This window comes from Pyrus communis, chromosome 9 (genome assembly GCF_041283825.1).
Source record: "Pyrus communis isolate YQ-2024b chromosome 9, ASM4128382v1, whole genome shotgun sequence".
Classification (NCBI taxonomy): domain Eukaryota; kingdom Viridiplantae; phylum Streptophyta; class Magnoliopsida; order Rosales; family Rosaceae; genus Pyrus; species Pyrus communis.
Genome location: NC_142573.1, coordinates 13,867,754 through 13,938,634, shown reverse-complemented (window position 1 = coordinate 13,938,634; position 70,881 = coordinate 13,867,754). Strand labels below are relative to the sequence as shown.

Here is a 70,881-nt window from a genome sequence, read left to right as displayed (position 1 = left end):
AAGAGGCTACCAAATAAAAATTACAGCATATGGATCATGAAGATGGCTCCCAAACAGACGAGATAGGATGGAAACCCGAAGATGACGCCGAAGACATCATTCTTGATCCCCAGCAGCCAAAAAAAACGGCTAGAATTGGCTCACGTCTAAGACCGGATGAGAAAGAATAACTCACGACTTTCTTTAGAGAAAACTAAGACATTTTCACATGGTCACCATCCTACATGCCAGACATTGACCTCGAGGTGGCCTACCACAAACTGCACGTCGATCCCACTGCCAAACTGGTGATCCAAAAGAGAAAACATTTTGCACCGGAGCGAGTAGCGATCATCGAGGCAGAAATTGACAAGCTATTGGAGGTCGGATTCATAAAAGAGGTAGCACACTCAACATGGCTTGCCAATGTCGTACTAGTCATGAAGAAAAAGAAGGGAAAATGAAGGGTTTACGTAGACTACACCGACCTCAACAAAGCATGCCCAAAAAACCCTTATCATGTCCCTAAGATCGATCTATTAGTAGATTCAACCTCTGGGAACCAGCTGCTCAGTTTTTTGGATGCATACTCCGGTTACAACCAAATAGCCATATATGAGCCTAACAAGGAGAAAAGCGCGTTCGTGATAGAGCGGGGCACCTACTGCTACAAGGTCACGCCCTTTGACCTCAAGAACGTGGGAACCACTTACCAAAGGCTAGTAAATATGATGTTCAAAAAGAAAATTGGGGTAACCATGAAGGTCTATGTCGATGATATCATGGTAAAAAGCAAGCAGCGGTCAAACCACATTCGCAATTTAGCAGAAATTTTCAGTATCCTTAGAAAGTACAAAATGAGGCTCAAACCTACCAAATGCACGTTTGGAGTATCTTCAGGCCGATTCCTAGGGTACTTAGTAACTTAACGAAGAATTGAAGCACATCTTAAGAAAATCCGAGCAATCTTAGAAATGAAGTCTCCAACTACCTTAAAGGAGATCCAAAGCTTGACCGGGCAAGCAGCTGCCCTCAATCGCTTCCTCTCACAATCCACCGATAGATGCAAGCCTTTTTTCAAAGCTATCAAGAGGGCACAACAAGACAAATGGGATGAAGAGTGCGAAAAAGCTTTCCGAGACTTGAAGAAGTATCTTATGTCACCTCATTTACTATCCAAACCGGAAGTAACGGAGGATTTATACATTTATCTAGCAGTCTCCGAAATAGCAGTAAGTTTTGCCCTCATACGAGAAGAGCTAGGGGCCCAACTGCCGGTATTCTACACTTCTAAAACTCTTCTTGATGCGGAAACAAGATATCCGAAGATCGAAAAATTGATTTTGGCATTAGTTGTTGTAGCTCGGAAGCTCAGACCATACTTTCAAGCTCATACAATCATTGTCATGACTCAGTATCCTCTACGATCAATTTTACATGGTCCAAACGCTTCCCAATGAGTAATGAAATGGGCATTGGAACTTGGCCAGTATGGTTTAGTTTTCCAACCTCGCATAGCAATAAAGGCCCAAGCCTTAGCGGACTTCATAGCAGAATTTGCACCTAGCCTAGACGATGTAACAAGGCAGCCTAGCAATACCCCAGAAGCAGCCGAACAAACCTTAGCCATGCTTACACCCCCAAGCAAAGATTTTTGGCATTTGCATGTTGACGATGCATCCAACTACAAAGGCTCAAGGGCAAGTGTAGTCCTTGTTACTCCAGATGGCTCAATACTTAAGCAGGCGATCACTCTAGGCTTCAAAGCATCCAACAACGAAGCAGAATACGAGGCCCTACTGGCAGGCCTCTGAATGGCGAAAGACTTAGCGGTGAAAAAGCTCACAATTCATTTTGACTCCCAATTAAACACCACCAGGCTACTGGGGAATACACGACAAAACATCCAAGGATGGTGCAATACCTAGAGAAAGTACGCCAACAGCTTGAGGCATTTTAGACTTACACTCTCAACTAAATTTCGCGGGTAGACAACGCCCATGTAGATGCGCTAGCCGGTTTAGGCTCCGCTCTCGACCACCAATTTAAACGCTCAATTCCGGTGAAATATCTTGACAAGCCAAGCATAGAAATGGAGCCGACAACCGAGGTGTCACAGGTTAGTGTAACTCCCAATTGGCAAAGTTCTATGATAGACTAGTTAGTCAACGTTACACTACCCATCGAAAGATTGGAGTCAAGAAAACTCCAAATCAAGGCAGCACGCTACCATATGTGAAATGACATTCTCGTTCGGAGATCCTATACTGGACCACATCTCCGCTGCCTAGCACCTCCCGATAACTTGAAGGTCCTAAGCTTAATCCACGAAGACGTTTGCGGGAATCACTCCGGAGGCTGATCCTTAGCACAAAAGGTTCTTAATGCAGGCTACTACTGGCCTACCATGCACCAAGATGCTAAGGAGTTAGTACAAAAGTGTGACTGTTGCCAACACTACAAACATGTACTAGCATTGCCTACCAACGAGCTACACCCATAGACGAGTCCTTAGCCATTCATACGGTGGGTAATTAACCTGGTAGGGCCTATGCCGCTGCCACCAAAGGCAGATGCATGATGATCGCGGCAACCGACTACTTCACCAAATGGGTAGAAGTAGAGCCCATGACGACCACGACACAAACAGACATAGAACGTTTCATATGGAGGAACCTCATTTGCCGATTTGGCATCCCTCAGTCCATCGTCACCGGCAACGGCTTGCAATTTATGAGAAAAGATTTGGCGAAGTTCTTCCAAAAGTATGGCATCAAGCAACACATGTCCACACCAAGGTATCCTCAAGGCAATGGGCAGGTCGAAGCATCCACCAAAACGATCCTCGACTGCCTTAAGAAATCCCTCACCGAAAAAAAGGGAAAATGGCCGGATGCACTATCCGGATGTTTATGGGCATATCGCACCACCAAAAGACGAGCAACCGATGAGACTCCTTTCTCTTTGGCATTTGGTTCGGAAGCAATCATTTCTCCCAACATTATCGTGCCAAGCATCAACACTCTATCGCCAAGCATTGAGCAGGACAGCAAAGAAATGGCCACAAACTTAGATCTGGCAAAGGAGAGGCGCAAACAAACCATCACCCGCATTGCAGCCTACCAACAACAACTCATTTCCAGCTATAATAAAATGGCCAAGGTTCGGCAGTTCCAACCTAGAGATCTAATCCTAAGAAAGGCCTTCATCACTGCTCGCAGAGAAGGTTTGAAAAAGATGGATCCTATCTGGGAAGGTTCATACAAGATCAGCAGAGTAGGCGACAAGGGAACTACACGCTCGCCACTACGAATGACAAAGAGATCGAGAAGCAATGGAATGCCTACAATTTGAGGAAATACTATGTGTGATTTCCCACTATATCAAGACCCGAAGACTCAAGCAGCTCAATGGGCATCACCTCGTAAATCGAGGATTATCCGGTTGTCATGCAGTCTTTTACAACTAAGTTATTCGTCCACTTCATTCACTTTTTAATAAAGAATTCAGAAGTAATTTGCAACTTGACTCAACTACATGACTACAACAACTTATCTCTCCTGCATTTCAAAAGAAAATCGTACCCTTTTTTTGGGAGTCACCACAGGAATTGCATCCCCCGAGGGACCAACCATGCTCTCCAAAGTGGGAGGATAAACTTAACACTCCGAATATCCAGATGTGGATAAGCCTGGATGCCCTAGTATAATTAGATGCACGATGGCTTACGCCGGAATTCCTAGAAGTAGCCACAATGGTCTTTTTCAAGGCTTAGCTAACTGAAGGATTTTAGGTCTCTTGGCCTAATCCGCGGGGAACTGGGCCCTAGAAACGGAGGGGCACATTACGCAGTACACTCTACGGGTGGTTGCCCTAGAAACCTAAAGCTGCTACCAACTGCACTAAGGTAGCCCAAGGTTTTCCGAAAGACTGCCTAGGGCGTGCCCTTCAAGCAGTGAAGCCACGTTAGACTTACTACAAACTGCGCATCCTTAGGAAAGGTTAAACAAGCTAGCGTGCATATACGAAGTTTTATCCACTACCAACATGCTACGTAGTCAATAAACTTCATCTCAGCCAAGCATAGAACAATTTACACCAAGTCCTAAAGTGTTGTGATACTCATTACGCAACCTACGGAGTTGAAGGAAGCCAAGGTTAACAGCTTAGTGGTTATGCGGACTTGTCTACTTCTGTAAGTAAGATATTCGGCTGCCAACCCTATGGCTAATAACTTTGCAAAAAGTTCTATTCCAACACTTACGGCTGCATAGGCTACGTGGGCCTGTCTGCTTATAAAAAAAGTAGCGCGCTTGCCACTGGTCTATAAAGTCTAGAGGTTAGGGCGTGAACCAAAAAATTGAAGATGGAGAGAGCGAAGGAAATAAGTTTATTAAATCTTCTAGCAAAACTGATAAACAACTAGTAAAGACCAAAGAAGTTCAAGCAAAAGCAACAAAGGAAAACAAAGAAAATCCTAAAGGCTACCTAGAAGATAACTCTTCAATAGCTTGGACATCTCACGGCTACTCAGTCGCCACATCTTCAGCAGCCTTCATGTTCTCAACAGCAACATTATCTGACGCTTTACCCTTAGTTGTCCCAGCCTGGGCACCAACTACTTCACCGATAGAAGACCCAAAAGTAAAGGCGAGCAAGTCCTCTAGAGAAATAGAGAATGTCTCAAAGTCTTTACCTGAAAATTCAAAGTCAGACGGTCGCCTATAGAGATGATCTACATAACCCAGCTTGTAGAAGTCGACTTGGCTCTGAGTAAGCGAAGCCTCGAACCCAGCTTTTTCACCCTTCAACTGTTCATTTTCCTCAAGCAGGCAAACACGAACCCACTGCAACTCCTCAACTTCCTTCTTTAGATTTCATTGATCTTCAAAGCATTTTGAAGTTCCAACACTTGGGGCTCAAGCCTACCAACAACCTTTTTGAAGTGGATCACTTGATTGTAAGAAGCGATTAGTTCTTCATCCTTTGCGTAAGCAGCGAAGCGGAATTCAAAGATGGAATGCTCAAGACCTTGAACCTGAGGTATGTAACACTCAATTTCCTTTTCTGCACTTTCATACTTTACTTGGATCGTATCAAGCCTAGTCTTCAAATCCGTGATCTCTTGGCGAACGGTCTCAAGCTGTAAAAAAGTGGGGGCACAAGTGTTAGATCCCTTCAAAACAGCAAGCTCATATTCCAATTTCTTGACTTTTTTGATCGAGGAGTAAGCTTCGGCAGCCATGGTTCTTGCCATCTCTTTAGCAGCTTTAGTATCTTCTTGGTCAAGGAACATAGACTCGGCTGCCAGAATCGTTGTTTTCTGCATCATGGCTAGCAGAGCAGTTTTCCTATATTCGGATGTGTGCTTTGCGAAAAGACTCGGACCAACAATTTCCTTAACACCATTAACAAACTTGGCATATATGTCCATGTCTTCAAGTAGATCTGGCTTCAAAAGCGTGCAAATCTTAGCAACTTCCCCAGAAACAGTCTTGGTGGATTCTTCAAGCTTGCCTAGGCGAGCAGCTTCTTTCTTCCCAGCAGACGAGTTGGTCGGAGTAGTGGAAGAAGCAGGTTTTGGCGCCACTTTAGCAGGCAAGGGCGCTTTGTCACTCTTCATAGTAGCAAGCCTCTCTAAAGGTAAGCCAGACTTAGCTCTAGACGAACACTTTGGCACAAACTTAGGCACCGGAGGCACAGAGGAACTTCTGCTTTGGGCAATCTTTTGAGCAATCGAGTTAGCAGCCTTCGGAGTAATAGGTATCACCGTCATAAATTTAGCAGTTCTTTCTTTCTCGCCCTTAGAAGAAGTCAAGTTAATCACAAACTTGGGAGCAACTAGTGAACCTTCACGAGCAGTGGAAGAAATCTTTATTTTCTTCTCAACAGGCGTCTCCTGCACAAGCGGGGAAGGTCTCTTTTTCCCACCTTCGTTTATAGCAGGCTTCACCACGCTGATAAGACGAGCTAACACCTAAGCTTTGATTCGCTCTATCTTCTCCCTTGGGGGCAACCCATCTTTTTCCCTATAGAGATGACTGAGCAGCCAACGCCATTCACAATACTCGGAAGGGATACCTAGAGCAACATGCACATTTCTCATGTTTGGAAAAGCCTTAGGAGTAGAGCCGAATTCTGAATCTACAAAAACAACAGAAGACAATCAGAAAAATTGAACAATAGTTTGGCATTAAAGCAAAGCAGTTGAAAAGATTAAACAGCCTGCTTACCAGATATGAAGACCGTTGGTACACGCAGCTCGGGGGAAGAATCAGACTCTCATTCTCCGCTTATCTCTAAAGTTTCTTTGGCACAATCATGATCACCTTTGCTCGAGTTATCAAAAAGCCTATGGCGAGATCGCAGCTGCCCGACTCCATCAATGTGACATATGTCAAAGAAGTACCAAAATTCGTTGACAGTTAGATCTAAGTCAAAGAATTGGCTTAGATTGTGGAATCCCACCATCAAACGGACCGCGTTCGGAGAACATTGGGCATGGACACATCTCATGGAGCAAAGCACTTCTTGGAAGAAACGCGGCATAGGAAAAGTAAACCCTAACACGAAATAGTAGGGGTGGAACTTGATGGCTCTCCGAGTCCCACTGCATGGTTCTCGGCTGCTACCATCCCTAACTCGCTTCACGTGCATCCCCGATAGAATGGCATGCCAGTATGCCTCAAGAAAGTCTCTAAACAAATCATCTAAGCTAATCTTGAAGTGAGCGGCTCTAAAGTAGCCAACCTTGCTCAAGGACCTGCCTTGACGGTACAATGGCAGTACACCATCATCATTCTTGTGGCTCGAGGAAGACATACTTGAAGAAATTCTACAAAAAGAATAAGGAAGATTCATTAGAGGATTGTTAAAAAAAAAAACAAAAAAAAAAAAAAAAAAAAAAAAATTTGGGAAACCAAGCCGTAGAAACCCAGCAAAATTGCTAGGCCCCACGGCCTGGCTTATTTCTCCTCACGCCAGCGCCCCAACGCCCCAAAAAACATATGAATGCACACGGCACAACCTTGCCGTGGCCTTCCAAAACTGTTCTCTCACAAATCCTCAACTTTCGCCAAGTCAAATTTCAAGCCCGAGGCTCCCAAAAATAATTGTGAAGACAAGGAAATTAAATTTTTCTTACCTAGAAACAACAAGAAGACGAAGCAAGCAACGAAAGACGATCCTTTGCACGGGCAAGATGTAGAAGATTGCTACAGGAGGGGGAATAAATATCCTCAAAGCTCTCTCTCGCTTGTAGGGTGAAATAAGTTTCTCTCAAAAAGTCAATTTAATAATCCACTTAAGGTGGACTTAAATGAGCTTTGAGAGGAATTTTATTTCCTTTTCCTAGAAGGATCTAATTTCCTATTAAAAGAGAGAATCATCGTCAAAATAGGAAACAATTCAAAGTTTCCCAAGACAAGAAAATCTCTACACCTATTGCCCTTTTCTGCGTGCAGGCCAACAGGTGTGGGGGCATTTGTGGAGCCAAAAATAACCACAAGGTGACACATGGATTTTTTGATAAAGAAGACAAATACATCCTTGAGGTGTATCAGGATTCCTACGCGCGAGCAGGCAATCATCCTCAACCAAGTCAGAAATGCCCCAAAATAGGTAATAATTCAAGATCTATCTCATTCCATATATATTTCTTACCTCTTTTTCCCTCTTTTAGCTAAACAATTAGCCATCATTACATAACCTTCAAAATATTACTTCCAAAAATATGTTAATTGGTTAATTAATGGATTAATCACCTAATTAATCCATTAAATGATAATTAAATCACCCAATTAACCCCAAAATCCCAAAGGGCCGGCCACCCTTGTTGACTCCATCATATTTACCTATTTTGTCATATTAATTAGCTAGTTAATTTGGCAATAATTCTATTTACTAAATTAATTAGTCAATTATTCCCATAACTCCTAAATTCAACCTAAATCAAGAACCTAGCCCACAAAAGGAGCTAGGTGGCCGATCCCCTCTCACCCAAAGAGGCTGGCCATTCACCTATAAAAAGCCCTCCATTCTCTCCAAAAAACTTCCTTCCAACACACCTAAAAAAATCCCAAATCCCCCCCCCCAAACAATTCATCATGGGCGCGTGAGGCTCTTGGCCTTGACCCTAAGGTGTTAATTGTTTTGTAGGTGCAATTTTGTCCAAGATCAAGGAGGAAGAAATTTGCATACACAACCTGCTTATTGATAAAGATGTTATTGATAACTATAAGTGTCTCGATATTGGTAGAAATTGTTGTGTGAATGATTTTGTGCTAAACCAAAGATGTAGTCATGTCAAATGTGAGAAATGATGGTGTTGAAACTAAGGGGAATTCTAGAAATCTGGTTGCTGCCTTGCTTGCTGCAGAAACTTGTATATTCTGCTACTACAAGGCCTAAAATAAGAATGGTGAGTCCAAGGAAGAGAGTTCGTGAGAAGAATTCTGCAGAGGCTGGTCCTAGTGGTTACCTGAAAGAACTGGATTAATGAAGTGCATCATGTGGAATTGTAGGGGATAGGTATGTCGAATTTTAGAAGTAATTTTAATTATCTGTGTAGTTCCAATAAATTGTACCTTTTTTGCTTAGTAGAAACTAAGATCTCTTTGGAGAAGAACCCAAGAAGGTTTTTTAGAAGGTTTTTATTAGTGCTTTGGTTGTGACCTTGACGGCAGGACGGGTGGATTATGTCTTTGTTGGAACTCTTTTCAGTTAATGTTAATGTCAATGTTTGCATTTCTCGTTATATTCATTGTGGGATAAAGGATATTAGTATGTATTAAGAATATGCTGCCATTTTTGTTTATGTGTGGCCTAACAAATCTTTACAAGTGGATTTGTGGAAGGAAATCCTACTACTTAATCATAATGACAAACCTCGGTGCTTAATGTGGGATTTTAATAACATAACTTTGCTTAGTGAAAAATTTGTACGAACTAGTGTACGAATGGCTATATAAATAACTTCGTAAATTTTTTGAATGATGGAAATTTGGTTTCCTTAACTTCCCTTGGCTTCCTTTCACTGGGAATAACAAAGTTTATAGTAATGGAGCCCTGAAAGCCTGGACCCTGATGGGTTACATGCTAGCTTGCACCATGGATGCTAGGATACAGTTAATAACTCAGTTTTCGATGTGGTCAAGGATTTCTTTGAAAACAATGCGACTCTCAGACTAATAAATCCGATAAATCTAGCCCTCATTCCCAAGGAAAACCCACAAATTGTTAGTAACTATAGGCCTATTAGCCTTTGTAATGTGACGTAGAAAAGTGATTTTCCTTAGTGATCAAATGTACACCAGTACAATAGTTATACATGAATTGTCCTCATAACCACCATATACTAATTACAACATAAATGACAAATGAATTACAAAACGGACAACAGTTACAAAGAACTTAGAACAAATTAAAGTACAAATAAATTGCACAATGGGAAGTGGTTACAAAGAACTCATTCAATGGACAATTAAGAGGGTAACTGCCTAACACTCCCCCGCAAACTTGACACCAGTGAGGAGCCAAGTTTGGAAATGACCTGATGAAATTGACGCACAAAAACCTCTTCAGACAAATTACCGTGTAGAAACACGTTCTTGACATCAAGTTGTCGAATTGATCACCCACATGAGACAGCAATGCTGAGAACAGTGCAGATAATGGTTGGCTTGACCACGGGGCTGAACGTGTCAAAATAATCAAGACCACTCTATTGATAAAATCACTTGGCCACGAGACAGGCTTTGTAACATTCGATTGAGCCACGGGACTTACGTCATTGTGTTATGTTGAGGAGAAGGGGGAACGAAAGACCAAGTGCCCTGTTTAAGAATGGCATTAAAGTCATCGAGCATCACATGACGCCAGTGAGGAAATTAAGAAGCCTTCGTGTAACAAATTGGTTCTAAATCAGAGTCAACAATGGCCAAGAGAGCTTGAGGAACCAGGTAGCGTGTGGACAAGTGTGACTGATACTTAGGATTTGGTTTGAATATACCAGACCAAGAACTAGTATGAACAGGACTGATAAGACCTGTCTGTGATGAAACCGTGGATACCTGGGATGGAAGAAGCACCCGTTCTGTAGAAGGAGGCGGAACTGTGTGGATGGCTGCGTGGCGAATGGCAGAGCAGCAAATGAAGGGCGTAGACCCGCGACAGATAGAGAGGACGACGAAGGTGCAGCATAGATTTCTGGAGCGTGCAGAGATGTGCCATGTTGATGGCTGAGCTGACAATGGGGTCTTGGGTTGGGCTGACAGGCCTGGAACCAGCGCATGTGCTGGGCTGGGCTGCGACATGATTGAAGCAGGCCCTTCGGGGCTAGGCAGCGACAAGAGTAGGACAGGCCCACAGTCGGAACACGCTGGAGATAAAGAAACAACATGGACAAAGACCAGGTCTAAGGCAGGAGCTAAAGAAAAAAGAGGATCCCCAGACAGGAAGGAATCATCATGGAAGATCACATGTTAAGATGTATAAAGCCTGCAGAAGGAAAGGTGAAGACATCGGTATCCGTGGTAGTGATCACTGTAACCTACAAAAATACATGCTAAAGATCGAGGTTGTAATTTGTTAGTCACATAGTCGCCAAGAAATGGAAAACACAAACAACCAAAGGTGCGAAGAAAAGAGTAATCAAGATGTTTGCCATATAACTTGAAAAATGGAGAAACCCATTGAAGGACATGAGTGGGAAGACGATTGACCAAATGAACTGCAGTACAAAAGGCTTCAGCCCATAAATTGAGAGGGACATTGGCTGTGAGAAGAAGAGTGCGACCCATGCCAGCGATATGATGATGTTTTCGTTCGGTAAGACTGTTTTGTTGAGGTGTATATGAGTATCGATGTAAAATTACTTTAATGGCACAAAACTATTTAAACATCAGATTATCAAATTCTTTACCACCATCACTTTGAAATTGTTTAAGAAAGGAAAAAAATTGTGTTTGTATATAAGATGCAAATTTAGTGAAATGAGAAAGAATTTCAGATTTTTGTCGTATAGGAAAGATCCACATGTAACGGGTAAAATCATTGGTAAAGAGTACATAATAGCAAAAACCAAAGACAGATAAACATGAGACATCCAAACATCGGAATGTATTAATTTAAATGGAACAGTGATACTACAATCATGAGACAAAAAGGAAAGATGTGAAGACTTAGCAAGTGCACAATAGTTACATTTATTGAAAGAAAAAGGACTACCCCTTAATAAAGATTGAGAGACTAGTTTTCGAAGAACATGATCAAACGGATGGCCAAGACGATGATGCCAAAAAGTGGATGGGACGACAACAGATGATAGAGCTTGGGTGGAACGGGAAGAGGGAAACGAGGAAGGTAGAACAGGATAGAGATCATCTTTACATTGGCCTTGAAAAAAAAGTTTACCAGAATATAAGTCACAAATGTTATAACCACAAGGATAAAACATGACACTAACAAGAAGATCACGAGTGAGTTGAGCAATAAACATTAGATTTTTATGAAGAAAAGGAGTATAAAGAACATCAGAATGACGAAACACAAAAGAACCGGAAGAAAAAGGCAACATTACTAGAGTGAGTGATGAGAAGAGAGGCACCATTACCAATAAAAACTTGTTCAGGAGATGAGGTCGATGCAAAAGACGAAATGAAAAGTGGTACATGAGTCATATGATATGTGGCTCGAGAGTCCAAGTACCATAAGAAATCAATAGGACTAGTAACATGCATGCCCTTAAAGGCACGAGATAAATCAGAGTTTGTGGACATTGGGCGGGAAGGTGGCCCAACTATGGCAGTTCCAACACTGACGAAGCCCATAAAATTGTGGCGCATGCCTTAAAAGCCTTGGTGCAGACCGTTGAGCAGGAGGATGATTTGGTCCAACAGAAAAAAGGCCCATGCTGATGGGACACTTGAGGAAAGCTGTGGTGTCCAGAAGCACTGCCACGAGTAGAGGGACGAGAAGCAACAAAAGCGGACGGCTATGGGGTAAACGAAAGCAAACGAGTACGGAGATCCAAGAAGGACGAAGGAGGTGGAAACTACAAAGTAGCAGTACAAACATGCTATAAATCTGGTCCAAACCTCGGAGAACACAAGTAACCAAATCAGCAGGAGATACAGGTTTTTTAATGGCAGCAAGTTGATCAGAAATTTCCTTGGCCAGGTGAAGATACTCAAACACAGTTTTGGAGCCCTTGGTGATGGACATGAATCACATCTTTAGCTGAGCAGAGTTGGCAGCAGAATGTTGAGAAAAGTTTAACATTCTAAATAGCCTGGGATGTGGCAAGACCAACAACCTGAGAAAGAACCGGTTCCGTAAGAGTCGTACGAAGTTGGCTGACCAACGATTGATCAGCTTGGTGCCAAGGAAGGTAAGTTGGGTTGGGAATGGTAGCAGGTTTGTCATTAGTAGACTGAGATACAGGATCAAGAAAAGTGACGGAGGGACATGGATAGAAACCATCAATGAAACGCCAAATATTGTGTCCAACAAGAAAGGGTTTGACTTGACCCTCTCAGATAAGGTAGTTGGTATCTGTTGGTTTGATAAAAACTAGGGTGGCAATGTTTGGAGTAGGAGCAAGAGAATAAGAGGAATGGGCAGCCATGAGGGAAAGGAGCAAGGATTCCAAGATCAATAACTAAGCAAGAAAAGATGATACCATATAGAAAAGTGATTTTTCCTTATTCATCAAATTACAAATTGCATAACGGAAAGTGGTTACAAAGAACTCATTCAATGGACGATTAAAAGGGTAACTCCCTAACATGTAAGTTATAAAATAATTAGTAAGGTCATTATCAAAAGATTAAATCCTATTTTGGATTGTTGTATTCTCAAAATCAAGGTAGGATAATATTTTGGTTGCACATGAATTGTTTTTTAACTTTAATAGAAAACAGGAAGAACGAGGGACATAGCCATTAAGTTGGACTTGGAGAAAGCCTATGATATGCTTATTTGGTACTTTATCAGGTATGTCATTCTTAAGTTTGGTTTTAGTGTGAGATTGGTGAATTGGATCATGGAATCCATTACCTCTACCTCCTTCTCAATCATCATTAATGGTGATACACATGGTTATTTTTATCTAAGGAGATGAATTAGATAAGGGGATCCTTCATCTCCGTATATCTTTATTTTATGTATAGAGCCTTTAATTAGACATTTAAATGAGTTATCCTTCACTCAAAATCTCATGTTGGCCTTCTAATGTTTCCGTTTGGTTTTAAGATATCTAATTTAGTTTTGTTGATGATTGTTTATTGTTTGGTAAAGCTACTGCCAAAGGTGCTAGAAATGTATTGGTTAATTTCAAACGGTTTTGCAACGCCTCTGGCCAGTAGATAAATTTCTTTAAATCTTCACTCTACTACTCTCAAATAATATGACCATCCACTTAAGAAATGAAATCGTAAATATCATGCATATTCAACATAAAAATACAATTGGAAAATATATAGGAATTCATAACATTGTGTTTTAGAAAGGCGTTGTAAATGGTGATGAACTAATTAGAAGAGTTGAACAAAAGTTTGCCAGTTGGAACACTAATACTCTTTCCACAACCGGAAGGTTAACTCTTGTCTAGTCTAATCTTACAAGACTGCCAAAGCATGTCATGTCATGTTTTAAATGTCCAAATAAGCTAACTGTCAACTTAACAAAGAGTTTAGAAATTTCTTCTGGGGAAAGGGTAGTAATTTCAACCCAGTGAGTTGGAAGAATGTTTGCTCTCCTAAAAGTTCTAGGGGATTAGGATGAGAAGATTATATGATTTTAATAACGCTTGTTTAGCCAAATTAGGTTGGAAAGTTTTGTTAGAAGATAATAATTGGTGGGTTCAAATTATCAGGAAAAAGTACTTAAAACATGAATATTTGTTAGAAAGTAAAATTAGACAAAATCATTCATTGGCTGGAAATGTATACTTAGTTGCAGAAATGTCATCCTCAAAGGAACAAGGTGGATGGTGGTGGTGGTGACGTTAAGAACATTTCATTCTGGACCCATCAATGGGTTTTTCCTTGCTCACTTTTTTACTTAGTTCCTAAAACCAGAGACATCTAATTGATTGCAATCTATAAGTAGGGGATTTTATAATTAATATGGCTTTGGAATTGTGCTTAATCAGGTGGTGGAGGACCATATTGTAAGAAAAAATTTCAAATAATGCTAGTCCTTCGGATGGTATTTTGGATTTGTAAGAGTCTCTTCCTAACCGAGAAAAAATGGACTTGTGTTATTTGAGCAAGGACGTCTTAGTTTGTTGGTAAATCTGGAATGATAGAAATGGTATTGTATTTAAGAGTCAACAACCAAATCCTAATGGGTTGTTTAATTACCATTGGCACTAGTCGACAAAGTGAAAAGATAAATAACAGGATTAAGTGGTCTTGCTCAAGTGCCCCATTCGTAAAAATAAACTTCAATGGATTTGTGGTCAACAATGTAACTGCTGCTGGGTTCACTGTAAGGAATGAACATGGAAGTCCTATGATTGCTAGAGCCTTGAACCTGGGGAGAACACTATTGTGAGGCTATGTGATGGGCTAAGAGAGCACATTTGACCCACATTATTGTGGAAATGGATTATAAGCTTATCATTGATGCAGTTCGACACTTCTTGAAACATTAAATCCATTTTGAAGGATATTAAATGGTGTGCTGCTTCTCTTCAGGAAGCCAGATGATTTTATATTTATAGGGAAGCGAACTTTGTGGCCGTTATCTTAGCTACTATTGGTCAAAGTGTGGAAATTTTGCATATTTGGGATTCTTCTATCTCGGATAAGGCTTACAATGCTTTGTTATTTGACCATAGAGGAACTGGTTGTACTAGAGGTTTTTCAATTTGAATGAAATCTTTATTTGGAGCAAAAAAAAAAAAAAAAAAAAAAAAAAAATGAAAATCTAAATCTCTAAATTTAGAATCACTCTGTCCATACGGATCCAGAAGATTTTGGCTATGAAAATATAATAACAAAAATATGTTATCCTACACTCTTACTTATACATATTTTGCATTGTAATTGTAGAAAAATAATTTTCCTTGTATATACTCTATTCCCAATTACATAATATATAGAATACATCAGTATAATATTGAATTACACCGTTCTAAAAATTTTCGCCATGCTAGGCTACTAGCCACTGCTCCGATTAATCTCCAGGTGTTTGAGAAAGGGCGCGTAGGTCGTGACTCTCACTTAGACAAAAAATAGATAACTTTTATTTTGCATTTTTATTTTTTCTATAAATTATATGTGACTTGTTTAATTCTTAGAAGAACACTCATTATATACTTGTTCTCCTATGTTTTTAATATGTTATAATACTTTATATTCTATATGTCATTATATTTTGCAATTTATGTATCTCAATACAAGTATGTATTTTTTTATGTATAAGTAGACATTTATTTATATCTTATATAATAAGTTTAATTTAAACTGAAAAAAGGCCAAGTAAGACATGCCCTATATAAATTTCTACTCTTGACGCAATTTTGAAGATTACAGAGAAATTTGTGGAGACGAGATAATCTCGCTAACATGCAACTTGTGGAGGGATTTGGTGAGGATTGTACAATTATTCATTTTTGGTGTCCCTCTCCAGTTTATCTGCTTTTTTCGGCAGTGTTGTTCGTGGGTTTCCACGGACTTCATCCCGATAGTTGGCTTCCGTTTTGTTGTTGTTGGTTATCCGTTCGTTGTGGTTGTGCTCGTGTAGCATATTGGGGTAAGATGCAGCGTCTGAAGATGAGATACTCGGTAGGGGATGAGGTCTTGGACGGATCGAGGTTGCTGCGGCGGCGACAGTTGCGGTGGATGCTTTTGGCGCCTGTAACTCTGTGTTGTGTGTTTGGGCTGCAACAGTGGTTGGCCCTATTGTATTGTGTTTTGTTTTGGCCCACTTTTTGCTTGTCCATGTGTTTGTTTTGGGCCCCTTGTTGTATGTTTAGTTTTGATTTGTAATAAAAGTTGCACATTGAAAAATAAAATAAAAATAAAAAGGGCTTTCCTTGTACCCAAAGCAGAATAAACAGAGTGACGTGGTGAAAGAATCCGAGAGCTCGCTGAGTACTCTGTGCGCATCGTCGTATCTGATATAAATACCGAGGGTAACAGCGCACTTCCCTCCGATCTCTCCCTCTCTCTCCGGTCTAGGGTTTTCTGATTCAGTTATACAAACTCTCTCATTGAATTCAAATTCTCCATCTTCCATTGTTCTGGTGTTCGATTGTGTTCTGATTACTCACCAAATTCGATATTTAAGTGTGTATATGTAGCTTATAATTGGGAATTTTGATTTGGATTTTGGGAATAAATTTGCTTCGTTAGGGTTTTGATCAGAGGGAATTTGGAAGGGACGTAGTGGAATTTGGGTTTTCTGTGGTTGTGGTAGATTGTTTGGTGCTCGAGAATTTGCTCAGCTATGGCTTCATACAGGCCATTCCCGCCCCAATCGTCATTTGCGCCAGCACCGAATCAAAACCCTCTACCGCCAGCACCACCGCCACCGCAACAGCGAGGCAGTCAGTATAACCAGAATTGGGGGTATAATGCTAGTAGTGGTGGTTCTAGTGGCGGCGATGGGGCTGTGCCGGCGGCTCCTTCTTCGTATCCGCCAAATTACAATTACCAACATAGTAGTTATGGGCCTCCAAGAACTCAACACCCTCATCCACCACCACAATACAACTACCAACCACCGCCTCCGCCACCACCCGAGCCTTCATACCCACAGCCACCGCCCCCTCAAGCTCCTCCAGCAGCACAAAATAAAATGCCCTTACAGCCTCCACAAGCCCCTATATATTACCAGAATTCTCAGTATTCACAGTATAGTCACCAGCCAATCCAGCATTCGCAGCAGCCACCGCCTCCTCCCCCACCACCTTTGTCCCCCAATTCCTCGGTGCCACCACCACCTCCTCCCCCCGGTTCGCCTCCACCACCGCCTCCTCAAAGTAAGGACAGCGGGGTAGATAGGAGATCCCATGACAAAGGGGCTTCTAGGGAGGCATCAGTGTCCAGAAGGCGTGAACATGGGCATTTGAATCATGGGGTTCCTCCAAAACAGCAGAAGCCCCCAGTTCCTTCAGTGCCAGTGAAGAAAGCAAATGGGCCGCCAGGGAGAGTGGAAACAGAGGAAGAGAGGAGATTAAGGAAGAAGAGGGAGTTTGAAAAGCAAAGGCAAGAAGAGAAGCATAGGCAGCAGCTGAAGGATTCCCAAAACTCAGTTTTGCAGAAGACGCAAATGTTGTCTTCTGGCAAGGGACATGGATCCATTGTGGGGTCGCGAATGGGTGAAAGGAGAGCCACTCCATTCTTGAGTGGTGAGAGGACTGAAAATAGGCTAAAGAAGCCAACAACATTCGTGTGCAAGTTGAAGTGAGTATGTTAACAATGACTTACCTTTGTTTGAAGATCACAAATTTGCTTTATTCTAATTGAACTCAATCTTTCCCTATTTTTTGGGGAACTGAATTCAAACCTTGATATATCAATATGATTTGATGATGTGTTGTTAACTCATTTCCTAACAGTTTAAGTTTAGTACTTGTTGATTCATTATGAAAGTGGAACACAATGATCTTTTAGCAATATAACATGTTTTAAACTCGTCTTAAACTACTGACGGTATGCTGCAATGAATCTCATATATCCTAGATGTGGCTGAACAATGTTCCTTTAAAAAAAAAGAACAAATTATTTTTAGTTAACTGTCCGTTCACCTCTCTGTATACTCCTATGATGAGTCTTATTAAATTTTATTTTGTTTGAAGATTCCGGAATGAACTTCCAGATCCTAGTGCACAGCCAAAGCTTATGTCTTTGAAGAAAGAGAAAGATCAGTAAGCCATCTCTTCTGTTTAAAATTATTTGCATTTAGGCTTGCCTGTGTTACAATGTGTGTTCGTTGGTGCATGAACTTTTTGTAAAATCCAGAAATGATTGGTATGGTGGTGGACATTAATTTTCCTGGTTCATGGCTTAGTTTAATCTTTTGGGGAAAATAATAGTCTAGGGTTGGTTCATTTTTGTCATGTTTTAGCACCCATACTAGTGGGATTCTGGGACTCGGTATATATATGTTATTTAGTTATTGTTGAAGCTTGCACTATGGGAACCTATTCTGATGGTTTAAATAATGACTTTATGACATATGATCAGCCGTTTAATAGTTATCCCTATTCCCTAGTTATCATGCTATTGAATTTCATTATCAAATTCAATAATTATCTTGTGGTAACTTTTGCAATCTTCCCTCCCGCCCCAGATATACAAAATACACAATAACGTCATTGGAGAAAACATACAAGCCCAAGCTTTTTGTTGAACCAGATCTTGGGATTCCTCTTGACCTACTCGACCTCAGTGTATATAAGTATTATACTCAGCCCTAAACTTTTTAAGACATCAATAGTTTCATATTGCATGACAATTCTGTAACATATGTTTTTTTATTGGTTCTGGTTCAATCAGTCCTCCTCCTCCAAGTGTTAGACTACCACTCGCTGTGGAAGATGAGGAATTATTGCGGGATGATGTTGCAGTGACCCCTGTGAAAAAGGATGGCATCAGGAGAAAAGAGCGGCCTACTGATAAAGGAGTTGCATGGCTGGTTAAAACCCAGTATATATCTCCTCTTAGCATGGAGTCTGCAAGACAGGTAGTTGATCAGTGATCCATTTTAGATGAGAAATCTTTCTTGAAATTATTGGTAAGCTATGTTATAACTATGTGCATTGCCATCTACAGTCTTTAACTGAAAAACAAGCAAAAGAACTGCGGGAAATGAAGGGCCGCAACATTTTGGAAAACCTCAATGACAGGTTGCTCTGTGCCTACCTACCCTTGTGATTGTGAAACTAATGTTCATTATTTATTAACTAATTATGATGAATCATTTTTAGGGAAAGACAAATCAAGGAAATTGAGGCATCATTTGAGGCCTGCAAGTCACGCCCTGTTCATGCAACCAACAAGAATTTGTACGCTGAAGAGGTTCTACCTCTGTTGCCTGATTTTGACCGGTATGGAATATTTAATTTTCTGTTCAAATTACATGATCATATTTTACTTTGGCTATCATATGAAGCCTATTAGATGCTGTTCTTTATAAGGAAAGTTATTAGACGTAATGGCAATGGATTAGGGTTAAGTCAAGCTGTGCGGTTTATTGACAGCTTGTTATGTCAGACTCCAGACATTTGAAATCAAAAGCATATATATTCATAAATGGGAATGCATACATGCAGATTCTTGATATTATTTCAATGATGACGAATCTGAGAATGAACAATTGGGCTGGTGGCTGATTAATTGAAAATCTAAAGCATTTACTTAAATAAAATCTTATTGCATGCTAGAGTATTCATATTAACTTGGGGCTGTTTATTGATGATTCTTTTGTAACAGGTACGACGACCAATTTGTCCTTGCAGCATTTGATGGTGCTCCTACTGCTGATTCAGAAATTTACAGCAAGTTGGACCAGTCTGGTCATGACGCTTATGAATCAAGAGTGAGTTCGGGTTATGATGCATGCAACAAGTTTTTTGTCGTATATTTAAATGCTCAAACCTTCCATTTTCAGAGTCTTGGACATTGCAGTCTGTTACACATTGTTTACAAGTAGATGCCCCAAAATTAGTGAAATAGAATAGAATCCAAAAAACTCGAAGAAAACCAACATAATTGTATGAATTGGTTTGGTTAAACCTTTGACAGACAAACAAGAACAACTAATACAACCTGTACCCACTTCAGCCTGTTGTACTTTTATGCGCAAATGGAAGCGAATTCTAACAAAGTACCAATATCAACGTCAAGGAATTTCACTAAACAAACGGAGTTTACAAAAGAGTGTTTAAACTCTCACAACCCAAATCCCACAAATTGACTCTCACCAAATTGCCACACAAAATACACTAACCCTAAGGTCCTATTTATAGTGCATAGGACTTAGGTTACAATAAGAATCCTAATAGGAAGAAAATATAAATCCTAATCAAATAGGTAATTAACAAAATCTCTCCACCAAGGAAACCAACTAAGAAGTCAAAATCCAAACCCAAATAGGACACCAAAACCAAATAGGTAACACAAACCTAATTCTTTGCATTATCCTAATTTTGAGCCGTAAAACCCAACGCAGCCCCACTAATAAAGTACCCAGGTTGGCTTTCCTTGCCATATTTGAAACTGTATTCCTTCACTTCCTGTTAGTGTGTCTTAGGTGGTTGCTTATTCGTTTTGGCTGGGAAATAATTAATAATTGAGTGTAAATAATTCTGCCATTCCACAACATAATGTCCCAGCTTTAGATGAATTGACCTGCAGTGTGTTTTGGATGGTTGCAATATACGAATCAAGTATTCATTTGGGTTGGGTATATAATTTTAAGAATTGCCTTTGTAGGAGGTAATCCTGTCAGCCCACAACACGATGTCCCTTAGTTTACATGAATTTGAACCTTTATTTGCCGGTCATGTCACTCTCCAATTGGATGTATCTGTAGATTGAGCGGCTCTATTACTCTTCACTTCTAGTTCAGCTGAATCCACCTCCCATATGGATTGGCAAAAAAGAAATGCCTATCATGCTGCTTCTTTCCTTCCACTATCTGTGTATCCTCGTTACTTTTTTCATTCGCCATCAGAAACCCTGTTTTTTGGAAGATAAGTGTTGTGTAATAGTAAATAAATATTATACGGAAGTTCAAATTTTCCATGGATTTTGGTTATTTTGAATGTTTTTATATTTCTTCATTGTTGTACTTTGCATATTTTCATATTTCTTGAGTACCCTATAATTGGCTAGTGATGTGATCTAATCCATTACAGGCCATTATGAAAAGTTACAAAGTAACAGGCGTAGATCCAGCGAATCCTGAGAAATTTTTGGCTTACATGGTCCCTTCACCTAATGAGGTAGGCATGCTTGTTTTGAGAACATTAGCATTAACAGTTCGTAGTCTGCTCTCATGGCTCATGTATTATGTACTATTTCAATGGTGGCAGCTATCAAAAGATCCCTACGATGAATCTGAAGATGTTTCGTATTCTTGGGTTCGCGAGTATCATTATGATGTATGTATGCTCACAGTTTTAAGAAGTCAGTAAGTTACCTTTTTTATTCCTTTAGAATATCAAACCATTCATGTTTCAACAGGTAAGAGGTGATGATGTGCATGATCCCACTACGTACCTCGTTTCATTTGATGATGACGAAGCACGCTATGCGGTATCCCCTTGAATCGAGAATTTAATCTTTAATTATGCGTGCATGTATTTTCTTGATCTTTGTTTTTGGAGAAGGAACTCGTCAAGGGTTATCATTGTTATAAAGTTTCCATTACAATGCAGCCCCTTCCCACAAAGCTTGTTTTAAGAAAAAAGAGGTCCAAAGAGGGAAAAACCAGTGATGAGGTTGAGCATTTTCCCGCACCTGCGAGAGTGACTGTTAGGCGGAGATCAACTGTTGCTTCAATCGAACTAAAGGATGCAGGGGTATGAGAACGTATTTGTTGAAATATAAATTTCTTTGGGGTGTATGGGGTTTTAGTTATCGAATGATTGTGATTCCATGACTTGCTGCTGTTTTCAGGATTATTCAACGGGATCTGTATCAAAATTGAAAGCAAGAGGCTATGATGTTGAAGATACCCTTGAAAGACCACAAAAGATTGCACGGCACCAAGATATGGACGAATATAGTGGTGGCGACGATGATTTATCCGATTAATTTCTCCGTTGATGTAAATGTCGCTGGCTGTCGTGAAGGCTAGCAACTTATTTGGGATCTGCCCATATTGTGATCAGATGTCGATGCAAAGGCGAGCTCAAACTCATTTGACCGCTTGTTTTTGGGACGTCCATTCAAGCTTCAAGTCGACATGTATCATTAGCCAGAACACATTTTTCCTTAGATTCCATGAAATGGTAAGACGAAAAAGAAACCTTGTAAAGAAGTTAAATGTGTTTTAGAACGTTTCGATTCGAGTATAGTGCTCTCGAGTTTATCCAGAAACGAATAGGTTCTCCCAGCAGTTCTAACTCATGACTATATTACTTGATTAGGCAGTGTGGTATTACAGTTAATATAGTTCAGATTTTCCTGCGAAATTCAGCAATAAATTGTGTGCCTGCTTGTTCTAGTGAATATTGATTTTGTTATGAATATATTCCATTCTTTACTTCAAGTCAGTTACCCAAATTATAGAATATATTGCATTTTAAGCGGCTTAGATTCACTCGTTAAATTATTTTGAATTTTGGTACGCGCATCTTGCAATAACAGTCCAACTAAGGGTTTGTTTGAAAGTGCTTTTAAAATGACAGAAAGTGATTTTCGTGAAATTGATTGTAAGTTTTAAAAGCACTTCTAAGTGCTTTTTGAAAGCAGCACAACATATGCGCTTTTTGCATAAAGCACTTACAGTAATTTTCCAAGGGACTAAGGAATGGTGTCAAAAACATTTTCATTCAGAACGCTTTTAGTCATTTTAAAAGCACATCCAAACAAGTCATAAATCAAGGTGGTTACAAAGATTTTTTTTGGGGAATTTTTGGTGTCCGGAGGCCTGCAGAAGGTCTCAATTCATGGTGTCCGCATACTATGTTTTGGGACTGGAGTGCGATGCATCCATGCAAAACTGTCGAGGAGGGCAAAATCGGAACTCTAGAAAGACATCAAGAGCTCGTCGAAGCTAAAACACTAATGGAAGTGAACTGAGGGATTTGTCTGTGGCTCCCAAATTAAGGTACATATTGAACAATGTAAAACATTCTACAGAAAACTAAGTTGCCTCTTTGCGAAATTGCCTAGCTACCAACAGAACTACGTTGTGTATTCGAATATTTACAACTACTCAAACACTCAACAAGTATAAGCTGTTCTACGTACAACGATGAGCGATCCCCACATGGTAAAATGTTCGAATCATTGCACGATTCAATTTGTGGAGGTAGCCTTGGAAAAGTCGATGACCCCGTACCGATCTTAATATTCATGAAGACTTGTTTTATGCAATTGACGCCCTGTTCATCGTGAATGGAGTCCAAGGGAAGTGAGCGAATAAAACTAAAGGAGTAACTGTTCTGTTTAAGCTACAAAAGTAATCAATTCAAGACTCACCATGCTCGTCGACACCTGACAGCTTCTTGACGAACAGCCCTCTTTGGATCATTAAGAGCTTTGGATATTGCTTGTAGTACCTGAATAAATAGTACGTATAAGAAAAATGCACACACGCGGCCAAACTATGAACAAAATGGTAATTTTCATCATGTCAGACAGATCTGATAAGTTGGCAGAAATTTGGCATCCACCGGAGAATGATCTGGTCGCCAATAGATTCTAATGATTAAAAACCAACCAACCTGTGTTCTCATGGGAAAGATTCTTGCATAGGGCAGCTCAGACGTTGCAACAAGACATTGAATTGCAGTCTCTCGGACAAGCTTAACAATTAAAAGAAATATACATCAGCCAAAGCATATAAACATCGCTTCTAGCCTGAAATAAAATTTTAAGCAGAAAGTGGGGTAGCAAACGGAATCTTAAACCCATGGCAGTTAATAATTAGATGCCTGAAATAAATACTGAAACAGAAAAGGTGCGGCCGGACATTAGATCATAAGCGAGCAACAAAAGATATGTTACCATCATATGCGGGTAGCCAATGAGTCTGGTGAGACAATTAATTAAAATATGTGCATTCTCTACAACAGCTACTTTTCCTGCATGAAGGAAATGAACAACAGAATCAGGTGAAGAGTTAGGTAAACAGAGGCAAGCGGTAAGCAGTCATATCAGGAAAGAAATATGTAAGTAACATATTTAACATGGAACTACAGGAGACATAGATAAACAAATGGCAAATGTACACACACACACACAAACGCCTGCATTAACGTTGGCATTACCATTTTTATCTGTCAATATTCCAGAAAGAACTAGCAAAAGACTGTATAGCTTGTCTTTATCCAGAATATCCTCACTTAACACGGACAACCCATCCAACATTATCGGCATGAGCTGCAAAATTTGTGAGGTAATGTCACAATTCCAGGATATAAAATTCCTTTTTAAGTATAATTAGTTTATAATTTCTACTTGAGTTACCTTCTCTGCCTCACTCAAGATAGCAATTAAAGGGGCATTAGATATAAGGTGTGCAGACGCCCGAACCAGCATAGATCTGAAAAAAAGGGAGTAATTTGGGCATAATTAATAAACGAATGCCATTAATCAGGCCTTCAAGCTCTAGCTTTAGGCTATGTGCAATAAGTAATATAGGATAACACTGTTTGTATATGTACCTGGATAATGATGAATCAGACTTTATTATCATAGACTGCAAAATAGGTATCACTGAAGAGAAAAACCGCTGTTTGTAGAGTGGCCGTGTTATGGCATGAAATTTTCGGTTCAAACAAACTTCAGAATCACTCATAAGAATGTGAAATGCATCTGCAGCGGTTCTCATCACAGAATGCTGCTCATAACTGTTTTCTAGACCTTGCTGTAACTCCATGGCATGTTTTCTGCCTTCTGACAGTAAGCACTCCAAAAAAATTTTGGTTACATCTTTTACTTTTTCATGACCAAGTAGAAGCAAACCTTTTCCTATCCATGCTAATCCTACTAAGGCACGGACTTGAAGCTGCTTATTGCTCGAAAAACCAAGGCATAGATCAGTAAGACTCACTTTTATGCCATTACTTGTTCCAGATGTCTTTAAAACTCCATTTTCATTGAAACTCCATATATTTGTTCCAAAAATCATATCAATCGCTTCTTCCAGGGTACAGTCCTTTGAATTTTCCGTTTCCTTGGACTTTGTACCCAATTTATTGATCACAGAACCCAACGCCTGAGCTGCTGGAACACAACCTTTAAGAAGGGTTGTCATAAACAAATGCAATAGCCCTTTCAGATTTGCAATCTGTGTTTTTGGATGCACCGCTATGATTATTGATGCAAATAGTGAAACAATCCATTCATCTCTATGAGAGAATGTGTCTCTCTGTTCAGAAACGTGCAATTCTTGAAGTTGGATTGAAGAGGTTGCATCCATGGATTCCTTAAATGGAATGGATATGTTTGATGAAAGAACACTGTAAGCCTTGTCGACCATAATCTTCTGGCTTTCATCTGAACAGCTCCCAACAGCAAGCTTCATTGCCATCATGACTGCATCAAGAAGCTCCTGAAATGAAATTAAAAAAAAATTATTGGATTTCTTAGTATAGCATTATAATCTATCTTTTTCAGCAATTACTGACTTCCAGATTAGCAGTGTCAGAAGGAGCTGAAAGAAACTTCTAGCATATTATTAAACATGGTAATAAGAAAGATATTTTATAAAAGGAACTCTACTCACTTCTTCCCGGACTTGAATGCTAAAATCTTTACAACTTTCAGTGGCATTCCAAATGTTAATGACAAACCGCAACAGAACTTCCTCAAGACCTCCAGTTTCCTTGATCCTACGCCATTTCAACATAAAGCTTTGTATCAACAACAGAAAAAGCACAGAAAGGTAAAAAAATAACAATAAAGAACGAGAAACACATTACACTGAGAGCCCAAACACTTTAGGAATTATATCTCACGAATGCAACACAAGGTCCTCCTCCTATGTGCGAAATTTGAACTTATTTATCACTTTTAAGTGTTATAAAAGAGAAACACAGGTATGAGACGGAAAAGTGAGGTGCAGTTTTGCTTGTGGTGAAAAGAGGGTCAATACAGTTTTATAGATTGCCAATTATGACTCTAAGCATGTTACAAACGAAAAACGAAATTTATCCATGCAGGTCTAAGTATTCACCACAAATAACTAATAGCAAATGTATGATGGGTCAATATTGTCAGAAGCAATTAAAAGATACTCTTTAGGAAAGTACTTTCCATATGCCTGGAACATGATCCTACTATAGAATTTGCCAGACACATATTGCCTGAAGCAAACACAAAAGAGGCACAACACAATTCACTTACTGATATCAGTAAGGATTGTCAGTACTCCAATGACAGAGGAAACCAAGATTTTCCAGGGGAAATCTAACAAAACCTTGACATAAACAACAGTTAGCAACGTTATTGACAAGCTACATGATATTTGACTATGGAACATGATTTTAATAGGATAGAGGGGGCTTCTCTTTTTTACTAGTTTCATCATTCATTATTGTCTCCACAATTCTTAAGCAGTCACAAATGTTCCCAAAAAATGTTCAGTAACGCTCCTTTGTATACAAAAAGAAAATGAGCAAATCACTCCTCATATATCTAGAATGAAATCCATGAATTAGCATGGCACCAAAAAACAAGGTTATCAAATTTGTGAAATTGCTAGGTTTTGAACTAATGGTTGTTGAACTAATAGCGCAACGGGGAAAACTGTTGAAAAACCAAAGAAAAAATTGTCTTAATTTACAGATTGATCATTCGGGTAGAAGCAAAACATACCATGGAAGAATCTTATTACAGTAGCATTCCAAAAGTTGAATTGTCCTTTCAGCCAAGTTCAATTTTCCATGGACCTAGGCAACAAAATGCAAAGAAAGGAGTCTGAGAATTTTTTTTTTAACATATAGCTTGAAGCAAGGATTGCTCGCCCAAGAACAAATGGAACAAGTAAAATAAACAAAATGAAATGCCCATATTGCTTATATTGTATCCACAATTATAGTATGTTAATCATGGATGAAGCAAACTGGCTACCCCATTAACTTCTATGAACTTTATAAAGGAATAGTTTAAATATGAGAAATACAGAAATATAGGTGGAACATACATAATCAGATAACTTGCCGACTATGGCCTCTTCAAGCCCTTGTACAATTTTTAGCATATGATTTAGCCCACTTGCACCAATCTCAGAGACTGTCTCCAGTTTTAGTGGAAAAGGCACATTGAAATCATCATGAGACACCAATGAAAGTGTCTTTTCAACAACAAGGTCTATATAGCTTAGTGCCTTCTCGGACTCGTGATATGCATCCACAAATGAGCCAATGTGCACTAAAGCCTTCAATGCTAGCTTCCATAGCAATGCCTTGTTGAAATCCACTAAGATGATTGACATCAGTTCCGTCAGAATATTCTCAAATATAATTTTTGATATTGGCAAGAAATCTCCAGGGAATGTAGCCAGCATCTGTAAACCCTTGACTGCATATCAACAAAAAGCACAATCAATAAAGTTGGAACTGGCACTAAATCTCATATTTATTCATATAAATCCGTGGTCACTCAATTGGGAGGCAAATCAAATATAAATGAAGAGAAGATATTTTTTCCTTAATTTCTTCTATCCCAATTTTTCCATACCTATAGCTTGTTTGCACAAGATGTAGTGCAGGTTTAGCAGGAAGCAGTTTAATTAATTGAACACTGTGTTGAAGAACATCCTATAATATGTCTTAGTAACCTTGTTAGACCTAGCACAGGCCAAAATAGAAAAGACACAGCATGGAACTGACTTCAAAAGAGCTTTCAAACACTTCAGTAGATATTCAAGAAACTAGTCATTCTAACGCAAGACTCTTGACACCAGATGATTTGAAAAATGTCAGACGTATGAAGTAACTGAAAAGTTCTTGCCAACAGCCTACAGATCTAACCAAGTTGGTGTAAACAAAAGAAATGTAGGGTTCTCGAAATGGCCCTGGGTTCCCCTAGTCATAACACTACGGTCAATACCTAAGATGTGCCTAGGTTTACATAACTCAAACAGCAATTATTAACTCATTACAGTCTATCCATCTTGGTTATCAACACATTAACCAGATGCAAGTAGATAACAAATACATGTCCACACAAAAAAGCTTTCTGCAGCACAAGAAACCTAAAGCATTCACCTGTGAAATAAATCTCTGCACCATGAACTTCATTAAGATATGTGGCCAGGGAAGAACAAAAGGCAATGATTAGTGAATCCGCAAAGCTCTGAAGCATGTAGCAACATGTCGCATGTGTAGTATCAGGCTTCGGAGCAAGGTCTTTGAATCTCATAATTAAATCTCTGCATGCCTCAATGAGTTCCACGGAGAGATAAAGAGCTCCAAAATTAAATCTTTTTGAGGAAAAAGAATTCTCATTAAGAGAGTAATCCCCAAATGAATTTCTCACAGAAATCTCGAGAGTGTTCATTAGGCAAGGGAAGAAACTTTCAAACACACTTTTACAGGAAGCGGCAGAAGTCTTTGTTATCTTATAAAGGATACGACCGACTGCATGTAACCTTTGCTTGCCTTGCAAAGGAATATTATAATTTTCATACCTAGTGATGGAGTTGAAAACTGCGTTTATATCTTCATCACGAACAATTAAATTTACAAATAACGCCTCATTTTGCATGGTAACCTTTTCTAGAAGCATTAGAGCTTCTGTTGCAACTTCATTCTCTTGAAAGCCAAGACCATAAAGTGGTTCTTCAGTAAAGGATATAGCAGGCTTTTCCAAAGAATTACTTATGGCATGTTTCACTGAAATCCAAATAGTTTCAGCATGTTTTGCCATTCTGTCAGCTCCATATTTAGCTGTGCAGTGGTTAAGATATTTCAAAGAATCAACCTGCGGGCATACAAGCAAATAGAAAATGTATAGTTTTCAATGAGGCATTTTGCACCAATCACAGTGAAAAAAGTTGCATCTGATACATAGATGGAGACGCATTCAAATTGCACCAAACCTTTGCTAATGGCAGAGATGAAGAAAGTTTCTCAAGAAGCAATGGAATGACAAATGGCTCGAATAAAGGTGTGGATGACAACGCTGACTGCAGAAAGAAAACATTTGGCTTAGTTAGTGTGCAAAAGAAGATATCATATAGGTAGTTGAATACATAAGTAATAAACAGCTTCAAATGTCACGTGGTTTTGTTGCCACCTTACTTAATTGTTGCTTTGGAAACACAAACATAGAGCTATAAAAGATAAGTTTCTCGTACGCCATGTACAGTTTTGCTTCTCAATTTTTAAGGTAAGCCTTTAGATAGTTTGAAAAGCTATTGGTTAAAAATAATATAAAGCATCGGGGTGTACACTTTCAACACAGATGGTGAAAATGTTAGACAACTATGCTAACTGAGATGAAGAGCTTAAGACAACAAAACTGTGAATAATTAACTTCATATATGGAAAAATAAAATGCACTGTGCAATTTCCCAACCCAGTAAAACCTGGTCAATCATATAAACCAAGTTGCAGGCTTTATGTTTACTTGAGCTCATTTACAATATGAAATACAGGCAAAGGCTGGGTCCTAACTCATTTTTGCCAGCTCACTCATTTTTTCTCACTCTTTTAATTAATGTGTTTTCAAACTCAAAAATTTCAATTGGTGAGTGCATTGCAGCTACTTTTTTTGCACAACATTTGACACATGTTTTTGTGGGGCCCACTTTCTAATGTATTTCAATGATCTGAACCATCTATCTTTTAGATCTTCCCTCAAAGATCATGTCAAATAAAAATCACCCAAATCTAAAACCATATAACCGTTGGATTAAGGGTTTAGGGTTTCTCTGTAGAACCATATTCGTCCATCTTCTTCACTACAAATGGTCTTAATGGTTTTGGATTTGTCTAATTTTTTGCAAGGATGATTTGAAAATGATGCTCTAAATGATAAACAGTTCGGATAGTTAAAATACATCACAGAGTGGGCCCCACAAAGGCGTGCCCCAAAGGTTGTGTAAAAAAGTGGTGTCACGGATCCACCCTAAAAAATTTAAAAAAAAAAAGAAGAGGCGGTATTCATAACTGCTTTACAATTCTATTCTGTTCCAGTTACAAGGAACGATCTCAGCCTTAAAGAACATTGTATATTACTATGGACATATAGCCATCAGCCAATATCAATTCAATCAGAAATTTCATGTATCAGCAAGCAATGTCAGGAACAAAAATCAGAAGAAATCATCATAGAAGCTGTAACCCCCTCGTAAAATGAACATAACAAAGTTCAGAATCCCAGAGAATTAGTAGTGAGAAATTTAGGCAAAAGCGGGGCTGAACCAGTAACAGTGAAAGCATACCAAAAGGAAGAAATAAAAATAAATAAATCATACCATTAGTGCCTTCGAGAGGTCATCTCTTTTCACATCAGAGTCCTCATCTTTCAGCTGGACAATGCATAGAGGGGGAAAAAAACCACACATCACGTATCAATGTAATCAAAGAGTATAAGACTGTAAAGAACTGAATGGTAACATATGGCTTATTACGTAAAGAAAGAGACTTGTCATAACAATCCTATGCCAAAGGGGGAAAAAGTAACCAAACAGAAAACCTCATTAGTGAGTATACCATTTGATGAGACTGGATCAAGCTACAAATCTAAATGTGGATCATTAAAAATCAACATATAAGAAGGATTATTTTCATTTTAGTTTTGATAAGTTGATTGGTGCACAGAAATGTTAAGGAGTCAATATGGCATGGATGATGGTGGTGTATCATTGCAAGAAACTGACACTGAATATGTCTTGAAACTTTAAAAAAAAAATCAAGCAAAAAGATATCAATATAACCCAAATAAATAGTAAAATGAGTCACTTATTAAGGCAACCCACAAAGTATTAACTCTCAGGGACAACATGAAATCTGAATAAGAATCTGACAACCCAATTGTCTCGGCACTTAAGGAGACATCCTAGTTGCAGAAACATCTCGCTGGTAGAAAAGACTTTAGAATTTTCATGCATAATGTTAAGATTGCAACCAACAGGTAAAACATAAGCTTACATGAGTAAAATGAATGGGAAAGTAACATCCCAATAATGTAAAGAGATCTTCACAAAAACTTTCAAGTGAGCCAGATGGGTCTGGATATATTTGCACCAAAGCCTCAACAATAGGAAATGTTAACATTAAGCAATGAGGATCTTTTTCTCCATCCATTGCTTGACAGATCCCGTAGAAAAAGGTTTCTCCCTGTACAATAGAGAACAAACTGAGCAACATGTAACCAGAATCAGTGCAAAATGACGCATATTACTATTCAGAAAAGACAAAAAAAATCAGTTGAAAGCTTCATGCATTTCTGTCTATTTGCATGTGTGTGTGAGATGTTGATAGACAAAACACAAAATGGAAATATATATACATATACAGAGAGAGAAAGAGAGAGAGAGCACAAAATGACCGAAAGTAACAATGGAATCCCAAACGATAGGCTTTCTTACATTAAAAGGAAACGCCTAATTCTTTATATATTATAAATTTATAATCAACCCGGCTTCAGGTGAAAGTATCAGGTATCTTTCTGGTTCCCATACTGATCATCATAGATTACTGAAAAGTGACAAAAACAGAAAGACAGAACACAAACAAGTTGAAGAAAGCTAGACAGAAAAAATACCAGTGAAGCAACTTCATTGGGATGGCGCACTAAAAGGCATTGCAAAAGCTCAAAGCAAAGCTGCAACAGAATTTGGAGATGGAAGTCAAGCAGTTTTGTTTTCAAAGTCATTGGCTATACATTTAAAGGCAAGGTAATTTTTCTTCATCCAATTTCTTAGGCAGTAGGCATTAAGGATGGCATCCACAAATCCTACCTTTCTGTCATGCTGCCCTAAAGCTTGCACCTGTAGGGACTCTACATAAGTTTGAGCAACAACTTTTGCATCACTGGCAGAGACCATTCCAGCACTAGCTTTCCTCCTCAGCAGTGCCAAGCAACCGACAAGTGCACCACGTAAAGCTCTCCAATCTGCCTGATGTAAGAATGATATCACTAATTTACTTTGGACAAAGAAAAAAAATACAACGTCACGAAACAAAGTATCCAGAATAAAAGAGTCAACGCACCAGTCTGTCTGTGAAGAATCCTATCAAGCTATGAATAGTTGCAGTATCTAGTGGTTTTGATGCCAGACCCGTTAGAACTTCTGCCAAAAGAAGGATACCTGAAGATGGATACCATGTCCCAAGAAGCTTTCAGATTTGGTCTTGGGATTTATCATTTTCAGTAACAAGAAGAGAAAATAGTCCACGGAAAAAAAAATCTTGCAATCTAGGATTGTCGAGGAACAGTATTTGAGCAACTACAAACTTGTCAGAGAAAGAACAGGTAACATAACTCAAGTATATGGGCAACATAAAAAGAGAACTTATGGTGGAATTGGCATGGATTGTTTACATAACAACGTTAGAAGCACAAGAATGAGAAGACATTTTAGTGTGCTAATAGACGTCTGGCAGTTGATTACACCATTATTGATTTGTTTTGGGTTTTCTTAAACTTTCTAGAGTAAGGGGTACTTTGCTAAAATCAGCATTGCTTATTATGGGCTGCAGTCATGGATCATGAGTTTTATTTTAATTAATGAGTAAACTTGATATAAGTCCAATTTTGTAAGTCATTACTGGGTTTAGTCCACTTTGTTGAGTTATGTCCATTCATTGATTATCTACATCAGCTTATTTTATTATCTTTTTATTAAATTGTGATAAAGGTTCTCTCTTATTTATAGGATTATCTTTTACTTACTTTTAGGATTAAATATAAGAATTAAATATTGTTCCCCCTGCTCCCAATTTGTATCTCAATTTTTTCTTCTACCTCCATCACAGGTTAAGTAGGTTACTGTTTCAGCAACCCAAGTTTCTTCCTTCTATTTGTATCTCAAATAAAAATTCTCTCTCTTTAAAACCGAGGAACCCCAAGTATTTTGAACATCCTTTATCCTTACCAAAGACTTTTAGAACCACTCCCTAAAACCTGGAATCTGCATCTGCTGCCAGAAAATCTCAGCATCAATATCTTGAAAACCATCCCTTTAGCAGCTTAAACATCCTATTCTAGACCCCCTAGCCCAAAAATAACAATTTTTTAAACCTAATAGCCCTTCATATAGCATATGTTATCAAGAATTCAAATTCTATCCTACACCGATAATTATGAGAGTTAACGAACAAAAAACAATCTAGAGGAACATTACTGGATCCTGAGATCATAAATCCCATAGCCAAAATAATCAACCTAAAAATCACCACTTATATCCAAAATCAGAAACTATCCACAATTGTATTCTTATCATCTAACCGAATCCCAGCGGCAGAGTCACTTGTGCACAAGAAACAAAATTTATAAATGTCAAAGCTATTACCCGGATACTCAGATTTCGATTCTCACAGGAAAATAACATATCATCTCATTTCAAAAGTTTCAAATGACACAGCAGTTACCTCGAGCACGGATGACATTATCCGTAGTGGTCAAATACATCCCCATCTCTTTCACCTATTGAAAAAAAAAAAAAAAAAAAAAAAACACGCAATTTAGCGATAACAAACCAATTAAATCAAACCGATACACAACAAAGCACGAAAATTTAACCGTACCAGCACTTCGACAGTTAAAAGGTCATTCTTCACGAGCGTAACGACGGAATTCATGCTCGCAGCCTGCAACGCAAACACACTTTGAGCTTCAAAACTATCCAGCACTAATCCAAACTAAAGCAAGTAGCAAAATTTGATTAAATTCACAGCACCCAATTGACAAAAAGGACAAAAAGTTTCATAATTTGATTATAATTTCGATTTTTTAACGTTTGATTCCTTAATTTTTACGAAGAGTGAGGAACTCAAACTAGCAGCGAACTTTTGTTAAAAATTTGAGGAGAAATTGAGTGGAGCGTGAACCTGCTGGGAAGGAGAGCAAGACGTGTCGACGTACGATTCAATGTGCCGAATCAGTTCGGTCGGTCCGGCCATTGTTGGCGAATATTGAGGTTTCAGGGTTTTAGGAAGTGTTGAAGAAAGGGGAGGGTTTTCTGCGTAGGAGACACTGGAGTGACCGAAGCACAAATTATTATTATAATTAAATAATCATTATTTTATTTTATTTAGTAAATAAATGGTTCTTTGTTAATAAAACCCAACAAATTAGTGCCACGTAATCCGGTTTAATGGATTCATTTTCAATTATACTAAGAAATCTTAGGTTCGATTCTCGTCAAAAACGATTTTGAACCATGTTATTACTAGTCCATATTTTGTTATTTTAAAAAAAAAAAAAAAAAAAAAAAAAAAAAAAAGGCAACAAATTAGTGAAAAATAAGGGCACATCTCCAATGGGTTTTTAGCTAAGGGGGTGTATTCAATTAAGATTTTGAAGAATTTTAATTCTTTTAATGAATCTAGGGGTATTCAATCAAGATTTTAAGATAATTTATTAAAATCCTTATAAATCTGGGTGTATTCAATTAGAATTTTAAATAAGTTTATAATATTCCAGGTGTATTCAATTAGAATTAGAATTGAGAGAATTTGGAAAAGTTAGAATTGGAGAGATTTTGTAGTATATTTTAAGCATCCACAAATCTTACCTATTCCCATGAGATGTCGAAGGAATTGAATCAAAATTTTACATAGAATCTCTACAAATTAGTTAAACTCCGTATAAATCCATTAAAATCTCTTAAATTCTCAATTGAGTACACCCTCTTTGAAAAACCATCTCCAATCACACTCCTTATTCATCTTTTAAGATAGGAATTTTCGTAGGAGCTTTAGAGAGCATGAAATGAGCTCTTAACATGAACTATTATTATTTTCATATTATTTTAAATAAATAAAACTTTATTTGTCTGTAATCATTATACTACTGGAGAGAATTTTTTTATTCAAGTGTCCTTTCAATTGTATAATGATATACGACGTATATGTCATGTTTTGGCCATACTAAATAATCTCTTCCAAACTAGGAGAGATTTTTCAATATCCTGTAATACGAAGATATACACCATATATCATTATACAAGTTGATGGAATTTTTTTATTCAAGTGTCCCTTCACTTGTATAATGATATGTAATATATGCGCTCGTGGTCATGCAAAAATCTCTCCTAAACTAGGAGATATTTTTCAATATGCCCGGAATACGGGGCATACGTCATATGTCATTATACAAGTGAAGAAATTTTTTTTATTCAAGTGTCACTTCACTTATATACTAACATATGACGTATGTACCCGTATATCGAGCATATTGAAAAATTTCTCCTAAACTAGAGAGTATGATTGGTGTAGAATATTTTTAAAGAGGTGAAAGTAATTTTTTTTTAGTCTTTTTAGCTATAATTTAACCAAAAAAATAGAACGCGTGATTGGAGATGCTCTAAAGGATTTAGGGTTTAGATAAATAAACGTTCGCTAATTTGATTTTGTTTTTTGTTATTAATTGATAGTATTCATACTTAATTCTCTTGTTTCTTATATTGAAAATAGAAATATCACTATGCCAATAACTAGCTTTTACCAATTTATTAAGTTTTAAAAGTGGTATATCCGTGATTTGTTGTTATGTTGTACCAAGTTGATTTAGTACAAAATATTAATCAATTTAACAAGACTTGTGTTAAGTCAAGAGCTTAGGTTTGGCTTTCCTTGATGAAACATTGTACTCTTTAATTGTACTATCACACCAAGCTCAAATTAAGATTAGAACAATGATAGGATGTTGATGAAGATACAAAGATGACAAAGGTTGGAGCTCTCTCACTAAGCATGTTTGGTTCATGCATTTGCATATTAAAATTGCATCTTTACGGTTCTCGACTAGTATTATTTGTCTAGTCAAATTTGGGCACGTGCACGTTTCACCCTTCTTTAAACTTGAATGAGTCATCGTACATTTCTCATTCACGACTTATCAATTTTGGACGTGTGTCCTCTATGTGAGTTAGCTACTGCTAATTGTTTACACAAATATATGTGGGGATGAGATGTTATGGTTTAGGTTTTTAGGAATGTAACTAAAATGAATGTAACCTCATTCATTCCACGGGTGCCACAAGAGAAGAGATAGAGCTAAACCTGCCAACATTTGTGACGTAACTAGAATTATTGGAATTGTTATGGTAGATAGTTATGACTATGGTGATTTATTTTCACTTCATGATCATCGTACACATCGTATAGCTATGACTTACATCATTAATGTGAACTACTACCAGCTCTAGATGGATGTGATAATAATGAGATTTTATCCTTTGATTGTGTCCCCAAGTGGGGAGGTTGATTAGGATTTGCAGGATAGTTGAACTTTAAATTAATAAAGAACATGTCTGTTCAAAATTCTTTCACGTCATTATTTCCTTACTATGACTTACATCATTAAGTTAATGTCGTTTTCGTTATCCCTCGACGAGATACATTGTTAACTTGGTGTCGGTCAGCACATAACAACCCTTTGGCTAGTTGGTTATCTCTCGAATAAATACGCTTCGAACTTATTTTCTGATTGCTGGTTCATCAACAACAACACAGAGAGAGAAGGGGCAAACTCAAGTAGCAACCAAAAAGATACATACCAGCCACCTTGTACAAGCAAATCATAATTTTCGAAAGATCATGAAACCGTGTCATCAAAAGCCAACTGCTAATCTCCGTCGACAACCTCATCCAATCGGTCAAGAAATCCTTTATGAGTTGCAGTGTCGTTAAATCGAACCCCATTCATAGAAGCTGCTTCAAACTTTGTCCATAACTCCCGCTTTAGAGTATGCTCACCAGGAAGTTTGCCCCCTCGAACAACGCTTTCAGCTTCTTTCCAGATGGGAGTGCTTTCGATCATTGCAAAGCTGCCACCTGCAGGCTCTGACAAAATAAAAATACGAACGATTAGAATCAAAACATGTCCAGTCAATCTGTGTGCTCACAAGTAAAACTAGTAAAGGAGTAAATGATGAGTGGCGAAAATACCATGAAGACAAGATGTCTTGATTGGGTGAATGCCTCCTTGACCATCATCTTCTTTTGATACAGAAAAATTAATATGGTTATCTAGATGACGCCCAGTAATGAGCAATTGGGAATCGGTATCAGCATTGTTCGGAGACGTTTCATCATGCGGATCAAGTAAAACACAAGTTTTTGGGGGCGATATGCACCATTCTGGTGATGAGTCAACATGGTTCTTTCTAATTTCTGATTTGAACGGCTGTTGTAGTGCCAACAGCTCTGGATACCTGAAAGCCAGATCATCAGAAGCTTCACTGCCAGAGGAATTGCTGCAATATGTAAATCCAACAGGAAACGGGGTGGATTTATGAACCCCATGATGACTCTTTGGAGAGGACTCCGAAAAGGGTTCGAGCAGAACACATGATTTAGGAGGAGACATTTTTAGGCATGGAGTCATCACAGTCACAACCATGGATCCCCCTTGCTTCGGAAACATTGGCGGAGGAGAAACAAACCCAGGCTTGAGATTGCTTCCTGCTTCAGTAGCAACTGAATCAGAAGGCTTAATTGGAGTTGGCTTTGCTGCCACAAGCTCAAGCGAATCATCATTTGCATCTCCGAAAGTATCATGAAACTTCGGTATCCTATCAACAGTACACGAAGTCATTCTCTCAAAGACTGATGTTCTAGAAGGGACTGGGGGTCTGGATGACAGAGACATTGATATGGGAAGAGGGGTAAGCTTAAACAGATGTCTCCCTCTTTCGATAGTGCAGTCTGCACGCCAAGACACAAGGGGAGAAGGAGAGATTAAGGAGTCTTGTGGACTCGCAATCTGTACACTCTCTCCTTCGTCTGCAGCAGACTCCACCGGATAGGAGAGTGCCTTCTGAAACCTGGGCACCCATGGCTGCAAGCAGTTGCATAAATTTGCGTAAAATGCAGATAAAAACGAAATTCAAAGATGAATCATATAATGGGTAAGAATTTCGCAGACCTTCAAAGGCGAAAGCATCTCAGACAAGAAATTCGTGAAGGATTCGACTTCGTTGGTTGCTTTTCCTTGGCATTTAAATGCTTGCACAACCAATTCATCAATCTGCAGTAATTTCAACACAAATCACACATTCTGACAGATTTACAAAACCCTAAAGAAAATGCAATTTTCCAAATAAAGACGAAAACTTTAACAATTTTGCTGTAATTTCCACTTCTGATTGTTGAGATCGAGAGAGAAATTTGTTACCTGGTGCGTTAGGGCAGAGAGATCGGACTGAACGAGCAGGAGGCGATCGAGAGCGTCGTCGTTTTGGTGGTCCTTTTCTTCTTTAACATGTTCTTGGACCCTGAGCTTGTGTGCTTCCTTTTCTTTCTTCTTCGCGGTGGCGAATGATTTAGAGAACCTCCCTCCTCCTCCTCCTCCTCCTCCTCCTCCTCCGCCGCCGCCACCTCCATGGTTGTTCGATATCTCCCTCAGCGCCTTCCTCACTGACCTCCCTTTCTCTTCGTCTTTCGGCATCCCTCACTCTCCTCCCGCTCTCTGTCTCTATCACTTTCTCCGTTCGAATTTCATCAGTGCCGCTCATTTTTTAGTTTCTTTTTTTGTATATGTATTGGGCTAAAAACATTATTTGATCCCGGGCCCAGCCCATTATACCCAAGCCACCACGGACATGAACTTTGACCGTGTGTCGATATCTAGCTCTGATATATCCGATTTATTTGTAAAATTAATTCAATGTTTTTTGTTGTTGAAGTAATTCAATGTTTTTAGTCCCATATGAATTATTGATTTGAAAAGCATTCGGGTCTATGCATCTTGGTGCTCACTGACTTATATTCTCTTCTATTAATTAATTTCTAACCTACTAAAACTATTGCAACTCAGAAAAAAAAAATACATAATTTGCTCGTAACCCAATGAAGTTGTTTCAAGAAGTGGGCTAAATCCAACTATATAACCCCTGAAAACCCCATAAATAGGAATTGAAAACTGTTAGGTGGAAGGCCGAAGGGGCTATTAGCCTTGCCACAATTGCTGGTTGGGTAGCTCCGGTGGGCAATCGACGCTTCAAAAGGCAAACTCTCGTCCTAGTTTGGCACCTTAAGGCCTTCTCTAACATTGAAGAGCCAAGGGGTGTGGCGAACTATGTTTTAGTCCTCCAAAATATTATTTTTCGTGTACCTCTGTGTTTCTCATCTCCAGCCTTACTTGCTGATCACGATATAGTTCTCTTGTTGAAGATGGAATCTGCACATTTACCAGGATAAAAAGTAGCCCTATAACCCTTCGTTGGAGCTGATTAGAGTACAGTTCGCTTTGTGTATGTGGAGCTTATGTATGGCTCCTACCTCTTTGTGTGTGTATATATATTTTAGTGTGTTTTATCCCTAAAACGTAAGATCATCTCCAGTTATAGAGGGCTAAACTTAGCTCTTTACTACGTTTAAGCCCTTAAAAATTTAATAATTTAAAAAATACTATAGGCTAATTTTTTTCAACTTTAACCATGGAGTGCTAAATTTTTTTTTTCATATTTACTTGGGATGCACAAGTTCAAGCCGACCGAGGGGCTTTAGGGCCGCTATAAGCAGCCAGATTTAGCTAAATTTAGCCATTATTCTTTTTAGTATATTCATTTTGACTATTGGCAAGAGACAAATTTTACACAAATTCAAGCTAAAAATAGCCTATAGCTCTTTCCCTGGAGATGGCGTAACTTGTGATGTTTAGCCTCAATGATTGTAAATAACTTTTGTATAAGAAAATTAGTGTGAAAAGCTGGTATAGCCAATCGCTTAACCCATAATTATTTAGTACCATGGTTATTGCCCATGATCAAAACATTTTACCACTAGTTTGAAAACATCGTTTAATTTGTCTTTACTTCGCAATAACTCGGGAGTTAATATCATAGAGATAGTAAATCTTTCACGATGAAACAAAAGAGATCCGAGTGAATGGAAAGGAAAAAACAAGGTATCAATTGAAAAAATTTCAGCTTAGCGAGTGTGAGAAGAGCCCTTTGAAAAAAAAATCCATTTTTGCAAGCACCGGCATTCATTCTATTAAGTTACTTTCAGTTCTGAAATCTATCATTATTCCACCAGTGGTGTTTCCAAATAAAATAATTAAGAAATGTATAGATACAACTGGAATCTCAATAAATAAAAAAAATTCAATATTTTGATTCAATAAAAAACAATCAAATTCATTTTCATACTTGTAAATAAAAGATTTTAAGTTGTTAGTTGAAGAACGTGACAACTCATGAGAATGAAATGTCAAATTGAACCTTGTGGCCAAAAACATGACTAGTGTCAAATTGAACCTAGACACAATTCCGCACCGGATAGACCCACCCAACACAGCTCCATAGTATTTCACTCCCCAAAACCCCCGTAACCCAGTTCACTAACTCACCACGAAGCTGCAACCCCGCGCGCCGTCCCATACCAGAGAGGCACCATGTCAGGGTCTTTGGTGGAAACCCAAATCCCGCAGCAGAAGCTATACAGCGGAATCCAATTCCCGTTAGTTATATCTCCGCCACCGGCGGTTCCTTTCACTTTCTCCGCCCTGACCAAAACTATCGAAGCCGAGAAACCGTACCTGGACGCCCAGCTCCGAAAATCGGGGGCCGTGCTCTTGAGGGGTTTTCCCGTAAATACGGCCTCCGACTTCAACGACGTCGTTGAGGCCTTCGGCTTCGAAGAGCTCCCCTATGTGGGCGGAGCCGCTCCCCGGACCAACGTCGTGGGTCGGGTTTTTACCGCCAACGAGTCTCCGCCCGATCAGAAGATTCCATTCCACCACGAAATGGCCCAGGTATATTCGCATTGCACGACACGTCGTTCGTTTTGTTTTTTAAACTGTCGTGTTGTGCGGTGATCTTACGACATGTCGTTTTAGGTGCCGGAGTACCCATCCAAGCTGTTCTTCTTCTGTGAAGTGGAGCCTGGAAGTGGGGGAGAAACTCCGATTGTTCTGAGCCACATTGTGTACGAGAGGATGAAGGAGAAGTACCCGGAGTTCGTCGACAAGTTGGAGGAGCACGGGTTGATATATAACCGAGTTTTGGGCGAAGACGACGACCCTTCTTCTCCAATTGGCCGTGGCTGGAAGTCCACCTTCATGACCAAAGACAAGAGTATAGCTGAGCAAAGGTATTGCTCCAACTTGTACAAACTCTAGTTCACTTTAGCAGTGCAACGAGTAATTTTTCAGTGCGGTCTTAACATTAACACCGAGTGTCATACCAACAGGCTGTCACATTTTTTAGTATGATCGTAACACTGACACCACGCGTTATGCCAATGTAGTGTTACAAAGGCACCTACGATATACATAAGAACGTGTAGAATCATTAAATTTCTAAAATGAGTAAACACTAGATGGTAAACGAGCGAGCAGTGTAAGTAGTTCGAGTGAGCTTGTATCACCACATCGGCACTCTACGTAGTTTTATGGTAATATTTTCGTCAGATACGTATCAAATGAGTCCTCGTCTTTTTTTTTTTGGATTTGAAGTTGTTGCGGTGATTGTTGAGTGAGTTGAGATTGAATTATTAACAGCTACGGAGTTGTACCACTAAAACTTTTTGCAGGGCTACTAAGCTTGGCATGAAGTTGGAATGGTTGGAGGATGGGGTGAAATCAATCATGGGACCAATCCCTGCCATCAAATATATAAGCACCACGCAGCGCAAGATTTGGTTCAACAGCATGGTAGCAGCGTATACCGGCTGGGACGATGCAAGGAACGACCCTGTGAAGGCCGTCACCTTTGGAGATGGCAGCCCATTGCCTGCGGATATCATCCATGACTGCTTGAAAATTCTCGAAGAGGAAAGCGTTGCCTTCCCATGGCGCAAGGGTGATGTTTTACTGCTGGATAATTTGGCTGTCCTTCACTCCCGGAAATCGTTCACTCCACCTCGCAGAGTCCTAGCTTCGCTCTGCAAATAGTTAAGGCCTATCAAGTACGTGTTCTTATGTCTTGTTAACTCTTCCCTTTCGGAGAGATCAGATGCTAATGATATACTAGTTTTCGTACAAAATTTTCATGTTTTATATAGATTTCTGTTTCTTTTCGTAACTTTTACGGATGTTCCGTTTATGTTTCCTTGAATTCGAAGTGTATACTATACACTTTCGAAGAAGAAGCTCAAAGCTTTATAGAAAATCCATGTAAAAAGTAAGGTAAAAGTTGGAACTGCAGGTAACTTATATCATTAAGCTACTGAAAGCTTACTTGTATTACACCCATCTCAGCTCCTCCATCTAATTTTACATAAAATTAAAAATTTCCCACAAATGACACTACAAAGAATAAAACACGTAAAGAGGATAAAACGGAGGAACGAACGAAGAACGGCACTATAAATACGGCCAGCTTACGACTATATATGTGCCGCTATACACACATGATCACACATAAACGAGGGGCAAAAGAATGAAATATTGTAAGGCATCCGATTGGAAAGAAAACGCGGTTTCACTATCTTCCCTGAACAAGACCACTGAATACCTGGCTCTTCCCTGCAAGAGTAGCTTCCCACTCCACTGAGGTTAGGAGGATCTGTGATAGCGAAATCACGACTCCCTTCATGTCGGGCCGTAGGATGGGGTCGTCATCTACACATTGCTTCGCTATCATGGCCACCTGCGTAATGAGTTGCGCCAACAAGAAGAAATGTATACATTATTGATGAACATTGAAACACGACTTCAAAATTAACCAAATGGCTTTTTGGTTTACTTTGATGATGTAAATACTTGTAATTATATTACAACGTATGGATTGAGCCTATATTCGAACCGATGGGTCAGCTCTAGTATAATTTGGTTTCATCTTAATTCTCTCATAGGTCATGATCCTCGTTCCCACGGTCCATTGAAAGAACAAGTGCAACAATTTTCAGTCAGATTTTCATATAAATGCAATTTATGTCAGTTGTCATCGGAAAATTATAGCACTTCCTCGTATCAGAGAGGCACGGTCGGTAAAAGCAGGCCAAAATATTCATCAACCTGTATGAGTTCATAAGGTGATTAATTTACCTTGAATAGGCAATCATGAGGATACAAGTCCATCATATTTGGATCAATGTAATCTTTCAGGTTTGACATGCTCATGGAGTCTGGTGAAGTCCTCAGAGCTGTTTGCATCTGCATTCAAACAAAGTGCTAAAACAGTGAATCAAGTTTTCTCTGATTCATCCTATATACGTAATTACGAATTATATGACTCTGGCTCAAGCCGGTGAATAGTCTCCTGATCTTCTCAAGATTCCAGCTATGAGCAAGGTAAAATCATTATATCGTTTATCTATTTAGAAACAAAATTATGTCTCGTCAGCAGAACTTACAATTGACACCAGTGAACGTCTTTCGGAATTTTTTGTGGCTGTGCCTTCAGTTCGTATAACGGCCTCCTTCCCCGATATAAGCTCAAAAAGAACAACTCCAAAAGCATAAATATCACTTTTTGCAGTAGCACGGCCATCACTCAAGTATCTACAGGAAGCAAGAGGGAAGCAATTAAAACTTGACGAACTTGTTGAAAGACAATGTCGTCAACTGCAAATATGGTTACTTACTCTGGAGCCAGATAACCATATGTACCAACAACTTTGGTTACACTAGCTTCTTCATCACTTGTCTTACCAAAAATTTTTGCCAACCCGAAGTCTGAAATCTAAAATACAAAAAGAAGTTGTTCGATAAGTGACTTGTACCAAAAGTACAATGCACAACACTGCTGAAATCACTATAATATATCCAACCTTTGCCCTGAAGGAACCATCAAGCAAGATGTTGCTTGTCTTGATATCCCGGTGGACATAATGAGATTTCGTGTGCTCATGGATGTACTCAAGAGCTCTAGCAGCATCAAGAGCAATCTGGACCCTCATGATCCAGGAAAGTGATGTATGACCTATAAGACATTTAATCATTCAGATCGATTAATAATAGCATATTCACAGGTCCAAACTCCTACGTCCACGACTCATAACAGATGTTTACAGGTACGAAGTTCAATTTAAAGATGGTATGCCATGGGCAGGAACTTAAAAAGTGTTTCTCTTAAACAGATGTCGATTCTCTTTTAAAGAACGACATCTTTGACAATAACATGTCACCAACAAACTGTACCGACGTGTTATCAATAATATCGATACAAATTTTAGTGGTCCCAACAACTTGTAGTGAACTTGGATGTAATAATTTCAGGAAGTTGGGTTACATATGGGACGGTTTAGAAGAAATCACAAATTTCTACAGGCTTTAACATAAAGAAGATTACGGGCCAAAGAACGAAGCAGGAAGAGAAAGAAAAACCACTGGACTAGCTTATGACGTACTATCGACATAGCATTAGCATGAGGCGTACCTTTGTTCTGAGGATCATGCAAATGGCTTTTAAGTGAACCTTTCTGGGCATATTCATATATAAGGAAGAGCTCTTCATCACTTGCTGCATAACCAATCAATTCTACCTTGACACAATTAAACCCAAATAGGAGTCAGAGTTCTGAAACATCGAAAGCAACAAGGTTCAAAACTACAATGAGACTTACCAGATTTGAATGATGAACCTTGCATAGAACTTTTATTTCTGACAGAAACTCTTTAGTTTTTGTAGCAGTCATTCTTTTAATAGCAACTTCCTGGATAGAAGTCAAACCGTTACCAACAAAGGTGTGACAAGGAAACTTACTCTAGATGGTAAAAGAAAATGTAAATTATGGGAATCCAAGCAGAAATCTGCGAACCTGCTCTTGGAGGAGGCCATAATACACGGAACCATATCTTCCATGGCCCAGAAGACGTGAATCAGAAAACCCATCTGTTGAGGAAAAAATATCTTCATATGTGAAAACGACAGGCTTCTCCATGTCAAGTACATGACTGCCAATAGCTGCAACAAGTAACAGGAGAGGATCAGTCAGACATTCCAAGATTAAGGAGGATGACCACATTTTGGTATATAAAGATTGGATAAAGAAGCAGATTACACACACACAACCTGCCTACGTTCTCTTTTTCCCCTTATAAAGAGAATACTCATCACTCATTTACAAAGGCAGAACTTCGTATTAAAATATGAGGATAAAATAGTTCAGACATTAAAACCTTTGGGGACAGTTATCTGCTGGCTGCTAGGGTCTCCATTAGTTTGCTTCCAATCTGAAGATGTGCAACACGTGTACCTTCCTGATGCACAACAAAAACTTGGCCTTCGAAGAACACGAAACCTAATTTGACCATCAGGATCTTTTGAACTACTTCTTTGTGCTTCAGTAAAGCAGCTTGAAGACCTCAGGCAACAATATAAAACTATGCCTAATACGATCACAACAAGAATGATCCCTAAACTCCCTACAATCCATAAATATGGCAGATGCGACTTATGATTTTCTCCATTTGCTGCAAACAAAAAACAAAGTACACAACTTATTGTAACGTTCTTGAGTGGGAGAGATTTTTCAGCGTGCTGGGTGCACAGCCCGGTACAACAAGTGTCAAAATATAAGGGGTTGGATACTTGAAAAAAAAAAAAATTCATCAACATGTATTATGAGACTTGGCGTACTGTACTGGGCTGTTTTCCCGGCACACTGAAAAATTTCTCCTTCAGTAGATCAATCCAGGGAATTTAGAAAGGCAAGGGGAAAGAAACGAAGAATCAGAAATAGGAGGGATGCTGAAAAAACATTATGCTTTAAAGCATTAGCTACAATATCTCAACAAACTAACAATTTTGTGGAAACAAAAATTTGCAACAGATTTTGTTGCCGCTGCTCCTATGTACCTATAGTGTGTGCAAATGATTAGAGATGCATCAAAATAAAAAACAGAATATGCATTCCGTACGTACTTACATGGCTTTCTTGACAGTAATTTGAAACATCAAAGTTAACAGATTACAATACAACTTAGCCAACATTTCTTCACAAGAGCCAAATTGGGATATTGCATTGAGAATCTTAATTTGTTTCTAATCATCTTCTATTTTATTCAAAGAAAGGCATCATAAACTTGAATCTACATCTCTAATGAAAATCACTTTATCATGTACAACCCTCAATCATTCTGCTACTGTAAAGACTCCAATGCTTCCTCTACATTAAGGTCAACAAAACTTGATAATAAGACTATTTACTACCACAGCAACCAGTTTTTACTTTTAGTTTTGTGGATATTAAATTAACAAAACTATCACCTCACCGTTTCAAATTCAATTATTGTAATTCCTCATGATATATCAAAACCATACCTGAAACACCGGCATTGGATGGCGAAGGAACAGGAGCGGGAGAAATCGTCTCCATAGGATAAGGCTCACCAGGAACTAGAAGCATGATAAAATCATAATGGTTATTGGAAAGTTGTTTGGAATAACAACTCAAGAACAAGGAAGATTCATAATAGAGGTAGGATTGCATAAGAAAATTTAAACAAACAAAGATTTCAAATCGACCAATTTCTATTGAGCATCGTCCATTCGCCTAGCAAACCAATGAATTTTTCCTTTTCATAATATAGTTACGCCTGATTGTAAGTATTAGCGGCAAAATTTGGTAAAGGTACAATCATGATGATTTGATGATTGCTTCACTAAACATGACATGAAATCTTATTGGAAATTATGAATAAATTGATATCTTATTCATATCTAATACATTGTTCCCACAGTTCACAACATAAGTATAACTGAATTGCATTTTCGATAACTCCGAACTAATCTAACCTGAAACCAGATTAAAATGGATAGCTTTCCCTCACATTTTACCAACAATACATACAATAAACAGCTCCACTAAATTACACAAACACATGAACCGAAAAAAAAGAGCAAATAAAGACTGACCTGAATTCAAAGGAATGTAATACAAAGCATCAACAGTCACATTGTCAGGATCAGTAATCCCATTCACCTTCTCAATGCTATCCATACTAACCCCGAACCGGCTAGCCAGAGACTCAATGCTATCCCCATCCCTCATCACATAACTCATCAGATAGTTCCACAACCCACTCGAGCACCCGCACATCAGCCTCAACGACACAACGGCGCCATATCGGGCCCGCCTAGTGGTATTGCGCAGAAAAGTCAGCCCACCATAGGCCTCCATAACCATGTCATAAACATACCCATCTGCAGATTTCACAGTAAACGTTGTGTTGGTCAAGTAACTCTTTATCCCCTTCGCACAAGAACAGTTCTTCTTCACAAACACGTAGCCCCGCCCGTCGCCGCCCTCAACGGTCACATCTTCCGGCAGTACGTCGAACATGCTCTGCATCACTGAGAGGGTCTCGTTGGGTTCCGGCTTAAAGGCCAAAAAGGAAGTGCAGAGGCGAGTTGTGTCCGTACACTTCATTGGGGTTGGGGAGAAAGCTGTGGAAAGGGTGATTTGGAGGAGAAAAGGGTACAAAAGGATTGGTATTGGGCTCCATCGAAGCTTCATTACCCAGAAACTTAGTTCAGAAGAAAAGGGAAAAGTTGAAGGATTGTGAAGCAGGTTGTGGAAAAAATGGTGGCTTGATCACTTGGTGGGGTGAGATCAAAGATTTGACAAATTGGGTTCTGTTTAGCAGAGTGATTGCAGTAAATTGATAGTGGAAAAAGAAAAAGGAGCAGGAATTGGGAAGCGGGTTGTTCTAGTTAGCTCAATTTATGGGTGTGGATTGAGGAAAAAGGGTGTCTTGATCAATTGGTGGACCGCAAGAATTTTGATGGAGAAGCACAAAGTAGAGCTAAATTGAGATGATGGGTTTGGGAAGAAATAGTAGGATTTGTGAAAGTGAGATCAAGAAACTGACAAACAAAGTCCAACTGCTGCTGAAATTAGTGTGAGTTGGTGAAGAATTGGCAGGTTTTAGGAGGAAATAGGAAGAATTTAGCAGGAGTGAGTTTGGAAATGGAGGAATGAATGGAGCTAACGGGGGTGGCAGGAAGGAAGGACGGAAGAAGGGATTGGAAACAGAGCATTTGTGTGTCTTGGGGGTTTGTTTTTGTTTTTGTTGTTGTGTTGAAAACTCATTGACTGACTTAACTTTTTGGTTAAAACTTTGCTTTTGCAGCGCAATAAAAATCCAGTGAAAAAAAGGGATTTGCACAGAGCCACCCACCTCACCTGGAGATATTGGGGACCACTTTTTTCTCCATTCTCACTAATTTGCCCTTTCTATGCTTGATATTTTCTTTTTCTCAATTAACGAAGGGGTGTGCTATCCACATACCCTTTTTTGTTTTTTACACATCTTTTATTAATTTATGTTCTTTGATCTTATTCAATTCATCCGATCCGACGGCTGCAAATTAAAAAAATATGTGAGAAGTAAAAAAAGGTATGTAAATATCACATCCCTTAAAGAAAGGGAGGTGGAAAGTATATGGGAAACTTTTACTCGGTTTTAGTTTGAAAATCCTAACTACTTGACAAAGTTCAAATAAACTCAATGGAAACTTTTACCATAGCGGGTTAGATAGTTAATTGTTAGACAAGAGGGAAATTAGTGAGGATTGAACCCATACCATAATGTATAAACATAATTGATTACGTCACTGCGGTTAAACATCATCTGCAAACTCAATTAAAATTTAACTTACAAAAATTAGGCTAAACTCTAGTTGTGTGCACTCTGTTTAGTACACTGAATTCGTGTCTAAATTAGGTTAGTAAATTAGAGGTGTGAATTCGAGTTTTAGTATCGGGTTGTGATTTTCACACACTCTTAACTACTTTTTCCACACCCCTCCCTATTTTTTAATACTTAATTGGTATCCTACTATTTAATCTTCCATGTATACCCTTCCTACTTTTTTATGGTAATTAATGAAAGATTAAATAGGGAGGGGTATATATGGAAGATTAAATAGTAGGATACAAATTAAGTATTAAAAAATATGGAAGTGTGTGGGAAAAGTAGTTAAGGGTGTGTGAAAATCACAACTCTTAGTATCATGTTGAGAATTTAGTTGGACTATAATTAAATTTTGGCAAAGAAGAGATTATAACCTAAGCTCAACATGTATTCGATTTTGTGATAAGGCTAGCCGATGCTAAGTATCTAACTCACTCATGGTTCAAATGGATTGGTGTTGAACCCCTCAGGGTTGTAGTCTTAGTTTTGGGGAGCTACAAGTTTTTAAACTTAATATACTCAACGTTCCATCGTTTAGATTGATATCTCTTTAACTGTAAGTCCTTTTTGTTTTATGTTGGATCACTTTAACCACAAGCTCGATTGCTGAGAAATCCTTACATAACATTAGAGTTTGTTCGATTTCTGAGAAATTCTTACATAACATTAGAGATTGTTCGATTGCGCTTTAACCATCATTCATCATTACATAACTTCTTCTTTTTTATGAATGATTACATTTAAGATTTTTTATTAATTTAGAAAAGTTATATCACATATTTATGAGATGAGCAATTTTCGTGGACCAATAGATGTAGACTGTTGAATAAAAGATAAGAAAAAAAAACAAGAATTAGATTGAAAATGAAAGAAAATGAAGTTTTGTTCAAGATATTTACTTGTTATTTTTTTTAAAGATATTTATACTTTCTATTAACCAAAAAGAAATAAAATAATAGGAAAATAATAGGTTTTATTCATGGAAAATAGAAGAGAGGTGATCTCAAGCTAAACTCAATGTACTCAATTTTAGTTTGAAAATCTTATCTACTTGACCAAGTTCAAATAAACTCAATGGAAACCCTTTTTTTTTTTTTTTTTTTCAAACTCAGTCGAAACTTTTGAGTGGAGCGATAGCCTATGGGTTAAATAGCTAATTGTTAAGAAGAAGGGAAATCAATAGGGATCGAACCCTGCACCAAAGTGGATAAGAATAATTAATTTACGCCAATGTGGTTAAGCGTCATCTTCAAACTCAATTAAAACTTATAAAATTTAGGCTAAACTCTAATTGTGTGCATCTATTTAGTTGAGCTTGATAAACGGGCTCAATTTAGAAATTGAGTATACTGAATTTGTGTCTAAATTAGGTTAGTAAATTAGAGGTGTGCATTCGAGTTTTAGTATCATTTTGAGAAATTACAACCTAAGCTCAACCTAGATTCGATTTGGTAGGGCTAACCGATGCTAATCCTCTAACTCACTCGTGGTTAAATGAATTGGTGTTGAAACCCTAAGGGTTGTAGTCCTAGTTTTTGAGGAGCTACAAGTTTTTGAATTAAATCTAAAGAAAATTAACAAAAAGGGTTTCAAATCTTTGCATTTTAATAAAAAAAATAACAAAAAAAAAACTATCTACTAACTTTATTTAATGATAAGAACAAAAAAATAAAAAAAATAAAAAAAAACACAAAAAGGCCAACTCGTGTTGGGCGCGTCCCCCCACCCCCTTCTTTTCCACACTCCTCTATTTTCTCTCATTGTCAGTTGCATTAAGAGATTTTCTTATTCTTTTCTTTTGTTTTTTTTTTGTTTTGCTTAGAATAAAAAAAAAACTTCAAATTAAATTACATTCCCCAGTTTTATTTTTGTAGTGTTGTTTCTCAATAGTAGTCAAAATGAATAGACATTTTTCAATGTGCCCAGAATACGGGGTGGCACTATTTCTAAAACTAAACCAATAGGTGTAAACTATTTATGAAAATGGACTATACACTATTTATGAAACAGGACCAAGAACTAGACATTATTTATGAAACATGACCAAGAACTAGGCACTATTTATGAAAATGGACAAATAACTAGGCACTATTTATGAAACCGGACCAAGAAAGAGACAATATTTATGAAACTGTACCAATTGTTATACACTATTTATGAAACTAGACTCAATAACTAAGCACTATTTATGACACATGACCAATAGCTAGGCATTATTTATGAAAATGGACCAATGTCTCCTTAACTGTAAGTGATTTTGTTTTAGGTCGGATCACTTTAACCACAAGTTTAATTAATGAGAAATTCTTGCCTAACTACAGAGTTTGTTCGATTGCGCTTTGACCATCATTGATCAATATATAATTTGTTTTATGATTGATTACTTTCACTCTATGTAAGTTTTTTTTTTTTTTTTTTTTTTAAATTTAGAATATAAAGTTATATCACATACTTTTGAAATGAGCAATTTTTGTGGACTCATACGTGTTGAATGTTGAATAAAAGAACAAAAAAAAAAAAAAAAAAAAAACAAGCAGTAGATTGAAAATGAAAGAAAATTAAGTTTTGTTCAAGATATTTATACTTGCTACTACCAAAAAGAAATAATGTAATTTCCAAAATACTAGAAAAGGTTGGAGTAATTTCAATAAAAGGGTGAAGGTAGAATAGGAAATATGTTTCAATGGGAAGGCTGCTTTTGGTAAAGGAGGATGACACAAGTTGCGAAGAGCTGGCAAAGAGAACAACAGTTGGTCGGGTCCCACGAATATGGCACCAATGTCTCAAAAAATCGTCGCTAAATTGTCTGGTTTACCTGCGATTCCTAGAGCATCAGCTGCAAATTACCTTTTGACTACCGAGTAACCGACAGTGACACATCTAGGGTGGTTGGAACTCGAAACTTTAGTTATTGGTTTCTTGATTGTGGTGGAAGTTTTAAACTCGAAACGTATGATAAAAATCAACAATTTATTCGTTAGAATATTGGATCATATGCACATGTACATATCACTTGTTACATCAAATAGTATATTAATGTGATCTAAAGAAGAGGTCTCTCTAACATTTTTCAAAATGAATTAACGAACTCTGTTTTGCATTCATGCGAATTGAAGTTTATTCAACTTAATAAAACACTTTTAAATAAGTTCAAAAACTAATTCACATCCATGGCTTATTGTTTTATATAAAAGAAAAGTAATTAACCCTTGACTCTTCGACAATTACAAAGATGAAGATGTGAAAGTTTCAATGCTGCCCAATAACTCGCTATTAATCACTTCAATATTGCTTTCATGTAACTATTAATTCAGTAAGTTTAAAATTTTATTACAAAAAATCTCGACACAACTAAGATGATCTAAAATTTTGAATAGCATCACTGAAATTTCCAATTAGTCGTTTAACAAATTTTTACACAACTTCTCTCAATATTGACATTTGAGCTTCTCAACAATTTTTGCTACAATGCTATTGTAACTCGTAAGTAGCAAATACTTGCCCACAGCTCGCCGATCATTTAAGTGAGGCTTAAAATCGGAGGCGTTGGATTGACCGGGAAGGAAACCCCAAAAGAGGAACAATGACTTATTACCTACTATCGAAAAAAAAAAAAAATTATTACCTACTAGAAGTGTATAAACCCCTACTCTCTACTAGACCTGTAAACGGGTCGGGTTCAACCCGACCCGTTAATTTAATGGGCCATCTGAATCCAACCCTTTAAGCTAACAGGTCATCCGTTTCACCCATTTCACTCGTTAACTTTTATTTTTTATTTTATTTATTTTATAACATTTCATCCAAATCAATTGCAGCCCCGTTTTATATAGTAGAATTTGACTTTCTATCAATTACACGTGTCTCCAAATCTTAACATGAATTGGGAAGTTGTATAAATAAAACACACCTTCGGCAGACCCGACAATGATGAGCCCTGGGAGGCTTGTATTTAAAACACTTGTCACAGCGCCCCTGTCAAAGATCAAGGATCCAAAAGTTTCAAAATTAGCTACAGAGAGAAGAAATCAGCATTATTAATGTGTGGCTAGATGCACCGTAATAAAGTACTTGATGACATGAACTCTTCAGAAATTCAATGAAAGTGGGTTGCAGGGGGAAAAGAGATAGAGAGAGAGAGAGAGAGAGAGAGAGAGAGAGAAAGAGCTTTGCTTTTATCTTGTGTAATACAGAGTGTTGAAGAAGACGCTAGAGTAGAGGAAAATCAGGGCACGCGGAGGACATGGAGGAAGAAGATGAGGGCACGCCGTAATGGAAGAAGACGGCGGAGAAAATGGTAATTTCTGAGGAAGAAGATGAGGGAGAAGTTCTCAGAGACGGCGTGCACAATACTGCAATAGTGCAATGCGAGACAGAGTGAAGGTTTCATTATTGACTATTGAAATAACACAAAAGCCCTCAATAACGGGTGTTAATGGGTGGTTAACGGGCTTCGCGGGTTCACCCAAAATGATCCGTTATTTAACGGGTGCTTAACGGGTTGACCCGTTAACACCCGACCCGGTAAACACTTACCCGAATACTCATTTTAATGAGTCAGGTCGGGTCGGGTTGACGAGTCGGATTTGAAATACTAGGTCTATTCTTTGCTTTATTTTATATTGTATGTCCTTTCAATCTTTCAAACTTTTTTTTTCTTTTTGCTTGGATTAGGTTCTTGCTAAAAAGCATCTAACTAATTAGAAATTGTTATAAATAGACAAAAGTTAGAGAGATAACCTTTCTAAGAACAAGAGCGAAGTAGGTGCAAAATATCACACTATGACTTTAGTAGCTATAACACAAAAAAAGGATGGCAGATAAAGAGAGGGAGGGATACTGATATTATTTCTCTTACTTTCTTTCGCAATGCATTTGATAATAGATGGAGTGCTCTATTTATAGAGTGACTCTCATAACTACAACCATTAAAATACAATGATGATACTTTTGAAAGTATCAAACACCATTACTCACTATTACTAAGTCTTTGGGCATTTTTTTGAGTGGGCATTCACCCATTAATTCTATAACACTTCCCCTTGGATGCCCACATATCAACATCAATTACCTCGTTAAAACCTTGCTCGAAAAAACCCAGTGGGAAAAAACCATAGCTAAGGAAAAAGAGTACAACTTTACCTGAATAACTGATATAATGTTAAGTATGCTTATGTTGCCTCGTTAAAACCTTGATAGGAAAAACCTTGTGGGAAAAATCCTAGTTGAAGGAAAAAGAGTACAACAAGCATGTATCATGGATGCTTCCCCTGATATTTATCTCCCCCTGATTCCACATTCTTCAAATTTAGCTGATTGGTAAGTCGACGTAATCCGATACTCTGCACTAACTTCTGAAACGTGCACTTTGGTAGAGACTTGGTGAACAGGTCTGTCAGATTTTCATTGTAACAGATTTGTCTGACTTCAATAACTTTAGCCTTCTGAAGCTCATGTGCACTCAAAAACTTTGGCGATATTTGTTTAGTCTTATCGCCCTTAATGAATCCTTCCTTCATTTGGAGAACACATGCTGCATTATCTTCATGGATGACAGTTGGATTATCTGTCTTCGAAGGTAGACCACATGAATTCTGGATATGATGGATCATTGATTTTAACCAGGAACATTCACGACTTGCTTCATGTAAAGCAAGTATTTCTGAGTGATTTGAAGATGTAGCAACTAATGTTTGCTTTGTTGAACGCCATGAGATTGTTGTATCTCAATTAGTGAACACATATCCAGTTTGTGAGCAGGCTTTATGCGGATTAGAGAGGAAACCAGCATCTGCATATCTAGCAAGGATCTGGTCATTTGTGGATTTTCCTGAGTAGAAGATACCCATGTCTGTTATCCCATGAAGGTATCACAAAACATCTTTGACTCATTTCCAATGACGCATTGTTGAAGCAGAGCTATACCTTGCTAACAAGTTAACTGAAAAAGCTATATTTGGTCTAGTACATTGCGCTAAGTACAATAAAACACATATTGCACTCATATAAGGTACTTCTGGACCAAGGACCGTTTCATCATCTTCTTTTGGACGAAATGGATCTTTCTTAATGTCCAAAGAACGAACGACCATTAGCATGATGAGTGAATAAGCCTTGTCCATGCCAAATCGCTTCAGGATTTTTTCAATGTAAGCTAATTGGTGGACCAAAATTCCATTAGCACAATGCTCGATCTGCAGGCCGAGACAATATTTTGTTTTCCCCATGTCTTTCATTTCAAATTCACTTGTTAGATATTCAGCAATTTTATTGAGCTCTTCAGGAGTTCCAACTAGGTTCATATCATCAACATATATTGCCACTATAGCAAATCCAGAATTGGATTTCTTAATGAACACACAAGGGCAAATGACATTGTTGATATGTCATTCTTTGATCAAATATTCACTGAGACGATTATACCACATTCGTCCAGATTGTTTAAGCCCATACAATGATTGCCTTAATTTGATCGAGAACATACCTCGTGGTTTATTAGTTGTTTCAGGCAACATAAGTCCTTCTGGGACCTTCATGTATATGTCAGTATCTAATTCTCCATATAGATACGCAGTGATGACATCCATAAGTCGTATGTCAAGCTTTTCTGAAACCACTAAACTTATTAAGTAACGGAACGTAATTGCGTCCATTACTGGAGAATATGTCTCTCCATAATCAATTTCAGGTCTTTGTGAAAAGCCTTGTGCAACGAGTCGTGCTTTGTATCTTGCAATCTTGTTTTTCTCATTGCGTTTTCTTGTGAATACCCATTTGTAACCCACGGGATTTACATCAGGCGGAGTTTGGACTACCGGTCCAAAAACACTTCGCTTTTCCAAGGAATTTAATTTTGCCTAGATTGCATCTTTCCACTTAGGCCAATCTTGTCTCTGTTTACATTCATCAACAGAGCGGTGCTCAATATCATCACTTAATATGATTTCAGTGGCTACTGCGAATGCGAACATATCATCAATGATTATTTCATTCCGATCCCACAATTCATTTGTACATGCATAATTTATGGAGATTTCTTTGCTTTCATGTACTGCTGTCTCTCCAGGGACAATGTGTCTCATCAAGGACATTTTCTTTTTCTGGAAGTACAGAATCATGAATTGCAAATTTGTCATTCATTTTCTCTTCCTGAATGATTTCATTTGGATTCAGCTGTGCCCTTGTCTCTCTTTTTCAAGGGGCTGAATCTTTTGAATCAGGGGGTCTACCACACTTCAGGCGTGCACCAAATGAATCATTCCCTGCCACTTTATTTTGTCCAACAAGAACATCAATTCTTGTAGATGCATTTGTAGCTGGTATATGTGATTTTGTCACTTTCATAGCATTATTAAATGCATCTGGCATTTGATTGGCAATACTTTGCAGATGAACGATCCTTTTCACTTCATTTTCACATTAAGTGCTACGTGGATCAAAATGAGACAAAGTGGGTACAACCCATGTCAGCTCTTGCTGTTCTTCTGGAACGGTCTTTTCTCCCCCTAACAATGGGAATACTATCTCATCAAAGTGACAATCAACAAAACGAGTTGTAAACATATCACATATCTAATGATAGATGGTGAATCAAAACCTACATAAATTCTCAGTCTACGCTGAGGTCCCATTTTAGTGCGTTGTGGTGGTGCAAAAGGCACATAAACAACACAACCAAAAACTTGTAAATGTGAAATGTTTGGCTGATGTCCAAACACGAGTTGTACTGAGGAGTATTGGTGGTTGGCTATAAGTCTCAATCGAACCAATGATGCAGCATGTAAGATGACATGTCGCCATGCAAAAATTGACAATTTTGTTTTCATGAGCAGAGTGCGAGCTATTAACTGAAGCTGTTTGATCAATGTTTCTGCTAAACCATTTTGGGTATGGACATGAGGAACAAGGTGTTTAACATCAATGCCCAATGTCATGTAGTAATCATCAAAGGTTTGAGACGTAAATGCACCAACGTTATTAAGTCGAATTAACTTAATGGGATAATCTAGAAACTATGCTCGCAACTTGATTATCTGAGCAAGAAGTCTCGCAAAAGCTACATTCCGAGTAGATAAGAGACAAACATATGACCATCGGGTAGATGCATCAACCAAAACCATAAAAATATCGAAATGGTCCACAAGATGGTTGAATAGGTCCACAAATACCCCCTTGAATTCTTTGCAAAAATGATGGAGATTTAGCATCAACCTTTAGTTGTGATGGTCTAATTACCAACTTCCTTGAGAACAAGCCTTGCAAGGGTTATCATTTGAGATAGCAATGTCTCTGCTCAATAATGGATGTCCATTAGAGTTGGTAATGATCCTACACATCATGGTGGATCCTAGATGACCCAAACGGTCATGCCAAAGCATGTAATCTTTTGAATCAATGAACTTTTGGTTCATGATAGTGTAGACATCGAAATTTCAGTAAAAACAAATGTTCACCCAACGCATTAAAGTTTTGACGTGTCAAGGCATACATGGCATACGCCACGTGTCGTACAAATTGTACACATGGCATGTGACTCAACAAAATAGGAAGAAATACCCTTGGATGATTAAACAAGGTTTTTCTTCTCAATTTGGGCAATGACAAGGTAAGCACACTTCAATCCATTATGGATCAAAGCAAGTTTTTCTCATTTGGGCAATGACAAAGCATACACATTTCAAGTTTAAAATGGTGTTAAGTGGGAAATTAGGCCATAAGTTAGACCACTTCAAGTTTAAAATGGTATTAAGTGGGAAATTAGGCCATAAGTTACACCACTTCAATTTCAATATTGCATTAAGTGGGAAAATTAGGCAATGGTGCTTGGAAAGGAAAAAAATATTTTGTGGTGGTGATTCATTCTCAAAGCCTATAAATAGGCTTCTCCATCAAGGTATCAAGCATCAAGGAATTCACAAATACATCTCTTTACTCCAAAATTAGAAGAGAATTCCCCAAATCCTTGAAGCTTTGAAACTCCAAAGCTTTCAACCATCCAAATTCCCAAGAATTCTGAAGGATCAAGAAAGCTCTCTTCGTTCTTCGTTAAATCCAATCGTTCTTCAAGATTAAGCCCAAAAGCCCTTGAAGATCCGCTCATCCATCAACCTTCAAGATCAAGCCCAAAAGCCCTTGAAGAAATCCACACAACCATTATTCAAGATCAAGCCCCGACGGCCCTTGAAGAAAGTGTTCATCGTTCATCCTAAGATCAAGCCCCAACGGCCCCTTGGATCAACAGCAACAAACAAATCCACACATCCAATCGTTCTTCAAGACTAAGCCCAAAAGCCCTTGAAGATCTGCTCATCCATCAACCTTCAAGATCAAGCCCAAAAGCCCTTGAAGAAATCCATACACCCATTCTTCAAGATCAAGCCCAACGCCCCTTGAAGATCCGTTCATCAACTGTTCATCCTTAGATCAAGCCCCGACGGCCCTTTGGATCAACAACTCATCCACAAACCTACACCCTACGAAGATAGAATCAGAGGACCAAATTTGAGAGAGATCGTAACCCCAAAATCATAAACACTACAAATATTATTTTGTACACGTTATTCTGGTTTCTTGTTTCAAGGAATCTTTCGTGTTCACAAATTTGGCACGCCCGGTGGGATAATCTCTACCTCTCATCTCTGTCTCCGTTCAAGATATTCAAGCACAGTCCATGGCTTCAAACAAAGAACAAGTCATAACTATCGGCACTACCTCCATTGAAAGACAGCTGGTTCAGATGAAGGAAACAATTGCAAGGCTGCTAAAGACTGCAGAGGAGAAAAACTTGCAAACCGCCGGACTCATCAACCGTCTGGAGGCACAACATGGCCTCAAAATGAAACCAAGCTCTCTTCCAACTAAGAAGACCGAAGAAGGCTTTAACCCAAATGCCTACGAACTCATGTCAAAGGCTAGGCATGACTTTGCTTCCTCTTCAAATCTTGGAAAGAAGGTTTCAAACACCGTCAACGACAAAGATCGTGACCTCACCGAGACTCAAAAGAAGTTGAAGGAGCATGATTACGGAGTTGACAACAACAAAGCTGGACTTGGCTTCACACCAAATGCACTCGTGAAGATTTCAAGCAAAGCGAAAAACGCTAGCGCTCAACACATCAGCGTGAGCATTGAACAAAATCAAGAGGAGCCTAAACCTCCTATTCGAGTGTCAGTCTTCGATAGGCTGAATCATTCAAAACCCAGAATTTCGGCACTTGATCGTATTGGTGGGCAAGACCGAACTTCCGTCTTCAAGAGGCTTAACGTGCCAACATCCCAAAGCTCTGTTTTTGAAAGGTTGTTAAAGCCTAAGAAACAAAGCAACACAGCTATCTCTCCTCTACGACGATCAGCTTCGGAAAGATTTGAAGATAATGAGAAGCCTTTTGGAAAGAGGAAGACAACACCAAAGGAAGAAAAGCTCGATGGGTTAGCAGAAAAAGGCGACGTTCGAAGCTTGATTCCTTCAAGGATGAAGCGCCAAGCAATCCTAGAGGTCGACACAAAAGGACCACTGAAGGTAAAGAGGCGCATCATCGTCCACACTGGCAAATCTTCATGCCAACAAACCCAAGAGAACGGCACTGAAGATGAAATCCCTAAGAAAGATGTCATTTCTGGCTCTTTCGACTCAAAGTCTTCACCTCGACTGTTGGGGGCATGTTCCAAGTCAAGTGAAATTGAAGGATGGACTCATGTCACTCCGAAGAAACTGCACGAGAAACATATGTCTTCTCCACAAGTGCACCAATCAGAAAGGAGGGAAAGCAGCTTTCGCCAACCTCCAAAGCAATGTGAAAATGTTGAAGATAAGAAAATTTCAACACAAAGATCGTTTATGCGGGATCTTTTCTTCCTCGAAGACTTATTCAAATTCTCGATCAAGGCTCCTTGCTATGAAGATTGTGAGGAATGCCTTTCGAAGATCGCTTCGAAGAAATTGGAGAAGCAGCAACCATCTTGTCCACAAGTTTATCAGTCGAAAATGGGGCAAAGCAGCTACCGTCAACCTTCAAAGCTACATGAAAGTGTTGAGGATGAGGAAGTTATGACACAAAGATCGTCCGTTGCCATCACAATGCGCGATTTCTTCCCCAAAGACTTCTTCAATCACTCAGTCAAGACTCCTTGCTATGAAGATTGCAAGGAATGCCTCTCTAAGATCGTTTGACAAATTCAAAAACGCTCCTCGTTCGCACGAGCCTAAAAGGCGACAACCGATGCTCCTCGTTCGCACGAGCCTAAAAGGCGACAACCAAAAGCTCCTTGTCTGCACGAGTTGAAACTGCAAACGACACCACAAGCTCCTCGTTCGCACGAGCCTAAAAGGTGACACCAAACGCTCCTTGCCTGCACGAGCTGAAACTGCAAACGGCACCAAAACGCTCATTGCCTGCACGAGCTGAAACTGCAAATGGCACCAAACGCTCCTGGCCCGCAAGAGCATAAACTGTGTACGGCAAAATCATCAAAAAAAAAAAAATCATCACTCATTTGAACTACGTCATGACTGGATCCCTCCTCAACCAAGGGTACGTAGGCAACTTGAAACTTCAAAACTTCAAGTACAGTCACATCATCAAAAAAAAAAAAAAAAAAAAAAAAAAAAAAAAAAAAAGGAAATAACACATCTTGGTGATGTATATGTTTTATCTGTATTTAGCACAATACACTAAATAAGTAAAGCATGTTCATTGATCTCCGAGAAATTACAAGTGCGTACAAAAAAAAAAAAAAAAAAAAAAAAAAGAGATGGAGCTTTCATAAAGGTTGTTCACGTGAAGCCCCACTACTTGGGAAAACTACAGAAGCGGGAGGCATCAAAGAAGAAGCCTCAATACTTGGTGGAACGCTAGATGAGCCAGGAAAAATGTGCCTCTGGAAGAAAGCAGCAAGCCTTTGACGGTCACTTTGAATTCGACCACTGGATTCTTGCAGCTCATCAAGCTTCCTCTTCATGCCCGTCGAATAGTTATTTGCAAGCACATGCAAACTTCTATTCTCGTGCTTAAGTTGTTTGATCTCTTGCTTAAGAGTTTCCACCTCCGCCATCAATGATTCCACTTGGCGGGATCGAGCAAGTAGGCGTTGGCCCATGTTGGACACAGAGCCTGCGCACTGAACACTGAGAGTTAGGGACTCTTGAACGGCCAACTCATCGGACCGTTCTGAAAGCAGCCTACTATCTTTTGGAGTGAGGAAGTTCCTAGCTACTATCGTAGCTGTTGTTGCGTCCTTCATCACAGAATCTTCACCTGTCAAAGGGCCATTAGAAGATAAGAAAGAAGGGCACCATACATTTACCTGACGCGGCGCACTCGGATCACTGCTTAGACTCAAATCTAAGCAAATGTTAGACGGGTTAGCCATTGTCAAAAGGTTAAAAGAGAAAGGTGGATGAAGTAAAATCAGAAAGGGCCGAAGACGATTTTCACAAACGGGCGATCTTCAAAGTGTGCATGTTGGAGGTGATCGATACCTCTATAAAAAGCCAAGGCGACACGACCACCGATTCAAAAAATCGGATTTTCCTGCGTGAAGTTCGGCGACGCTTTCGCGGCTTTTCAGATAACGCGTTCAACTTTGTCAAAAGATCTCTGACAAAGTTGAAAACACGTGAAGGTTATCATCCCAACTACGCGCCTTTGCCAACAAGCGTGGTGACAGAGCCGCACCCGTGACTACTTTTTCGAAGAGGCGCTCGCTCAGAAATCGAAGAGACGCTTGTTAAAAAATCGAAGAGACGTTTGTCGACAAGGGTAAAAGAACATAACCACCACTTGCTATTGGGAAATCCCTATATATGTCGACCTTCATCTTTTATGGCAAGGCAGACCTGAAAAAAAAAATGCCCAACTCTTCCTCACCTCTGAGGGCGCACTCCCAGCAAAGCCTTTCGAAATACTCAATTTTTTCTTCTTCCCCAAAGAAGATACCAGATGCCTGGAGTACAGATGACCCAGGAGGAAACGGTAGATTGAAGTATGTGGAGACAAGCACAACAAATACATGTGCTGATCCATTCGCCGCTTCTTCAAAAGCAAAGGTATCTCATATCATCAAGGTCGAAAGCAAAGGTATCTCATATCATGCTTTTTCCCTGTCTTTTCCTTTGTCCTTGTTCTTACTCGCATGGCAAAGTGAAAGAAGCAATCAGCCGGCACTTGGAGTCAGTCTTCCGATCTGGAACCGACTGCCTGGAATCTATTCCCTGGTTGCTTACCTAGCGTTGCTCTCGAGTAGTCATCTTCAACGGTTGATACACTTCCAGAGAAGGGACCACTTCTGCAAAGGGGAGCAAGTAAGGCAAGTGAAAATGATACATTAAAGCATGTGGAGACAAGCAACAACTGCATATGCTGAGCTATCCTCTAACCCTCTTCAATACGAATTGGAGAGATTGAACAAAGAAACAGAAAAAAAGAGTAAAGCTTAGACCTTCGGGGGAGACCAAAATTTCCTGCTGCCCAGTTCAAGAGTAGCACAAAGGAAAATCAACGATTGGAGGAAACCAGAAAATCTTCCAGTCGAACTCAAGATCAAGCCTCGATGGCCCTTGAAGAAATTTCCTGCTGCCCAGTTCAAGAGTAGCACAAAGGAAAATCAACGATTGGAGGAAACCAGAAAATCTTCCAGTCGAACTCAAGATCAAGCCTCAATGGCCCTTGAAGAAATTTCATGCTGCCCAGTTCAAGAGTAGCACAAAGGAAAATCAACGATTGGAGGAAACCAGAAAATCTTCCAGTCGAACTCAAGATCAAGCCTCGATGGCCCTTGAAGAAATTTCCTGCTGCCCAGTTCAAGAGTAGCACAAAGGAAAATCAACGATTGGAGGAAACCAGAAAATCTTCCAGTCGAACTCAAGATCAAGCCTCAATGGCCCTTGAAGAAATTTCCAGCCCAATTCAAGATCAAGCCTCGACGGCCCTTGGGTTGACATCTACATTAAGGGACTTCAAAACGCATCTTCTACACGTGACAAGCACATGTCTACGACGCGCCTTGAAGTGGGGGCATTTGTAGACATCGAAATTTCAGTAAAAACAAATGTTCACCCAACGCATTAAAGTTTTGACGTGTCAAGGCATACATGGCATACGCCACGTGTCGTACAAATTGTACACATGGCATGTGACTCAACAAAATAGGAAGAAATACCCTTGGATGATTAAACAAGGTTTTTCTTCTCAATTTGGGCAATGACAAGGTAAGCACACTTCAATCCATTATGGATCAAAGCAAGTTTTTCTCATTTGGGCAATGACAAAGCATACACATTTCAAGTTTAAAATGGTGTTAAGTGGGAAATTAGGCCATAAGTTAGACCACTTCAAGTTTAAAATGGTATTAAGTGGGAAATTAGGCCATAAGTTACACCACTTCAATTTCAATATTGCATTAAGTGGGAAAATTAGGCAATGGTGCTTGGAAAGGAAAAAAATATTTTGTGGTGGTGATTCATTCTCAAAGCCTATAAATAGGCTTCTCCATCAAGGTATCAAGCATCAAGGAATTCACAAATACATCTCTTTACTCCAAAATTAGAAGAGAATTCCCCAAATCCTTGAAGCTTTGAAACTCCAAAGCTTTCAACCATCCAAATTCCCAAGAATTCTGAAGGATCAAGAAAGCTCTCTTCGTTCTTCGTTAAATCCAATCGTTCTTCAAGATTAAGCCCAAAAGCCCTTGAAGATCCGCTCATCCATCAACCTTCAAGATCAAGCCCAAAAGCCCTTGAAGAAATCCACACAACCATTATTCAAGATCAAGCCCCGACGGCCCTTGAAGAAAGTGTTCATCGTTCATCCTAAGATCAAGCCCCAACGGCCCCTTGGATCAACAGCAACAAACAAATCCACACATCCAATCGTTCTTCAAGACTAAGCCCAAAAGCCCTTGAAGATCTGCTCATCCATCAACCTTCAAGATCAAGCCCAAAAGCCCTTGAAGAAATCCATACACCCATTCTTCAAGATCAAGCCCAACGCCCCTTGAAGATCCGTTCATCAACTGTTCATCCTTAGATCAAGCCCCGACGGCCCTTTGGATCAACAACTCATCCACAAACCTACACCCTACGAAGATAGAATCAGAGGACCAAATTTGAGAGAGATCGTAACCCCAAAATCATAAACACTACAAATATTATTTTGTACACGTTATTCTGGTTTCTTGTTTCAAGGAATCTTTCGTGTTCACAGATAGCATGTGATTCAATTGTCCTTATGTATGTATAATACAATCCACTCGACAAACCACACAACTTCTCCAATATACGCTTATGGGTATCATTGGAGGTAAAGCGTAGATACTCCACATTTTCTGCACTTTTCGTTTCAATGTGGTATCCATTTAAATGTATGTCCTTGAAACTCAACAAATTTCGAATAGATCGAGTAGCATACAATGCATTCTGTATGGACAATATTGTTCCATTTGGTAACATAATCTGGGCTTTCCCTGAGCCTTCAATTACATCTGATTGACCTAATATTGTTGTTACCCTTACTCTTGTAAGCATTAAGCTTGAGAAATACTTTCGATCACGAAGTATTGTATGTGTGGTTGCGCTGTCTACAAGACAAATATCTCCGCCATTTCTCATGTTTTGAGAATAACCATAGCTTTTATCCATGCTTTCTGAGTAAAGGGGATCACGGTTAAAAACAACTTAGAAATTTAAATGCCTCTTTTATTGAAATGCGAGTTTTTAAACTACAAATTCAGAATAATAAAAGTACATCAAATATAAATGATTCAGTCGGACCGATACACTTCATTCCCCCTTTCCACAATGAAGTCTGAGACATCTAGGTGGGTTGTGTTTAACTGTCCTGATAAGTCGCACATTGGATCATGTATATCCATTGGTCTAGCTTGGTCGAGGAAATTAATCTCAACACCCTTCTTCTTGAGGGAGGCTTGATATAGATCCACCAGATGTTTTGGGGTACGACAGGTACGCGCCCAGTGCCCATCATTACCACACCTATGGTAAGCTCTATCAGAGTTTCTAGGAGCATTGTTCATACGAGCTTTGCCTTTGTGGCAATTTCCATTTTTAAAGCTCGAACCTGAATTTTGCCTTGGAATCTAGTTGTAAAACTGACCACCATGATTCTTTCCTTTTTTGTTTCACCGACCTCGCTTATGGCCACGTCCTCGTTTATGATTATCGCCACCAGAGGATGTGGCGTTCACTTCGAGGGAAGTAGCATTCACTTCTGGGAATGGTGCAGATCTAGTAAGTCGGGACTAATGATTTTTCATCAGGGGCTCATTGTTTTGTTCAGCTACCAAGAGCACATATATCAGCCGGTTGTATTCAGTGAAGCCTCGCACTCTATACTGCTACTGCATGAGCACGTTAGAGGCATGAAATGTGCTGAAAGTCTTTTCCAGCATATTTTCCTCAGTAATGGTATCCTCACATAATTGTACTCAGCCACTGACTTGAAATCCAGGATCTTTAGGTGAGTCCATTCATAGCGAGCCCTTGGAAGAATCACCGTTGTCTGGTGATTGTATCTGTTTCTCAATGTCTTCCAGAGAGCTAACGGATCTTCAACCGTTAAGTACTCACTCTTTAGTCCCTCATTAAGATGACGACGAATAAAGATTATGGCCTTCGCTCGATCTTGAGAGGATAAGCTGTTTTATTCCCTAATGGTATCTCCAAGATTTCCTGCTTCCAGATGGATCTAGGTATCCAATACCCAGGTAAGGTAATTCTTCCCAAAAAATGTCCAGGGCAGCAAAATCAAGCTTTGCCAAGTTCGCCATTTTCTTTTCTTTCTGAAAGAAAAATGAGATGCATAAGAACTTGCAATAATATGTATTCCTGGAGGAATATAGTGTTAGAACTTTTGGTTCTTACAAACTTTTCATTTTGATCTTCAGGCCAAAAATGATAAGCACTTGAAACTTCAGGCTCGAAATTTTCATGATTAATGAAAAGGGTGATTGTACCGCACCATTCTCATTGAAACAAGCATAGGATGGGCGATTATTCCGCACCACTTGAACAGCAGAAAAAATTTAAATATGCAGAGCAAGATATAATCGATTTAAATATGTAGAGTAAGGTGGACAATTATACCGCAGCACCTAAAATTGCAGTAAAATTAAATTTGAAGCTCAAGATGGGCGATTATACCGCACCATCTTTGATCGCAATGAAAATTAAATTTGCAGTTCAAGATGGGCGATTATACTGCACCATCTTTGATTACAGTAAAATTAACATAAATAAACACTAGGTTAGAAACCAGGAACTACGCCAAACAAGAAATCAAAGATATAAGTAACTGTTAAATTTAGAACAAGAAGCAGGCATGGTGTTAGCAGTTCATCGCGATGGTGCATCACGTAGATGAAGCATAAGAAGAAGAAGAAGAAGAAAAAACAAGAAAAACCTTAAAGGAAGCATTTTTTTTTCTTTCTTTCGGTGAAGGGATATGTGAACTATTTAAGGTTAGAGAGTCATGCTGATAAAGTGTTATAAATAGACAAAAGTTAGAGAGATAACCTTTCTAAGGACAGGAATGAAGAAGGTGCAAAATATCACACTATGACTTTAGTAACTATAACACAAAAAAAGGATGGCAGATAAAGAGAGGGAGGGATACTGATATTATTTCTTTTACTTTCTTTCGCAGTGCATTTGATAACAGACAGAGTGCTCTATTTATAAAGCGACTCTCGTAACTACAACCATTAAAATACAATGATGATACTTTTGAAAGTATCAAACACTATTACTCACTATTACTAAGTCTTTGGGCATTCTTTTGAGTGGGCATTCACCCATAACAGAAATTAACTTGTCTTCACAACGGATTTTTCTCTCCTCGTAACACTTCGTGGTCAATTTTCAAAGTTTTGTTAATTGTCTACGAAATGTTTTGAAAGCCACCTATCATCCTTGAGGAGCTTAGTTGAACTCATCTAGTTCTCTAAACAACCTAGTTTTTGCTATTTACTTGATAAGTTGAAGTTACTCGACACATTCAAAAGTTAAGAAATTTTTTTTTTTTCCATATATAGAAAAATGATTTACGTATACTATTTTTTCACTTCCTGCACGCTTTTGGTTTTAACTCGCAGTTAAATTGACAAATTAAGAGTCATTAAAAATTATAATTAAAAAAATATGCATGAAGTGAAACAAAGAGCGCAAAGTAAATACAAATATCCAAAAGATCATCCGCACCATTTTTATACAATCATCCGAATGCGCCAGCATTTCACAAGTATTTCTCCTTTATATGAAGGTGCAGTATACGATTTAAGTTTTAAATATTTTTTTTTTCCCAACAAACTCATATAATAGTATTTAGTATTTATCTTCGTATTATTAAAAGAAGTATCATGTTTGAAATAAACGAAAACAGCCTTCCTTAGATGGAAACCTAATTGATTAGGCATAGTGCGGTGAAAAAACCCGAACACAATGACAATGACCGGAGCCGTCGCCACGCTGGGTGGATGTGGATTTGGTTTATTATCCAAGTACCTAATTATGTGACGTCAGAGAATGTGCTGTTAACAATAATTTATGGATTAATTAATCATTATTTTTGTAGTAAGCACTCAACGGTTCAGACTGGCTTTGTCCTACAGAATATTTGTATCTCTACCCAAGGAGGCCCCACTAACCATGGATCTTGTTTATGTTTTGGATTTACTGTTATATCATGTATGCCATTTTCATTTGATTTATTTAATATGATATGTGAAAAGTTAAAAAATATGTGTGAAATCATATTTATTCCAAATATTGCAACGGTACTTTATTGTTTTATATTGAATTTGTTAATCTAACTTAATTGATCCTCAATTTATTCGATGAGATCATGAGTTCGAATCTAATATATAATAATTGTAGAGGAAAACAAAAGGATGAAAAGCTTATCAAAACAAAACGATAAAGCAAACAACGCAACAGTTTGATTCTTTTTGTTGGAGTTTTGAGACTCCAAGTGTCCCATATCAGGAAACTTTTAGTTCCCATTGTCATTTATATAGGTCTAGTCCTTTGTTCTAGTAATTAGAACCTGGACTATTTGGAAATAGATTTAAGGTTTGAGTCTTATGGTTGTGTGAATTAGGTTTGTATCATATAACCTAATACAATTAATATTAATTAATCAAGACAAGGGCCTTGGCCTTGGGGCCTTGGAAGCTAAAATTAATCCAAGTTCATTAATTTTAGTTTCGAATTAAGTTTTTTAATTAACATATTAATTAAGAAACGTTTGATTAAGAGACACAGCTCTTGGAAAGAGTTGTGTGTTTTCAAATACACTCAACAAGTATTTGAAAGGGTGTGAAACAACTTATATATTTGCAATCACATTTTCCAAATAGTATCATCTTTTTCTTCCTCTTTCTCTTTCGTATAAAATTTCCAGAGAGTAAACACTATAATTCTATAATCTAATGTGGGTTATAGAATTAGGTAGTTGTATCATGGTCAAGCAGACATTGTAGAACCACAAGCACAAGAGTGAGACGGAAATACTGTTCGAAGGACATAGCTTTTGCGCTAGCCTCAATCAAGTTAGTATCAATTTAATTCTTGTATTTATTCCTGTTATTGCATTCTATATAGCAAATATTTTTCGTCAATAAAGTATTTTCAAATTCTGTTATTTCTATTATTTTTATTTATTTCTGAATTGTTCTCTAACACTTTCAATGACATTACTTGAAACTTTAGGTCTACAAAAAGTTAGCATAGGTCTTCAATTGATTGGTATCATTTCATTTTTTTAGCTTCAATGTGGCATCTCCTTTTGCCAAAAAATAAATTAAAAAATAATTACAATACATTTTTTCCTTTCAATAGAATGGTTCGATTTGAATTAGGGTTGGGCGCAGTTTAAGTTGGTTCGATTTTATATTTTAAATTGACAAAATACTTAATTCCATAACCCAACTAAAAGTCTCAAAGCTCTAACTCATAAATCAAATATGTTTAACTATTCCTCTCTAGGGTTTCGCTATGGTTTCTTTAGGAGAGCGGTGGGGTTATCAGATTTCGACGCCGGCGCTGAGTTTTAATCGTTGATTTCAAGATTCGTGTACTCATAGAGGCCGACACCGACTATTCCGACCATCTGGAAGTTAATGTTTCTCAAGCTTGCCCGCCAAGTGGGTGGAAAACTCTGGGTTTTGTATCAAACAGGCTTGCACGGAGTGGTAAGGCGAATGGATGATATGGTTTTGAAGTTTATCGAAAGGTTCGTTCTCACTGCCGAGGAACAAAGGGTGGTGGTGATTGACGATAAGGAGGGCACACTACTTAGGAATACGAGGGTTTTCCTAGTGGGGAGAGTTCTTACAAGTAAGGCTTTCAACAAAGACAGATTTAAACATCAGATGCTAAATCTTTGGCGTCCCAAGGCTAGGGTTATGATTGTGAAATTGGAGGATAGTTGTTCTCCTTTGGATTTGATAATCTTCATGAAAGGGCTATGATCCAAAAAGGGGGCCATGGCTGTACAATGGCGCATTGGTGGTGTTGGCAGAGGTGAATGATCCGGTGCATCCAGTGTCTATTCCTTTGGCTTCTGAGGAATTTTAGATTCAAGTAAAAGGGTTGCCTTTTGCTTACATGACTCGGCATATAGGCCAGTTTATTGGGAACTAGATCGGCGTACACGTTATGACTGATCAGAGCAGGAGGAGTGATCTTCATGGTAGCATATTATGTATTCGGGTTGTAATGGATATTAAGAAACCGTTACGGTGAAGTTACGGCTAGTCATCGAGGGCACTGAGGTGGGGATTGACCTACGCTATGAGAAAATTCCTATAACCGGCTTCTTATGTGGTATTGTAGGATATATGGAAGAACATTGTGTGCATTTTGAGGGTAAGAATGAGGATGATTTGTCGAAGTCGTACAGTTAATGGTTTCAGTTTAATGTCCTGGGTGAAAATTATAGGAAATCGAAGGGTAAATGGTTTGGGTTGAATGTGGCGGTAGGGTGGTCAATGAAAGCACATGTGCATATAGAGGAGAGGATGGAGGATGGTGGTAGTACGTATAACAACCTAAATCATTGTCAGGGTGCGGTGAGGGCATTGCCGGATGTAGAGTCGAGCCAGGTCAGCGGGGGAACCCAGAAGAGATGCAGGTTAAGGACATCATTATTGGCGCGATTAATTTACCGTATTTGAATGACATTGTTGACCCAAATGAGATGTTTGTGGACTCTATGGCAATTATCCCTTTTCAGCAAATCACACAAATCAGAAGACACGAGGTTTGACTTTGTTTGGTTTTGACTTGAATGTTGTGCCACCTAATTGTGAAGAGAATCTTCATATTACATTAGTAGGTGACTCGGGAGGGGGCACCTACGTGGTAGGTATGAATGATGTAAGCTTCATTAGATCCTGAGGCGGTGAAGAGTTGGGGTTAGGCTAGCAGATGGATAAGGAGGATCAGGGGGTTAACTTGGTGTTGGGCCAGCAAATAGGTAACGAGGATCAGGAGGCTAACTCAGTGCAGGTTGGATTGGGTCCACCATATGCTAGTTGTGAGTGGCCTGGTTTAGTTCAGACCCGTTCAATCTTATGCCCATTATAGAGCATCACCAGAGGGCTCAGAGAAAGAAGCAAAGAAGAGGGAAATGAGAAAGTGGTGTCTGTTTGGGCACTATTCAGTCTGTTGCTATAGCACAGGTGGGTGGTTCGCTACCTAAGCTTGGGAAAAGGTTAGTACGAAAGGATGAGGACTTGGTTGCACGGCATGGAGGTTGAATGAGATTGTAGGAAAATTCAGAGATTATTAGTTCATTGGCGGATGTTGATGTGGGTCGACCCTGCCATCAGCAATGAGTTGCTTAAGTTGGAACTGTTGGAGGCTTGGGAACCTCCGAGTAGTTCATACGCTCCAATGTCTAATTTATGCTCAAGATCCCACTGTAGTGTTCTTGTGCGAGACAAAAAGTAATGCTCGTCACATGGACCATTTATGTTTAAAGTTGAATTTTGATTGTAGTTTTACTGTTGACAATACAGGTAGTTCAAGTGGTTTGTGCGTTTTGTGGAAGGAAGAAATAAATTTATCTTTAAGGTTTTATTGACAAAACCATATCAATTTTGATGTAGGTGTTCCGAGAGAAGCGTCTTATTGGCATTTGACTATTTTTTTAGGGATTTCCTGCTACGAGTGATCGATATAAGTCTTGGAGGCTACTTAAGTCTCTTTGTAGAAATGAGTCTAAACCTTGGTTATGTATAAGTGATTTTAATGAGATCCTCCAAGCTCATGAGCAAGAAGGAGGCAATGTGAGGCAAGATTGATAGATGGAGGGATTTCGGTCAGTGGTGGAGCATTGCAACTTCATCGACCTGGGCTACTCGGGGAACAAATTTACATGGGGGTGGAATCAAGGTATGATTGGATCGCGCCTTGGGTAATCAAGAATGGATGGACTTGTTTCCTCGGTTCACCGTAAAGCATTTGAGTAAATCTATGTCTAATCATGTT

At 38.7% G+C, this 70,881-nt stretch overlaps 5 protein-coding genes across 8 annotated transcripts; 2 read left to right on the top strand and 3 right to left on the bottom strand.

Annotated features, from left to right (window-relative positions):
• The first annotated feature begins 16,001 nt into the window (after window positions 1-16,001).
• LOC137738902 (protein PAF1 homolog) lies at window positions 16,002-22,209 on the top strand. Of its 2 annotated transcripts, XM_068478374.2 has the most exons (12): window positions 16,002-17,393; window positions 17,789-17,857; window positions 18,283-18,390; window positions 18,489-18,675; window positions 18,765-18,838; window positions 18,920-19,039; window positions 19,425-19,530; window positions 20,852-20,938; window positions 21,029-21,097; window positions 21,180-21,251; window positions 21,374-21,517; window positions 21,615-22,209. In XM_068478374.2, exons 1-12 carry the CDS (start codon window positions 16,435-16,437, stop codon window positions 21,750-21,752), a joined length of 2,133 nt encoding a protein of 710 aa, XP_068334475.2. In that variant the 5' UTR covers window positions 16,002-16,434; the 3' UTR covers window positions 21,753-22,209. The 2 variants fall into 2 exon arrangements, with proteins under 2 accessions (XP_068334475.2, XP_088556006.1); XM_088699880.1 differs by lacking the exon at window positions 18,283-18,390 and having other exon boundaries at window positions 16,069-17,393.
• Window positions 22,210-22,707: 498 nt separating this feature from the next.
• On the bottom strand, window positions 22,708-33,855 carry MET18 (ARM repeat superfamily protein). 2 transcript variants are annotated; one of them, XM_068478372.2, is made up of 20 exons: window positions 33,674-33,855; window positions 33,371-33,433; window positions 33,215-33,269; window positions 31,835-31,932; window positions 31,582-31,740; window positions 31,386-31,445; window positions 30,770-30,958; window positions 30,094-30,147; window positions 28,714-28,800; window positions 27,881-28,595; window positions 26,815-27,191; window positions 26,487-26,560; window positions 25,396-25,501; window positions 24,332-25,221; window positions 24,135-24,210; window positions 23,936-24,047; window positions 23,673-23,749; window positions 23,390-23,470; window positions 23,145-23,224; window positions 22,708-23,047 (listed from the first exon to the last, which is right to left on the bottom strand). In XM_068478372.2, exons 1-20 carry the CDS (start codon window positions 33,743-33,745, stop codon window positions 23,032-23,034), a joined length of 3,441 nt encoding a protein of 1,146 aa, XP_068334473.2. In that variant the 5' UTR covers window positions 33,746-33,855; the 3' UTR covers window positions 22,708-23,031. The 2 variants fall into 2 exon arrangements, with proteins under 2 accessions (XP_068334473.2, XP_068334474.2); XM_068478373.2 differs by having other exon boundaries at window positions 31,582-31,736; window positions 33,674-33,825.
• Window positions 33,856-36,232: 2,377 nt separating this feature from the next.
• LOC137740876 (uncharacterized) lies at window positions 36,233-38,300 on the bottom strand. Its single transcript, XM_068480679.2, has 4 exons — window positions 37,965-38,300; window positions 37,716-37,817; window positions 36,737-37,628; window positions 36,233-36,631 (listed from the first exon to the last, which is right to left on the bottom strand). The coding sequence occupies exons 1-4, from the start codon at window positions 38,235-38,237 to the stop codon at window positions 36,414-36,416; spliced, it is 1,485 nt and encodes a 494-aa protein (XP_068336780.2). The 5' UTR covers window positions 38,238-38,300; the 3' UTR covers window positions 36,233-36,413.
• A 1,735-nt stretch (window positions 38,301-40,035) lies between these two features.
• Window positions 40,036-41,817, top strand: LOC137739171 (2-oxoglutarate (2OG) and Fe(II)-dependent oxygenase superfamily protein). The gene is made up of 3 exons (XM_068478684.2): window positions 40,036-40,547; window positions 40,632-40,885; window positions 41,327-41,817. The coding sequence occupies exons 1-3, from the start codon at window positions 40,188-40,190 to the stop codon at window positions 41,685-41,687; spliced, it is 975 nt and encodes a 324-aa protein (XP_068334785.2). The 5' UTR covers window positions 40,036-40,187; the 3' UTR covers window positions 41,688-41,817.
• Window positions 41,818-41,922: 105 nt separating this feature from the next.
• On the bottom strand, window positions 41,923-47,819 carry LOC137739170 (lysM domain receptor-like kinase 3). Of its 2 annotated transcripts, XM_068478683.2 has the most exons (11): window positions 46,597-47,819; window positions 46,003-46,077; window positions 44,859-45,152; window positions 44,498-44,643; window positions 44,303-44,392; window positions 44,116-44,221; window positions 43,508-43,659; window positions 43,322-43,419; window positions 43,091-43,238; window positions 42,783-42,890; window positions 41,923-42,384 (listed from the first exon to the last, which is right to left on the bottom strand). In XM_068478683.2, the coding sequence occupies exons 1-11, from the start codon at window positions 47,195-47,197 to the stop codon at window positions 42,220-42,222; spliced, it is 1,983 nt and encodes a 660-aa protein (XP_068334784.2). In that variant the 5' UTR covers window positions 47,198-47,819; the 3' UTR covers window positions 41,923-42,219. The 2 variants fall into 2 exon arrangements, with proteins under 2 accessions (XP_068334784.2, XP_088555938.1); XM_088699812.1 differs by lacking the exon at window positions 44,859-45,152 and having other exon boundaries at window positions 46,597-47,335.
• Between the last annotated feature and the right edge of the window lie 23,062 nt (window positions 47,820-70,881).

Coding starts and splice junctions, on each gene's coding strand:
- LOC137738902 (XM_068478374.2), top strand. CDS start 16,435: ATGGCTTCATACAGGCCATTCCCGCCCCAATCGTCATTTGCGCCAGCA. Junction 17,394..17,788: donor ACATTCGTGTGCAAGTTGAA/GTGAGTATGTTA, acceptor TTTTGTTTGAAG/ATTCCGGAATGAACTTCCAG. Junction 18,676..18,764: donor GCATGGAGTCTGCAAGACAG/GTAGTTGATCAG, acceptor TGCCATCTACAG/TCTTTAACTGAAAAACAAGC.
- MET18 (XM_068478372.2), bottom strand. CDS start 33,745: ATGGCCGGACCGACCGAACTGATTCGGCACATTGAATCGTACGTCGAC. Junction 28,596..28,713: donor CATCTCTGCCATTAGCAAAG/GTTTGGTGCAAT, acceptor GTATGCCCGCAG/GTTGATTCTTTGAAATATCT. Junction 24,048..24,134: donor TCTTGAGTGAGGCAGAGAAG/GTAACTCAAGTA, acceptor CAAATTTTGCAG/CTCATGCCGATAATGTTGGA.
- LOC137740876 (XM_068480679.2), bottom strand. CDS start 38,237: ATGCCGAAAGACGAAGAGAAAGGGAGGTCAGTGAGGAAGGCGCTGAGG. Junction 37,818..37,964: donor TCTCTGCCCTAACGCACCAG/GTAACAAATTTC, acceptor AAATTACTGCAG/ATTGATGAATTGGTTGTGCA. Junction 37,629..37,715: donor AGATGCTTTCGCCTTTGAAG/GTCTGCGAAATT, acceptor AACTGCTTGCAG/CCATGGGTGCCCAGGTTTCA.
- LOC137739171 (XM_068478684.2), top strand. CDS start 40,188: ATGTCAGGGTCTTTGGTGGAAACCCAAATCCCGCAGCAGAAGCTATAC. Junction 40,548..40,631: donor TCCACCACGAAATGGCCCAG/GTATATTCGCAT, acceptor ATGTCGTTTTAG/GTGCCGGAGTACCCATCCAA. Junction 40,886..41,326: donor AAGAGTATAGCTGAGCAAAG/GTATTGCTCCAA, acceptor AACTTTTTGCAG/GGCTACTAAGCTTGGCATGA.
- LOC137739170 (XM_068478683.2), bottom strand. CDS start 47,197: ATGAAGCTTCGATGGAGCCCAATACCAATCCTTTTGTACCCTTTTCTC. Junction 45,153..46,002: donor ATCCAATGCCGGTGTTTCAG/GTATGGTTTTGA, acceptor TTTTGTTTGCAG/CAAATGGAGAAAATCATAAG. Junction 42,385..42,782: donor CTCATGATTGCCTATTCAAG/GTAAATTAATCA, acceptor CTCATTACGCAG/GTGGCCATGATAGCGAAGCA.